Source organism: Helianthus annuus, chromosome 8 (assembly GCF_002127325.2).
Source record: "Helianthus annuus cultivar XRQ/B chromosome 8, HanXRQr2.0-SUNRISE, whole genome shotgun sequence".
NCBI lineage: Eukaryota > Viridiplantae > Streptophyta > Magnoliopsida > Asterales > Asteraceae > Helianthus > Helianthus annuus.
This window is the reverse complement of record NC_035440.2, coordinates 34,856,853-34,928,941: the sequence shown is the minus strand read 5'-3', so window position 1 is coordinate 34,928,941 and position 72,089 is coordinate 34,856,853. Positions and strand designations below refer to the sequence as shown.

At 39.8% G+C, this 72,089-nt stretch overlaps 1 protein-coding gene and 1 pseudogene across 1 annotated transcript; one reads left to right on the top strand and one right to left on the bottom strand.

Annotated features, from left to right (window-relative positions):
- Nucleotides 1-36,580: 36,580 nt before the first annotated feature.
- Nucleotides 36,581-38,621, top strand: LOC110872621 (annotated as a pseudogene).
- A 796-nt stretch (nucleotides 38,622-39,417) lies between these two features.
- On the bottom strand, nucleotides 39,418-44,550 carry LOC110872622 (pumilio homolog 1). The gene is made up of 9 exons (XM_022121464.2): nucleotides 43,708-44,550; nucleotides 42,535-43,580; nucleotides 42,309-42,450; nucleotides 42,105-42,212; nucleotides 41,792-42,004; nucleotides 41,608-41,718; nucleotides 40,359-40,553; nucleotides 40,102-40,276; nucleotides 39,418-39,863 (listed from the first exon to the last, which is right to left on the bottom strand). Exons 1-9 carry the CDS (start codon nucleotides 44,191-44,193, stop codon nucleotides 39,796-39,798), a joined length of 2,544 nt encoding a protein of 847 aa, XP_021977156.1. The 5' UTR covers nucleotides 44,194-44,550; the 3' UTR covers nucleotides 39,418-39,795.
- Between the last annotated feature and the right edge of the window lie 27,539 nt (nucleotides 44,551-72,089).

The following is a 72,089-nucleotide window of genomic DNA, read 5'->3' as shown; positions in this document are numbered from 1 at the left end:
TATTTCTGTGAGAATCATCTGGATTTCTGATGCAGAGATGTTGGATTCTGGTGCTTTTTCTTTCATCTTTTGAAGAGACTTTAGTGCTTCAGTGTTTCTTTCGGTTTGTTTCTTTATCACCTTCACTGATTCTGACAAAGTCTTTATATCAGCCCTTTGACCTTGTATTTCTGACAGCAACACATCAAGTTTGTCTTCTACTGGATTTCTTTTGCAGGCTTTGTAAACATTTTCCAGCACAGTTTCCAAATTTTCTTGATTCATGGGTGTTTCAGGGATATTTGGAACAACAGATGTTCCTTGTGACATTCCAGCTGCAAACACATTTGCTGTTGTTTTGGAAATGATAGGATCACTTTTGGCTTTACCAGATTTTGGTGCAGCTTTAAGTGTACCAGAATCATCTCCACCAGTGGTGAAAAACACATTTTCATCCTGGATTTCCTTATGTCCTTGAATCATATCAATATTTGATTCTCCATAAGTTTTTGAGGTAAACAGATTACCTTTTGCCAGATTTCCTTGATCAGTTCCCTGATCTCTATCTGTTGGGATCTCATCCTCCTCCTCATTTTCTGATTCAGAGTTGAGATTAATGGAACTAGTAACCTCTTCATCAACATCAGTTTTTCTATATTCTAACTTGTAAGAAACATTAATTGAACTTTCTGATTTTGTTTCTTTTGAGTGAGTATCAAGTAAAACAGTGTTTAAAAGAGATGTACCAGCAACCTGAGATTCATCATGATGTATAACTTCAGTGGCTTCAATTGCAGTACCATCAAAGTGAGTTTCTTCATAATGTTGTTCTTCAGCATCTTCATGAGTTCCCCTAGCAATGTGTGATTCTGCATAGTGTTCACGTACTTTCTCTTGATGAATATCAAATTCATGATGATTTCCTCCTTCATGAATCTGTTGACTCTCAGCATGTTCTGTCTTGTTTTCTGGTGAATTAGGTAACTCCAGAATTCCTTCTCCTCCTGCAGCCTCTGTTCCTGATGACCAGGACTTCTCAACTTCTTCTTATGGTGATGAAGAACAGTTAACAACTTCTTTGCTGGGTTCTTCTGTTGGAGAATCTGATTTGATCAGAAGTTCTTCATGTTGTATTCTGTATTGTGAGTCTGGTGCAATGAGGCATAGCATGCTTTCTGGTAACTCAGGGATATCTTTGTCAGATTCCCATCCATGATTGGAACTCCAGGCCTTCATGGTATTTGAACTCTAAATATCTTCCAAAATTGGAATTTCTATGTCCCTTTCAGCAAATGTTTCAGAAACAAAAATTGAGATTAACCTTGGATATGGCAGATGTGAGGTTATTCTTCCATTTCTGGCGAGGATTGATCTTTTGAGTAGGTTAAAGATTTCTGTTCCATAATCAATTTTGAACCCAGTTATGAGTCCATACATGATTGTCAGAATAGCTTGACTGACTTGATCAGTTCCTCCTATCTTTGATGTGAGACATCTATTTAACACTTCCATCATCACTTGCCAGATGGCTGGCATTTCATTTCTTCTTATTGCTCTAATTTTGTTGATTTCCTTTTTATTGTAACCAAGCTTAATGATAAAGCTTATCAATTCTTCTCTGCTTGGTGCTACAATGTAACTTTCAAGAACTGGAAGTTCAAGCCATTCTCTTACCCTTGTAGGGGTTAATGTTACAAAAACATTTCCCCATACATGAGCAGAGACCTGATTCTCTTCATATTCTTTAAAAGAGTGAACACAATCTATGGGCTGTTTTGGGACTCCCATGGTTTTATAAATCAATGGGCTAAAGGTGTACGGCTGAGATTTGATCACGCTTTGCGAGGAACGATCTTAACGGTTCACCGAATCCTATAAATACCCCTCATCCCCATTTGCAAAACCCACTTGAATTTCCTGAGATTTCTCTAAGTTGAGGTGTTTAACACCTCATACCTGAGAATACTTGGGAATTCAAACTTGCGTGGACCTTCTGTAAGTATTCTTTCGCGTTTTTCTTTCGTTTTAGCGTTAAAGTCAAACTATGTTTGACTTTCTGCTTTGACCAGTTTATGGTCAACGCGAAGTTCGTTTGAACTTCATAACATGAGCGTAATCACGATGGTCATAGTCCCTAGTGACTATACCTACTGATTACCACGTTATCTAGGCTCAGTGACGAGTCGTAGTTTCGGCCAAAATGCGTTTTCTCGCGTATTTTGTAACCAAACTACTCTAGGATGTCAAAACCGTTTGTTTTGATATCAAAACCTGTTTTCTAACTTAACTAAACATGTTTCGACATGTTTAGCTCGTCACTTGTTAGTTTAGTGCTTATGTAGAGTCGTAAGTCAAGCGGACTAAACACCCGCTTAGACTTTCGAACACGACCCGTTTGGTCGATCATTAGGATCCGACCAAACACGTTTAGTGACCATAGTAGCGTAGGGAATAACCTTCCGGGATTATACCTTATGGTCACTTAGGTTTGATTAGTCGCATGATAAGTAGTTTATGTGCCCTTGGTAAATTACCAAAATATCCTTTTCATACATAATTGGTAATTAAGCATATGTAACCTAAACTTTTGACACGTAACTGATTATGTAACATAATTAAACATGTATGGGCATATAATACTTGTCATAGGACTAGTTAGACGTCTCGAACGCGCTTTTGCGTGCACGACGCGTTAAAGTAGCGTAAGCTACCTTAATGGGTCGTGATGGGTCGAAAGCACTTAGGTTAGGTTCCGATTTAGGATGTAGGCTTTGTTAAACCATATCACATGAGTTCCAACACTCATTTGGTTTACAAGACCTCATCCTGTCCGATCGTCCGATTTAGGCGTCTATGGTTTAACTAGTGGTTCGATTACTAAGAGCTACTTGATTTCTCTGGTTTGCTCGAGTTTGTTGAAGTTCTATTTGATCGAGGATACTTTGCACTACATGTGATTACATAGTTCCCCTATTTTACTGTTTTTAAATGTTTTGGGGTGATTCATATGTACGAAATGTTTTCAAAGTTTAAACGATGATTTCAAAAACGATTAAAACGATTTTTACTAAACTAAGAACGATTTCGATAAAGTGAAAGAACTTGTTGGTTGTAGTTACATAACGAATGACATTCATTAGCATTGATCAAGCCGACCAGTATTAGGTTATGGTACCATAGGATCTGACAAATCCCGTTACTTTACTACACCCATGGTTATGTGTGGGGGTTGTGGGTAGCGACTGAATCTGATGTTTGTTAACTTACCCTTTGGTGGTTTGTTAATACGAGAACGAGTTGAACGATGGACGAGTCACAAAGGTTTGAATGTTGTTAACGAGACGACCATATATAAGTTTTCACAATTAAAACGAGGACGATTTAAACGATCTAAACGAGTAAACGATTGGAAACGATTTGGGAACGAGTAAACGATTTGGGAACGATTTGGAAACGATGTTAAACGATTTCGATAAACGATTGGTTTTTGGTTAAGTGTTTAGATAACGAGACGGGTGTAATATAGTGAAAACATGGTAGATACGCCGCTGGTACTTCTTATATATAAGTGTTTTCATCATATTACATATCGTGGCGTTATTTAGTTCACTTGGGTAAACGATTTTGAAACGATGTCACACAACGATGTCTTTCTAAGAGATATAAACTATACAATTTTTTAACGAGTTTTTACAAGATGTTTTACAAGTTGGTTTTCTAAAGCAAATGTTTTTGGGTTAAGAATCATGGCTACGAGGTTTTATAAACTATAACCCGCTTGATTTGAGTTGGTTAATTAAGTTGCAATATTATACTCTTTTCAAAACAAAGTTTTTAATAAAGTATTGCAACACTTAAACTAGCCATGAATTCGACACTCCTATAAAACCTATGTACTCGCCAGCATTTCTTTGCTGACTAAGTTTTTACATATGTTTCAGGTGTTGATGCTTGAATGACTACTAGGATGCATGCGTCACATAGGATCTGGACGAGGCCTTAGTGACATAATAATAGTGATAGACGATGTAAAACTTGTTTATTCTGTGTTAAGACAATGTAATGTTTAATATAATCAATAAAACGAAACACTTTTTGTATCCATGGTTGTGAAACAATAGCTTCTGTTACAACACTCCTCGACGTTTCCGCCACGGTTTGTTATCCTACGTGGTCGGGGTGTGACATCCTTGATCTTACACTGTGCAGGGATGAAGATGATACAGATGCCCTGGACTTTGAATTACAACTCAAAGGACAAATAAGGGAACTGTTGATGAGGCAATAAAGATTCACAATAATGAAGGGTTTTGGCGTCATCTGTTCTAGGGGGAGATTGTTGGGATTGAACCCTACAAAGGAACAGTTGATTAAAGCCAAAACTGGATCAGAGCAGTGGATCCAGAATAAGCAGATGTTTTGTATTCAATTCTCTCCCCTTGAAAGTGGCTAAACAACTGATGACCTCTATCTACTGCTCGTCTACAACAACTGTCCTTCAACAACTGCTAATGATTAAAGAACTGTTGAAGACTAACACTGATGCTCAATCTACTGATCTGGGTCAAGCACTGCTGAAGACATAAAGTATTGCTGGAGTCACAATAGTGGAATGGGAAGCAGTAGTTTGTTTATTCATTGTATTATAATGTAATCAGTAGTTAGCAAGCAGTAGTTGTATTAGATCAGTAGTTACAGGTTGTTAAGAGGTTAGATGTCACTTTCATGGTGACGTCAACCAAGATGCTTCAGTGGTTTGCTCGTGCCTATAAATAGAACAGTACCATGTACTGTTCTATTAGCTCTTCATCACTTGTCTTCCTATACGAACAAATACTATGAGCTCAGGCTAAGGGGGAGTTTGTAATATATGCATGCAAATTGTAATTGAAGTTTGAAATAAATTCAAGCATTCGGTTCAATGTTAAACTTGTGTGTTAAAGCATTTCTCCTGTTTGATTGTGTGCAAAGTTTATTTCCATTTTAATTCCGCTGCATTACTTGTTCATCTTCTTAATTCTTAAACAAAAACATAATCAAAAAGAAACTCAGATCCTAACAATTGGTATCAGAGCCCGGAGAGTCAAATTTGATCTAACAATCATTTTGACGTAAATAGTTCAACTCACAATCGTTGATACTGATAGTTGTCCGTTTTGTTGAAAAACAGACTAAGGTTTAATCACGAGCAAAGTTGATTAATCAGAACCTATAAAACAACCAAGATGACGTCCACAATCACAAGATGCTAACAATAACATCGGTTCACTTTTCAAACCACCCATGTTAAAACGAAATGAATACAACATCTGGGAGAGAAGGATGGGTCACATCCTTGCTCAACAGAATAGGATGTTGGAGATCGGTTGTCTTTGGACCAAATGTTCCAATGGTGCCGAGTGCTGAGGATACAAAGAAGTTCGAACCTAAGAAACCTGAAAACTATACTGAAACTGATTTTCAAAAATTCGAACTGGATGCCAAAGCATTTAGCATCATTGCATCTGCACTACCCAACGAAATTTATATTGGGCTGTTACACTTAACAGTGCCAAGGAATTATGGGATGCACTTAAGGAACAATTTGGGGGGACTGAAGAAGTAATTGAAAACAACAGGGAAATTCTGAATCAGCAGTATGAGACCTTTTGTCACATTAACAGTGAATCGTTAACAAAACAGTTTGAGCGATTCAGTTGTCTCATTAATGAGGTAAGACTTGTTAAAGTTGAATTTGCTAAATCTACACAAAATAGCATGTTTCTTTGATCACTGCCTGAAAAATGGGATACAATTGCCTTTGTGACCAGAAATTCTGTTGAGTTCAAAGATCTGACACTGATCCAACTTCATGGTAGACTCCTGACCTATGAAAGAGAGTTAAACCAGAAAAAGAAGTTGCAAGAGTCTGGCAAAGTTGCAGATGACTACTCATTTGGCAACACAGCTCTTCTGGGTCAAGAAGAGTCTAGCAGTAGTAAGGATCAGAGTTATGATCATTTTATTGACATAACTGCTGGTGGTAATTTCAACTCTGATCCTCACTCATCCAATTTTGCTTTTACAACATATGGAGAAAGCCAGATCTCTTACAATCTGTGTTTTGAACTCAATGATTTACAGCATTTTGATCCCACTGACTTAGAAGAAATGGACATTTTGCATCAACTTGCTTTGCTAAGTGTAAGAACTAGCAAGTTTTACAAATGGACAGGGAGAAAATTCCCAGGGCTACATGGGAATCTAAAAGTGGGGCTGGATAAATCAAAAAATTAAGTGCTATAAGTGTAATAGGCTAGGTCATTTTGCTAGGGAATGCAGGAGTCAAAACACTGGTCCAGTTATTACTCATCCTAGCTCAAACCCTAGACCACAAAACAACCAAAGTACTATGCACTATGCCTAATATACCCCTGCTACCCATTTAAACACTACTCATTATGCAAACCCTGGAACCCCTGTTCCTGTGCATTATGTTCAAACCACTGTTCCTCAAATTCAGTATGTCCAAGCTCCTGTCCCTCAGGTTCAAGTGCAACCAGTTGCACCATAACAAGCTGCACCAGTAGTGGTTCAACCAGATCAGCAAAGCTTTTTCACCCAAGGCTTTGTTGACTGGAGCAGCTTACCTGATGAGCTAGGTGATGAAAATTTTGCACTCTATGCTACTAATGATGCTTCTAATGATGATTACTGTTTTATAGCATTAGAGTCGATATCAGAAGAGCTGGATGCTGAAGAAGGACAGCTAAGTGCTGAAACAGTGGATGAAGTTGCTGAAGCAGTGGTTACTGCTGTTGCTGGTGAAATACTGCTGGGAGAAAATTCAGAACCCCTGATAGAACCAATGTCTGACCCCTGGTCTAAAGAAGAAGAGAAGAAACATGGTGAGAAGGAAGAGAAGGTGACTGATGAGAAAGAGCATACTTGTGACTGTGCCATGATGGCTGCAGCTAAGGTATCATCTCAGGTTCTTAAAAATCTGTGTTCAGACAAATGCATCATAGCATTTGCTAACATTAAAGAGGTGAATGAAACCCTTAGGGATAGGGTGTTAAATGATGAAGTTCAATTTGAAAAGTGTTTAAAAGAACTGAAAATCAAATTGGCTGAAAAAGATAAAGAAATCTGCAGTCTCAAAGAAGAGCAAAGCATAACCAAGAACCAACTCCAAACAATGATAGAAAAATGTCATGTTTGCAAAAAGGACTTGGAATCCACCCAAATCACTTGTGAGAAATGGGTGGAATCTTGCAAAGGTTATGAGATAATGCTTGAGAAACAGCTTGAAAGCAATGTGAAATTTGGCATTGGTTTTAGAAAAAATGATGAAGTTGAAAACAATGCTGCAAATCAAGCTGGTTCTGTTGAAATCATTCCAACAAACAAGAATGGCCAAGAAGTTAAGATAACTGACAAACTTGGTAACAAAATCACTTTGGAAAGATCTGTGGGGTCCTCAACCTTTGAGGAAATTGAGAAATACCAATTTAAACCCACATGGTCTGATGAGTGTGACATTCTTGAAAATTTTAATCCAATGGACTTCACAACCACTGATGGTTTAAAAGCTCCCAAGGCCAAGGTCATTCCTCATAAGGACATCCCAACAGTAGTGCAAAACTCTGTTGCTAAGGAATCTGAAAAGAGGAAGAAAAGAGAAAAGATTAAAAACTTGTTTTGTGATTTTTGTGAAAAGAAAAATCATTTGACCAAAGATTGTTTTCATCTAAAAGCATATGATTTAAACAAAACAAGTACTGTTGTGCCTTTTGTGAACTGCACCATCTGTGTGAAATCAAATCATTCCACTCAAGAGTGTGTGTACTTGAAATCCTTTGATGTCAAAAAGGAAGAGTACATGTCAAAAACACCTATGAGTTCATCAAAACCATCTGACCACTGTTTGTGCCAGTTCAAACAGCTGAACCAAACCTCTGTTAAAAGAGATTTTCAGGTGACTGATGCACCCCCTGCTAACCAATACCGAAGAGGTAAAGGTCAACCACCATACCAAAGGATCCCACATGTTTATGAGGTTTACAAAAAAACCCTCCAAACCAAGAGTGAACATGCATCCTTTTGGTTATCAGCAGATGATAGGGCAAGACCCCCAACAGTGGTTAGAGAAAAACATTCCCAAAAATTTTCAAACCCTTGAGCTAACCACTGTCCATCCACCAGAACTTAACACAGACATTGTTGAGACCCCATCCAAAGCCTTATTGGCTTTGGAGACCCTAGTGAACTAACCTTTTACTACATGTGCAGGGAGCTTCTGCATGCTTAGATAGTCTTTGGTATGTAGATAGTGGAGGCTCCAGGCACATGACAGGATGTAAAGCCCAACTCAAAAATTTCAAAATTCATGGAGGGGGTAATATATCCTTTGGAAATAACAGTAAGGGAAGGTTCTGGGGTCTGGTACAGTTCAATCTGGTAATGTTAAGTTTGAAAATGTCAATCTAATAGACAATCTAAAAATCAACCTCATGAGTGTCTCTCAAATGAGTGATAAGGGCTATGGCTCATTCTTCACAAAGGATTGTTGTAGGATTGTTGGACCAGAAATGGTTAAAAAGATTGAAGAAATAATAAAAACTGGAAAAACCCAACTTGTTGCTCAAAGGAGTGGCAATGTTTATGTAGTTGATCTCTCAAAAGAGAGCCCCAGGACTGATGCCTGTCTGTTCTTAGTTGCCTCTAACAAAGAGACAAAATTATGGCACATGAGATTGGGGCACACAAATCTCAAGACAATCACTGCTATATCAAAACAGGGGTTAGTAAGAGGTTTACCTCAAAAACTGTTCACCTGTCCTGAGCATTGTGTCTCCTGCTTAAAAGGAAAACAACACAAAAGCTCATTTAAGTCCATTGAAGAGTCCAAAACAACCAAGTGCTTGCAAATGCTGCACATGGATCTATTTGGCCCAGTTAAAGTCATGAGTCTCAAAAATAAAAGATATTGTTTGGTGATTGTAGATGACTTTTCTAGGTTTACATGGACTTATTTCTTACATTCCAAAGATGAGATTGCAGGCATTTTGCAAGACTTTGTTACACAGGTTGAAAAGCAATTTGACTTGCCAGTAAAAGTCTTCAGGAGTGACAATGGTACAGAGTTCAGAAATAGGGAGTTGGATGAGTTTTGTGTGTCAAAAGGTATTGTAAGGCAGTACAATATTCCAAGGACACCAGAACAAAATGGGGTTGTTGAAAGAAAGAATAGGACTTTGATTGAGGCTGTCAGAACCATGCTTGCTGATTCAGGTTTGCCATTAACTTTCTCGGAAGAGGCAGTAAACACTGCTTGCTATATCCAGAACATAGTTTTAATCAACCCCATGCATCAAAAGACTGCCTATGAACTGCTTTATAAAATCAAACCACTGATCTCATACTTTAAATTATTTGGCTGCCCATGCTTTATTTTGAATTTAAAAGACTCAATTTCAAAATTTGCAGCCAAAGTAGACAGTGGATACCATTTGGGATACTCACCACTGCTAAGGCCTACAAAGTGTTTAACACAAGGACCAAAACAGTGGAAGAGACTTTGAATGTGAAGTTCAATGAACTTTCTTCAATAAAAATCCCTGCAAATCCTGTAGAATTGATTGATCTTGATAAATTTACTTTTGAAAATATTGCTGTCAAGACTAACAGTGCAGGTCCATCTGAAAATCCACCATCAGACTTTGGATATGAAGTCATCATTCCTCAACAAAAGTCTGCATCAAATGGAAGGGCAGCAGATGTTCAAAATAGTTGTCAAAGCTCAACCACTGCTACCTCAACAATTGTTGACCAAAGTAGCCCTGTAACCCCTACTTCCACATTATCAAACACTATTGATAAAAGTCCTCAAATAGTGGATAAAAGTCAGCATGTGTCCACATCACTACCTCCTATTCCACCTCCATTTGAAGCCACTACTGGATCATCAAAGTCACCAGCAGTGGTTAGCTCAGATGATTCACATCTGCAGCCCTCACCACAAAATGTCATTGTTCCATACAAAGGAGATCAGATCTTCTTTCTCATCCATCTGACCAAATCATTGCCAACATCAGTGAAGGGGTACTCACAAGAAGTCAGTCCTAAAACATCTGTCTTTTTGCTGGTTTTCTATCTCTCCATCAGCCAGTCAAGTACCAAGAGGCACTAAAAGACAACATCTGGGTAGAGGCCATTGAAGAGGAGCTCCAACAGTTTAGAAGACAACAAGTATGGGAACTTGTACCACTGCCAGAGGGTGTGAGTCCTATTGGCACAAAGTGGGTCTTCAAAAATAAAACTGATGAAAGGGGTATTGTTGTCAAGAATAAAGCAAGGCTAGTGGTTCAAGGTTTCAGACAGGAAGAGGGCATTGACTATGATGATACTTTTGCCCCTGTAGTAAGATTGGAAGCTATCAGACTGTTCCTGGCCTTTGCTGTCAACCACAACATCAAGGTGTTTCAAATAGATATTAAATGTGCATTCCTCTATGGTAAAACTCAAGAAGAGGTATATGTTTGTCTACCTCCTGGTTTTGAGGATCCATTTAATCCAAATCATGTCTACAAGCTAAACAAAGCTTTGTATGGCTTGAAACTCGCACCTAGAGCCTGGTATGAAACTCTTTCCACTTTTCTTCTTTCCATTGGTTTCACAAGAGGTAAAATTGACAAAACACTGTTTTTAAAATGGAGAGGGAAAGATTTGATGATTGTCCAGATCAATGTGGATGACATCATTTTTGGAAGCACATGTTCTAAAATGTGTGAAGAGTTCAGACAACTCATGACAGCTGAGTTTGAGATGAGTGCAATGGGTGAACTCCAGTGCTTTCTTGGTCTCCAAGTAAGGCAACTGCAAAATGGTACTTTCATCCATCAAGGCAAATATGCCAAAGAACTTTTAAAGCAATTTGAGATGAATGATTGTAAACCATGCAGTACACCCATTGCAACCACAAAAATAGTCATGTCTGATGAAAAGGATGATTTGGTTTATCAAACTCTTTATAGAAGCAAGATTGGGTCTTTATTGTACCTAACTGCATCTAGGCCAGACATCATGTTTGCAACATGTGTTTGTGCAAGATCCCAATCAGCCCCTAAAAAGTCTGACCTTATTGGAAATAGAGTATCAAACAGATTTTTTGGAAATAGAGTATCAAACAGATTTTTTGGAAAGGGGGTATGCTGAGGAAATGAAAAAAGACACTTTGCAAAAAGGCAGTTTTCCTCCTGCCACAAGATTTTTGTTTCATACCCTCTTAATGTGTGTTTCTAATAAGACCACTGCTTTCAATGAAATTCCATTAAAGATCCAATACCTGGGTTATGCTATCTTGCATGGGGAAAACTTTAACTACTCCCAGGAGATCTTTGATGACTTGGTCAAAAATGTTAATAAAAAATCATTTTTGTTATAAACCAGACATTTTAGGCCCAACCCATTACTTATGGCTTTAGGGTTTATAGCTATGTCCATCTATATATTGTAATGTTGAATAATGGAGAAGTTAGTTTAGCTTGATTTTCTCTTTGGTTTTTATCACGTTATCAGCACGATTGCTCTCCACCAGGCATTAATCCGCAACCTGAAATCATCCACAAGCCGCTATCATTCACAATCTTCTGTTCAACATTATTCGGGTACACATCATCAATTTTTTCTGCACTGTGATGAATATATTTCCAATGTTATTTCTTATTACATGTAGTTTTGTATATCCAAAGGATGAATCCCAATTTTTTTTTTACTAAGTGGTAACCAGAAAAAGTTTTTTTTTAATATACTTCTACTATGTTTTCACGGACCAAAAGATACACACTTTTTCAAACGGTTTTGAGAATTGGGTTTCAGATTTACTCCTTTGGAATAACATAATTATGTTCACGATTGTCGTTGAACAAAAAATAGGTATAGGTTTTTATTTTGATCTGTGCTTACCAATATAATTTTAGATAGTCAAGCGGTCACTGCCGCTGTAAACAACTGAAAAAAAAACCAACATCCCATACTACATAAAATTTCTGACCTGAAAACTTTTACCGCCAACCGTTTCTGTGATACCTTACACGACGGTTCCTACCGTCACGCCTAACAATCTTACCCGAAAACCTTCCTCTGGCGGTTAACCGACGCTGTGTACCATCGATGTTCTTGATTTGCGATGTTAGCGACGGCTTGCTTGGTGGCGATAAAACCGTTAATTATAAGGCTTTCTTCTTGCATCGAGTCTCTGGATATCCCCATGTTTGCAGATCACTGGGAAGCTCCTCCGATCTCTGGCTGCTTAACCGTCGCTGGAGATGACGGTTCCGATCTCTGTGTTTGAGGTGTGGTTGTTGAGATACAATATATTATAACAATGAGATATAACTAAAAGATATTTAATGTATGCCAACTGTCTTCCATTAGATATTAATAATATTATTATTTAACATTTTATATTTAACTAGGAATACAAACATATGTTCCCATCATGTATTTTTTTTATTGCCACCCGTACAAATGATCTTAGCTTTTAATATGTGTACATAATTTATAACAAAACAATATTTTTTTTTGGAATAAATAGGAAGGACCGAATTACTGTACTACATTACTATATTATTTTAGTAGGTTTAAATAGTACGGGTTATGTGTTAGGGCTGGAGCCCATTCATTTGATGGTTGACCTAACACTCTTAGTTAATTTATATGAATTTTTTTTAAATAAACTTTTATACAATTATTGTAAGAAATTACCAAATATTAGGCTGAAAATTTCAAAGACAAACCTGTTAATACGACACGACACGAACCACATTACAGGATACAAAATTAATAAATGAGTTTGTTTTACTTCTTTATTTTATAAACATACTTAGAGTTTAGAACCTGCAGTTCTAGCAAAAGAGAACCTGAAGTTCTCATACAATATAAATTTCATTTGGAGGCTTGTTTTTAAAATGCCTTATTCTTTCCTTTGTAGATAAAAATGTCGAACTTATCAAAACTTGAATTCACCGCACTTGACATCTCGGTTAACAACTACCTCCCATGGACTCTTGATGCTAAAATTCATTTGACGGTAAACAATTTGGGGGAGACAATTATTGATGGTAATCAAACTTCACCTCAAGATAAAGCGAAAGCTATGATTCCTCCACCATCATCTTTATGAAGATCTAAAGCGGGAATATCTAACTATTGAGGACCCCCTTCAATTATGGACAAATATCAAAGAATGTTTTGACCACCAGAAGTTGGTCTTATTCCCCAAAGCCCGTTATGAATGGCTTCATTTACGACTACAGGATTTTAAGACCGTCAGTGAGTATAATTCTGCCCTGTTCCGCATTACCTCTGAACTTAAATTATGTGGTAAGAAAATTACCGATGAAGACATGCTTGAAAAGACTTCCTCAACATTCCATGCCTCAAATATGCTCCTGTCGCAGCAATACAGGGAACGTCAATTTACTAAGTATTCTGAATTGATATCATGTCTTCTGGTCGCGGAGCAAAACAACAAGCTCCTACTACAAAATCATCAATCGCGACCTGCCGGTGCAAGCCCATTCCCTGAAGCGAATGTGGCCAATTATCAAAGCGGACGAGGTAGAGGTAGAGGCCGCGGCCCCAGCAGAGGTCGTGGTCGTGGTCGAGGAAGGGGATATACATGGCGTCGGGAGTCTCAGAACAATAAAAATAGCGGTGGTGAATCGAGTCGACACAATACGGGGCGACCTTCGAAAGGGAAAAGTAGCGGGAACCAAAGCAACATTTGTTATAAATGTGGGATGTCAAATCATTGGTCCCGCACATGTCACACCCCTAAACACCTCGTTGAGGCATACCAACGCATGATGAAAGAAAAAAGAAAGAATGCTGAAACTAATCTGATTGAGGATGCACCTTCAGCCACAATATCAGACGTTCATTTGGATGCATGTGATTTCATTGAAAATGTTCGTGATGTTTAAACATATTTAACGTACCTTTTATGTTTTACTTTTCACACTGTGACCTTGGTATTTGTTTTGGTTTGAAACACTTGCAATGTTTTATTTTTACTTCTTTGAATTAACTTTTATTTATTTTTGTTATTTATTTCCTAAAGAAATATGAATGCTAGCTCCAGTAGAGCTATTATTGGTGATGAATGTCTGGTAGATAGCGGTAGTACTAACACTATTCTCAAGGATATGAAATTTTTCTTTGAGTTGTCTCCGATAGAGACACCGATTAGTACTATATCTGGTGTCAGTAACCTTATCGAAGGCTCCGGCAGAGCACACATAACATTATCTTCGGGTACCAAATTAACTATTGATAATGCATTATATTCTAGTAAATCCAGAAGAAATTTACTTAGCTTTAAAGATACTCGAAAAAATGGTTACCACCTAAAAACAATATCTAAAAATAATATAGAATATCTTCAAATTACTTCAAACAAAAATTGCCAAGAAACAATTGTTGAACAATTAGAAGCCTTATCCTCTGGATTATATTGTACTAATATCAATCCTATCGAATCATACATGGTGAGTAACCAAAAGCTGTTAGATAAAGACACATTCAATATATGGCATGACCGTCTAGGTCACCCTGGTAGCATAATGATAAGACGGATAATCAAAAGTGCAACTGGGCACCCTCTCAAAAACTTAAAAGTTTTGCTACCACAAGACTTATCATGTGCAGCATGCTCTCTCGGCAAACTTATAACTCGGCCCTCACAAACTAAATTGATACATGAAACCCCATCATTTTTAGAAAGAATCCAAGGGGATATTTGTGGGCCTATTCATCCTCCGTGTGGACCATTCCGTTATTTCTTGGTCTTAATAGACGCATCCTCAAGGTGGTCACATGTGAGCCTTTTAGCTACTCGAAATGTAGCATTTGCCCGACTTTTAGCTCAAATCATACAATTGAGAGCCAATTTCCCCGATAATCAAATTAAAAACATCCGGATGGATAATGCAGGAGAGTTCACATCTCAAGCTTTTAATGACTATTGTATGTCAATTGGAATCAATGTTGAACATTCAGTACCTCATGTTCACACACAAAATGGTTTAGCTGAATCTCTGATTAAACGATTACAAATAATCGCTAGACCACTCTTAATGAGATGTAAATTACCATCTTCTGCATGGGGTCATGCTATTTTGCATGCCACTGCACTGATTAGATTGAGACCAACTGCTGATCACAAATACTCCCCATTGCACTGGTCTCCGGATGAGAACCAAGTTTGTCTCACCTTAGAATTTTTGGTTGTGCGGTATATGTACCAATACCGCCACCACAACGTACTAGAATGGGACCCCAAAGAAGACTGGGTATCTATATTGGTTTTGACTCCCCGTCCATAATTAAATATGTAGAACCAATGACGGGAGACATGTTTACAGCACGGTATGCTGACTGTCATTTTGATGAAACAATGTTCCCAGTCTTAGGGGGGAGATAAGGACAAAGAAAGACTGGTAACACAAGAAATAACGTGGAATGCATCATCGCTATCAAATCTCGACCCCTGAAGTGGTCAATGTGAATATGAAGTCCAAAAGATTATACATTTACAAAGAATAGCGAATGAATTACCAGATGCATTCACAGACACGAATAGAGTGACAAAGTCACATGTACCAGCATCAAATGCACCTGCTCGAATTGAAGTAATCCTAGAAGCGATTACTATACAATGAAAGTGTGGGAGACCAATCGGTTCCAAAGACAAAAACCCACGAAAACGAAAAGAGCAAAGTAAAGCAGTTGGTGAAAACTCACAAAAGATTATAAGTGAAACCCCAGTAGAGGTAAATGTCCCAGAAGAGACAACTATGAATCCAGAGGAAAATGAAGTTTCAGAAGAAACACCGGTACCGAACGAAAATGAGATCTCTGTTAATTATGTACAAGATAGTACAATGTGGAACCGGAATAAAACATGTGTTGATGATATATTCGCATATGCTATAGCAACAGATGTAATCAATGAAAATGATTACGTACCTAAAACTTTAGAAGAGTGCATGCACATAAATGATTGGCCAAGATGGCAAGAAGCCATAAACGCCGAAGTGAATTCGCTCGAAAAGCGACATGTTTTCGGACCTATAGTCTGAACGCCCATAGACGTCAAACCAGTAGGTTATAAATGGGTATTTTCAATAAAGAGAAATGAAAAGAATGAGATTGTACGATATAAGGCTCGACTTGTAGCACAAGGGTTTTCCCAAATCCCAGGAGTTGATTATGAGGAAACGTATTCCCCTGTAGTGGATGCGATAACCCTTAGGTTCCTAATCGGCCTCACAATCTCTGAAGGACTTCATATGAGACTAATGGATGTCGTCACCGCATACTTATACGGGACACTTGAAAATGACATCTACATGAAAATCCCTAAAGGATTAAAATTGCCTAAAGCATTAAAATCAACACCTCGAGATATGTGTTCTATAAAGCTCCAGAGATCTTTATATGGTCTCAAACAATCTGGTCGTATGTGGTACAATCGACTTAGTAAATATCTTGAAAAGGAAGGATACAAGTCTGATGTAATCAGTCCATATGTCTTTATAAAATGATCACTCTCAAATTTCACTATAATAGCAGTCTATGTTGACGATATCAACATCATCGGATCTCCTGAAGAGATAGAGAAAGCTGCTCAGTTATTAAAGAAGGAATTTGAGATGAAAGATCTTGGTATGACAAAAGTATGCATTGGACTACAATTTGAGTATCTGTGCAATAGCACATTTGTCCATCAAGCAAACTACATCCAGAAGATGTTAGTACATTTCAATATGGATAAAGCACATCCGTTTAGCGTACCTATGGTTGTCCGACCGCTAGATCCACACAAGGATCCTTATCGCCCTCAAGAAGAAGGCGAAGAAGTAGTTGGTCCAGAAGTACCGTACTTAAGCGCGATCGGTGCCCTTATGTATCTCGCAAATAACACAAGACCTGACATTGCATTTGCAGTACATGTACTAGCGAGATACAGTTCGAACCCAACACGTAGACACTGGAATGGTGTAAAACATATATTCCGGTATATTTGCGGGACACAAGACTTAGGTCTTTTCTATCGAAAAGATCAAAGGTCCCAGCTTGTTGGGTATGCTGATGCCGGATATCTATCAGATCCTCACAAAGCAAAATCTCAGACATGTTATATATTCACATACGGTGGCACAGCAATTTCTTGGAAGTCAACTAAGCAAACACCTACAGCAACGTCATCAAATCATGCCGAATTGATAGCACTATATGATGCTGGTCGAGAATGCGTGTGGTTGAGATCAATGATTAATCACATACAAGAAGCATGCGGATTAGAACAGATCAAGAACGAGCCGACAATTATTTATGAAGACAACGCTACTTGCATAGCTCAGATCAGAGAAGGTTACACCAAAGGTGATCGAACAAAGAACATCTCACCAAAGTTCTTCTCAACATATGACTTGCAAAAGGAAGGGGAAATTGTTGTTCGCCAGATTAAGTCAAGTGAAAATCTAGCTGACCTGTTCACGAAATCTTTACCTAGAAGCAATGTCGAGCAGCTATCACACAAGATCGGTCTTCGTAGATTGAAAGATGTTTGTTGAATTCAGGGGAGAATTATACATGCTGTACTTTTTTTCCCTTAACTAAGTTTGGTCCCACTGGGTTTTCTTAGTAAGGTTTTAAATGAGGCAGCATAGCTGATCCAGTAGTATCAGTTTATTTATACAGGTCCTGAAGTACCTATTTAACATCATCCTGAAGTATGTTGTTAAACTGTGTATAATTCTAAATGTCTGAGGGGGAGTGTTATAAACCAAACATTTTAGGCCCAACCCATTACTTATGGGCTTTAGGGTTTATAGCTATGTTCATCTCTATATTGTAATGTTGAATAATGGAGAAGTTAGTTTATCTTGATTTTCTCTTTGGTTTTTATCAATTTTTACTATTTCCAAGGTTCTTAAGCTTTTACTTTCAAAAGAAATTTGCAAAGGATAATAATGCTCATGTGCTTATCCAAGGTGAACCTTTTCAAATAAATGGCCTTACACCTGAAACATTTACAAGGCTATCAAAACCATCTTCCAAAACACAAGCAGAGGCTCTTGAGCAGACTTTAGCAGCTACCACTGCTCCTCAGGCACCTGCTGCTGAGCCCACTGCTCCAGGTGATCACAGCAGCAAAACAACTGCTGTGAAACCCACACCTAAATTCACCAAAAGACCAAAACAAAAGAAAACACAAAAGCCCCCCAAACCTAAAACAAAGGCAACTCTGGAAGATGAGATCCCAGAGCAACTGCCAGTGACAACACAAAAGTCACAAGAAACCACTGCTGCTACTTCCTCACAGCAGATGGTAGAAAGATCTCAACCTGAGCCTCAAACTCCTCCTGCTTCTTCTCAAAAAGAACAGGGACACCACAATATGATGCACTGGAATCACTTGATTCCATCATCCACAGCCCACTGCCCGGGGCAAATTCGCTTTCTACACCCATACTCACTGCCACAATTCCACCACAAACAAAACTTTTGTTGGATGCACTTGATATTGCTCAGACAGAAATCAGTAGCTCTCAACCATCTATCACTGAGAGCATGCCACCACAAGTGACTGAGTCTGAGCTCCCTATCATTGCTAACCCACCAACAACACCTGAGGAGGTTACAGTGCAGGATGTACAAGTACTTCCTGCCAGTAGTTCAAGTGAAGCAGCAACTATAGGTGTTGGATCCACTGATCTACACCTGGCCAGTCGTTTCATCAATCAGACTTCCTTGAAGGCAATTTCCTCTCCAGCAACTCTGATATCCACTGGTGTGTTTGTTCCAACCACTGGTTCATTTAAAAGGATGTCAATTGCTGAGGAAAGAATTCCCCAGTACCAAGAATAAGGGGCATCAGTGGATAAATTTTGGGAAACTTTCCCTAAGGTAACCACTGATACAACCACTGCTAGTGGGAAATCAGATGAGCCCATTAATTTGGGTGATGGTTTAATGTACCGAGAATTGACGGATAGAGTTGACAAACTTGATACATCTGTTGCAGAAATCAAAGACATGCTGTAACAGTTGTTGAAAGCACAGAAGGTACCATCCACTGCTGCACCAACTCCAACAGCTACTCCATCATCTGCTCCTACACCAAATGAGCTGTGGAGTTTGTTTCAACCTCTGCTACACCAACAAAGAGAATTAGCTGATCAGCAACATGAAATACAAGTTCAAAAGATCAGAAATCTCATGGAAGCAAGGTTCAAAGATACACAAGTAGACATAAAGGCAATCAAGCCCCATTTGTTGAATACCACTGGCACTGCTCCTTCCTCTATCATCTATATGGACAACCCACCACCAGCTGATGCCAAAAAGGGGGAGAAAATGAAGAAGTTGAAGAAAAAGGGATATGAAGATGGGTTGTAAATTGCACCAGACAATTCAAGTATGCTTGCAGACATCCCTTTGCCAGATGGTTCTAAAAAGATTAATGTAACCACAAATGCCATTGCTGATGCAAAAGCAAGGGTAAAAAGGGATATGGAGGCAAAGGATAAAGCAAGGTTTGAACAGGAGAAGAGAGTTTTTATGGAACTGAATGAGCAGGGTACTTCTGAGCCAAAGGGTGAAGAAAATCCTGAGCCTAAAAGAAAGCAGCCCACTAGAAAAGTGAGGCAACCTAAACACATACCATCCAGATCCACAAAACATGCTCCCAAACCTCCCAAAAGCTCCACACATCAATCTTCCAAACCAACAGATGTTCAAACACCTGTTGTATCAACAACTGTTGATACTTCAGTGGTTTCAATAGCTGTTCCCCAAACAACTGCCACCACTTCAACACACACTCCATCCACTGCTTTACCATCACCACCAAAATCACTTCACCACCAAAAACTACTTCATCACCACCTGCTAAAAAGTAGAAGACATCAGGTGATACATCATCTGTTGTAATGACAACAGTGGTTGAAACACTAGTTGTTTCAACAACTGTTAGTCAGCCAACCACCACTCAATCTACCAAAACACTACCAACCTCTCCTAAACCCAAAAGGAGAAGGGTAATGCTCAATGATGAACCTTCACCTCCTACATCTTCACAACCACTGTCCCTTGTACCTATTCCAAACCATGTTCCTCTCTCTTCAGCCCAAGTTCAAAAACCAAACACTGCCATCAATCCTGCAGGTGCTCAATACCCTTTAGAGCTTATAGCAGTTAGAGAGGAGATCAAATCCTTCTACACTGAAGATGATCCTGCTAAAAGGAGTTTGCTATCTCTTGAAGGATATCCTAGGCCAAACAACATTGAAGAATATATGAAGTTGAAGGCTCAACAAGCAGAGGATATCTCTAAAAGGAATTCACATGGTAAATCTGACAAGGAAATCCAAAGATACTATCAATATCTGCTAACTCAAGTCAGAACTTTGGACCAGTTTGCAAAAAACCTTTTTCAGCAACTTTCAGAAAGAGATGATGTAAGTCTAAGAAAAGATTACATTGAGCATATTATGACATTCAAGAAATATAAGGGAGATAAGAGACAATATAGAGAATGGACCCTTAGTGAACTCAAAGAGGAGTTGGAAAGAATAGAAAAAATGAACAAAGAAAAGGTGAAACACACTCCTCCTGTTTGGTCAAAATACATGAAGAATGTACCAGATAAAGTGTTAAAGCTGAAGAGAATGAAAGAGGAACTTATTGCTGCTGATTTTGGGTCAAGGAATCAGGTAACAAGGTGGAAAGAAGAAAAGGTTACAGCCAGCTACAAAAAGTTGGAGGAATTAAGAAAGAAGAACCCAAAGGTTCCTCAAAAACCTATTTACCCTGAAGCAGAGGTTTCAACAAGACCACAAAAACTGCCTATCAGGAAACCCACTGTTCCACCTGCTGCCATCCTTTACCAAAGAAGGAGACAAAAGCAGATGGATGCAGAAACACCTGAAGATGTAGAAGCAGGTGATGAAGTTATAAAAATGGTTCTTATACAAATGATAGCTGAAAATCCTGAACTTGCTAAAGCTCAAAGCACTGTTTAGCCAGTTATCACCAGGCCACAATCTCCAAACTCCTCATCAATAAAAACTCTCCCAAGAAACTGGATTCAAAAATACTACAGTGGAAAACTAACAAACAGTCCCACGTATTGACTCTGATCAAATCTAGTGGTGAAGTGAAGAAAATATCAAGGGAACAAGCACTGGGCCTGAGTGTTGAAGATCTGCAAGATCTCCTTGATCTTACACTGTGCAGGGATGAGGATGATACAGATGCCCTGGACTTTGAATTACAACTCAAAGGACAAATAAGGGGGAACTGTTGATGAGGCAATAAAGATTTACAATAATGAAGGGTTTTGGCATCATCTGTTCCAGGGGGAGATTGTTGGGATTGAACCCTACAAAGGAACACTTGATTAAAGCCAAAACCGGATCAGAGCAGTGGTTCCAGAATAAGCTGATGTTTTATATTCAATTCTCTCCCCTTGAAAGTGACTAAACAACTGATGACCTCTATCTACTGTTTGTCTACAACAACTGTCCTTCAACAACTGTTGATTATTAACGAACTGTTGAAGATTAACATTGATGCTCAATCTACTGATCTGGGTCAAGCACTGCTGAAGACATAAAGTATTGTCGGAGTCACAACAGTGGAATGGGAAGCAGTAGTTTGTTTATTCATTGTATTATAATGTAATCAATAGTTAGCAAGCAGTAGTTGTATTAGATTAGTAGTTACAGGTTGTTAGGAGGTTAGATGTCACTTTCATGGTGACGTCAGCCAAGATGCTTCAGTGGTTTGCTCGTGCCTATAAATAGAACAGTACCCTGTACTGTTCTATTAGCTCTTCATCACTTGTGACATGTACGAACAAATACTGTGAGCTCAGGCTGAGGGGGAGTTTGTTATACATGCATGCAAATTGTAATTGAAGTTTGAAATAAATTCAAGCATTCGGTTCAATGTTAAACTTGTGTGTTGAAAGCATTTCTCCTGTTTGATTGTGTGCAAAGTTTATTTCCATTTTAATTCTGCTGCATTACTTGTTCATCTTCTTAATTCTTAAACAAAAACACAATCAAAAAGAAACTCAGATCCTAACAGTGTTTATAGGTGAGTGAGGAGAAAGGCGGTGCACAAGTGATGGATCGGAGGGCGATCGATCGGATGGTCATCCGGACGGATGACCATTCGATCGGATGGGTTTTGCGAGTTGGTTTCCGACTTTTCATTTCGTGCGTTAAGCATTGCGATGCGTTTAAGCGAGTGTCGATTAAGCGATGCGATAGATTTAAATAATGGCTACACAATTAACATAACTAACATACAACCACATAAATAACCTTGCGTTTAGCGTTTGTGATTAGACTGCGATGCGATGGAGTTGCGATTGCGTTTTCGATTAATCACCACAAACATATAAGTAAACATGCACAAGTAACACATAATAACACACACACGTAAAACAATATCCAGAACATGCGATTCAGGTTGCGATGCGATTGCGATGAGATTAGCGATAAGTAGATTAACGATTAATAGCGATTAAACTGCGATTATTAGTATTTACTCCACATAATACAACTAAAGTAACATAAATTAAAGTATCGATTTACAAGTCAAAGAGTACAATCAATAATTAAGCAAGGAGTGACAGATCGCATTTAGCAATCTTTTCTTCCTTTGACTTTGACTTTGACCTCAGAACGCGGGTTGTTACAGCGTCGGTACGCGCGTAACATGAAATTGGACAGCTCTAGTACGAGCGTATCACGGTATTGGACGCGTAATTGGTGCTCGTACGTGTGTAACGCGTAAACCAACAATGATACGCACGTAACTCGTAAACCAACAACGCTACGTGCGTAACACTGAATCGGATGCGTACTCGAGCACTGATACGCGCAAACCACATATTCAGATACGTAACCTTGCATCGGTATGAACGAAATGAGTAGTAGGACGTATAACCCAGTTTCGGTATGAGTGAAACGCATAATCGGACATGTACCTCAATGTTAGTACGCCCGTAACACGTAATCGGACATGTAATCCAACGCGGGTACAAGTGTAACGCGGAATTGGATGCCTAATCATTGTCGTACGTGTGTAACGTGTAAACAAACAACGGTACACGTGTAACACTAAATCAGATGTGTAACCTAAGCACCGGTATGGGCGAATGATGTGTGTAAAATGCAACATATAAATTACATCAAATAAGGCATAAAACTAACCCTTTTTAAGTACTAATGTTGGAAAAAGTGTGTTTTTGTCTTCCTTTTGTATTTTCAGGATTAAATGAGCTCTAATTAACAAAAGAAGCAAAAAGGCAGCTAAATCTAACATAAATACAAGAAAAGGAACAAAAGTGGATTGCCCGACCCCTCGACAGCATCCTCCCAAGCAAAACAGAGAAGGCAGAAGACTGAACACGCCCCGTGCTCAGCGAGCACGGGGCCGTGCCCAAGAAGCAGCAGAAAAGACAAACCTGTAGAAGCTTCTATCGCTCACCACGGGGGCGTGCCCAGTGAACACGGGGGCGTGCCCAAAGTACTGCAGGCGCATTAATTGTAATTGCGAATTACAATTAATGAGGAGAGATAGTGTCAGACAGGCACGGGGCCGTGCCCAGGCCTCTGTTCAGCCTATAAATAGGAGTGCTTGGCTTCATTGCAACTCATCCCTTGGCACCACCTCTCTCACACTTCATCCACCACCCACCACCATCACAACACCATCATCCACCACCATCATCCATTGTCCATCATAGAGTGTGTGAGTCGTCTCGGGATCCAAGATTGATCGTAAGAGTTCTTGACAATCAAGGCCATGTTTGCCTAAGTCTCTTACATCACTTGGTGAAGACAAGTGTTTAGTATAATACTTTTTATTTTTAATCTTTTGCACTTTTTATTTGGTTTTGTATTAATGACTTTAATAACTAGTTGCTTATGTTGAAGGTGACTTTTCCTTATCGTTTGTCCGTGGTGTCTTGGTATTATTTTACTGTCTATATAAAATAAAAGATTTTCACCATTCATATCTCCACGGTCTATATGGAGATGGAGGTATGTTGGCTACCTGGTCGGGGGTTTAGGGAACGGTTTGGTAAGGGTCTTGCCCTTGTTCAGCGTTTAGAGGTCCTGCAAGGGACCTGGGTCAAATTTAGTAGGATCTCCTTCAATACCCAAAGGTATTGGATGGCGGGGATCCAAACTCTTTGACCCCCTCATAAGTTAACTACTATTAATACTATAACCCGGCTATTTAGGACTGTATCCCTGCTGACTCAGACTACTTAGTCGAGGGTAACGTCACCTCCAAAAGAGGGGCCTACCATAATTTGCATTAATAACTTAATTCATTATCTTTCAATAATCCGACCCTTTAGGATTGTATCCTTGCTGACTCAAACTACTAGGTTGAGGGTAACATCGCCTTCAAAAGAGGGGCATACTACAATAACTAAGATAATCTCTTAAACAAGTGCAAAAGTGCGAAAATAATCAAAGGTTATACTAATATACGAGTCGGATCCAAGTGATTCATCTTGTCTATCTGTTTTTATTTTTATTTTATTTTTCAGCATTTAGTTAGTTTTATTTTCTTAGTTTAAAAATCTTTTTTCTAACATTTCGATTTGATTAGACGTTGAGGATAAACCGGTACTAAAAGCTCTTGTGTCCTTGGACGACCTCGGTATCTTACCAACACTATACTACGTCCACGATGGGTGCACTTGCCCATATGTGTGTTTAGTGTTAGTAAATATCGTGTTTTATAAATTTGTAAAAAGGGCTTAAAATATATCCAAAAATATATTACACTACACGCACATCAAGTTTTTGGCGCCGCTGCCGGGGACACAAGGATTTTAAGAAAGCTTAAAATCAACGGCCTAATCAGTTTTTCAAAACCTTTTCAAAACGCGCGCATATTTTTCTGCATTTTAGTTTAGTTTGCATTTACAGTAGCCTGAACACGGGGCCGTGCTCACTGAACACGCCCCCGTGCTGCATATTTTTTGTTAGATACCCAGATACAGAGTCTGAACACGGGGCCGTGTTCACTGAACACGCCCCCGTGTCCAACGAGACCAGTAACTTTAATTAAAACGCCCAGATACAGACCCTAAACATAGGGCCGTGTTCACCCAACACGGGGCCGTGTCCATCCTCTGTTTACATCTTTATTTTTGTTTTCTGGTCCCGAGACTCAGTTGTGGTCTGTTGAGTGATTCCTATGGATCAATACTCAGGAGGTTACAACTACACCTATGAGGAGGATGATTATATGAGAGGCTATTGCACTAATTGTGGTAACCCGCACTCGGTACAATATTGTAACTTGTTTCAACCATCCGCTTCATACAACCATTATGAGGAGCACAGGTACGAGCCATCGACTTCATACACATCCTATGAAGACCAAAGGTATGAACCTCCTCCCTCATACTCATATTTTGATGAACCAAGGTATGAGCCTTCATACTCATACTTTGAAGAGTCAAGATATGAGCCACCACCTTCATACGCTTATTATGAGGAACCATGGCGTGAACAACCCACCTCATATGAGTACTATGAAGAACAAAGTTTCGACCCTTATCCATCATATACTTATCATGAAGAACAATGGTATGAACAATCTTCTTCATATGGGTACTATGAGGAACCAAGGATCGAACAACCGGAATCAAGCCATGAGGATCCTGCTCCTTACTCTATCACCGACATAGCCGATAGGATAATAGAAAAACTCAAATTTATCGAAAGATGCATTAAAAGAATCTCGCGCAAGGGAAGAGGAGTCCCGCGCAAGAGAAGAATTAAAAAAGGAAGAAACGATAATTAATGAATTAAAAATGGAAGAACAAATAAGTGAAAAACCAACACATGAGCTAAACAACGAGAGTGGTGAGGCCGATAATGTTAAAGTTCAAGAAGAATCTAATTTTGAAGAAATTAATCTCTTGTCACCGTCTTTCGTGAACCATTGTTTAGTAACCACTCATGCTAAGTTTTTAAAAGAGTTAAACACTAACACTAAAATTGAGGAAATGGTAAGTGTTAAGTTAACTAACGATCAAACTTCACTAATAAAAGAAGATCCTTTTGAAATTAACATTACACCGGTTCCATGTTTCTTTCAAAATTCATTTATTAGTAATGTCACCATTGATAAAGATCTTTGTGTTAACTTAATGCCTAACTACATTTTTGAAAAGTTAAGTATTAGTGATTTTTCTCCACTTCAAATACCCATTTTTCTATCTAATCGGAAAGTAATAAAATCAATCGGTGTAGTTGAGGAAGTCTTAGTTCAAACAAATCAAATGGTTACTCCAAATGACTTTGTCATCCTCGATGACGCTCCTCTAGTCTTGGGAAAACCTTTTGTAAAAACTCATGAAGCTTTGAAAAGCCGGAAATTTAATAATCTACCTCTTCAATTAGGGGCATTCAAAAGGAGCATAGATCTTAAGCATTCAATGAAATATCCTTTTGGCAATAATGACCCCCTAATTGAAGATGAAGATGAGTCACCCAATACAAGTGAAGAAGTTGACCACTTTGTTGAAGAAGAGGTCGCCATAGAACAAACCTTTAAAGTTCTTGACCTAGATGAGCCACAAAATAAGGTGTCTTCTAAAGACCCGCCCCTTGAGCTCAAAGAACTCCCGAAAGGTTTGGAATATGCTTTTCTAGACAAAGATGGTAATTTACCTGTAATTATTTCGTCTAAATTAAGTAGTGGAGAAAAAGAAAAATTAGTTAATCTTCTTAAAAAACACAAAAATGCGATCGCTTGGAAGCTTGTAGATATCAAAGGAATAAGTCCTTCCATGTGCACGCACAAAATTTTAATGAATGATGACTACAAAACGGTAATACAACCACAACGTAGAGTAAATCCCAAAGTAAGTGATTAAAAATGAAGTCATCAAACTACTTGACGTCGGACTAATCTATCCTATCTCCGATAGTCCATGGGTAAGTCCCGTCCAAGTAGTCCCAAAGAAAGGAGGTATGACGGTTATAACTAATGAAAAGAATGAATTAATACCAACAAGAACCGTCACAGGATGGAGAGTTTGTATAGACTATAGGCGATTAAATGAAGCAACAAGGAAAGATCACTTTCCTTTGCCCTTCATTGATCAAATGTTAGAACGACTATCCGGTCATAAATTTTACTGTTTCTTGGATGGTTTTTCAGGTTACTTTCAAATTCCAATAGCACCTGAAGACCAAGAAAAGACGACTTTCACATGCCCCTACGGAACTTTTGCTTATCGACGCATGCCGTTCCGTCTATGTAATGCACCTGCAACATTCCAACGTTGTATGGTGGCCATTTTCCATGACATGATAGAAAAGACAATAGAAGTCTTCATGGACGACTTTTCTATCTTTGGAGATTCATACGACCAATGCCTCGATAACCTCGAACGAATGCTATCCCGATGTGAGGAAACTAACCTCGCCCTTAACTGGGAAAAATGCCATTTCATGGTAACAGAGGGAATAGTACTCGGTCACAAAATCTCAAGCGAAGGAATGGAAGTTGATCGAGCAAAAGTAGACACTATTTCTCGATTACCTCCACCCTCCTCCGTTAGAGCGATCAGAAGTTTCCTATGGCATGCCGGATTTTATAGAAGGTTTATCAAGGACTTTTCAAAAATTTCAAGACCTCTAACAAAATTACTTGAAAAAGATGCACCCTTCATCTTTGACAAGAATTGCATTCAAGCATTCCTAACCCTCAAGGAAATGCTAGTCAATGCACCTATCATGATAGCCCCTGATTGGAAATTTCCTTTCGAAATCATGTGTGATGCAAGTGACTTTGTTGTTGGAGCAGTCTTGGGACAAAGAAAAGAAAAGCATTTCCACCCAATTTATTATGCTAGTAAAACACTTAACGATGCACAAGAAAATTACACAACTACTGAAAAAGAGTTACTAGCTGTGATATTTGCTTTTGATAAATTCCGTTCTTACCTTGTTCTTTCTAAAACTGTAGTCTATACAGATCATGCAGCTATCCGATACCTTTTCAAGAAGCAAGACGCAAAACCACGTTTGATCAAATGGATTCTACTCCTCCAAGAATTTGATATTGAAATCAAAGACAAAAGAGGAGCAGAAAACACTGCTGCAAATCATCTTTCATGCCTAGAAGACCCAGCTTTGGAGGCAACCAGGGGCGAACCAATCAACGAAAAATTTCCCACGGAATCCTTGGAAATGGTGGAAAGCAGACAAGAACCATGGTATGCCGACTATGCTAATTACTTAGCTAGCGGTATAGTCACCAAAGGATGGCCACATCATCAAAGAAAAAAATTCTTTGCCGATGTAAAGCATTACTTTTGGGAAGACCCTTATCTTTTCAAAATGTGTGCTGACCAACTCATCCGAAGGTGTGTCCATGGTGGCGAAGCATGAAGAATTCTCCGCCATTGTCATGAAGGTCCATATGGAGGACATCATGGTGCCGCTAGTACCGCGTGAAAGGTATTTGATTCAGGATTTTATTGGCCAACCATTTACAAAGATGCGCAAGATCTTGTAAAGACATGTGATGCTTGCCAAAGATCAGGTAATATTTCTTCCAAAAACGAAATGCCTCAAAATGGCATTCTCGTTTGTGAAATTTTTGATGTGTGGGGACTCGATTTCATGGGACCTTTCCCACCATCAAGAGGAAACAAATATATACTTGTGGCGGTTGATTACTTGTCTAAATGGGCCGAGGCCGAAGCTCTTCCAACAAATGATGGAAGAGTAGTGGTAAAATTTATGAAAAAATTATTCTCTCGTTTTGGAACACCAAAAGCTCTGATAAGTGATAGGGGTACCCATTTTTGCAATCATCAACTCGAAAAAATCTTAACAAGATATGGGGTCTATCACCGGGTCTCTACAGCATATCACCCTCAAACAAATGGACAAGCCGAAGTGACTAACAGAGGTTTAAAACGAATAATTGAAAAAACCGTAGGTTTAAATAAAAAGGAATGGGCTGATAAACTAGATGATGCTTTATGGGCTTTTCGAACTGCTTATAAAACCACTATAGGCACAACCCCATATAAGCCCGTCTATGGAAAAAGTTGTCATTTGCCAGTAGAAATAGCTCACAAAGCCTACTGGGTAATAAAAAGTGTAAACCTAGACTTAGAAACTGCAGGTAAAAATCGATTTTGTCAAATAAATGAATTAGACGAACTAAGGAATTTTGCATACTCTAACTCTGAAATTTATAAGGAAAGAATAAAAACTTTACACGACAAATATATTAAACCTAATGAATTTCAAGTAGGAGACCAAGTCCTGTTGTTTAATTCTCGACTTCGATTATTTCCGGGTAAACTAAAATCTAGGTGGTCAGGACCTTTTTCCATCACCCATATTTTTCCTCACGGTGCAGTAGAAATTAAAGCTCGAAATGGGATTTCATTTAAAGTCAATGGCCAACGGCTGAAACTCTATCGAGGATCCATTGAGGATGAGGAGGAAGAGATCTTGCTTCAAACGGTCAACGAATAAAAAGCATCCACACCATACCTGGTATGTTACGAACCAGTAGGTATACATCGAAACCGGTAAATTTTCTAACCATGTTTTCGGAGAAAAAAACGGGCACTCACACGAGCACAAAAAAAAAAAAACTTTGCTCGGCACGGGGCTGTGTCGACGCAACTGTCGGGATAAAACCCTCTTTTCATAACAGTTACACCAATCCACACGCCCCGTTTCCCCGAAAACGCTCTGGTCCAAGGCGATTTTCTGCAGATTTTCGACGTTACTTCTAGATCTAACAACATCAAGGTATGATTCTATCATCATTAGTAGTTAGATTAGTTACTTGCATGTAGTTAAACATCAAAAATTTGGGAAAATCTAGGGTTCTTGAAGTTCATCCGGATCGAACCTCAAATTTTTGAAGTAATCTGTTAGTATTAGTTTAAGATTAGTGTAATGGGAAGTAGATACACTTGTATTGTTGATAGATTTGCCCGATTTCTCACAAAAACCTCAAACCCTTGTTTCTGAACCGAAAAAGATAAAATTGAAGGGGTAAACGGGTTGTTTTGGGAAAAACGGCAATTGGGGTTTCATTTTCGGGGAAAACCGCACCTACTTGGCCAAAAATTTTCAGATTTTCGGGACCGGGTCGAAAAATGAAGTTTTTGAGTAACAGACGCCTGGACACGGGGCCGTGTCCAGCTAACTGTTTGCAGTTTTTTACCGAAAATTTTATCGTTTCACGCTAACTTTTTATGTATTCCTACAGATGGCAAAGTTCACAAGATTCAATGCCACAGAACTCGATGCAAGGGCTAGATATGAGATACTCCAAACAAGGCCCGAGGAATACCCGAGGCAAGCGTGCACGGACCTATTGACCTTGGTAAACCAGCTCGACCGTTTCAACAACCTTGTTACCGGACCACTAAGGGATGCCTTGACCACTCGGCTTCGGTCGGTGCATCAATGTACTATGGAGTTCTACAGTACTTTCACCTTCACTTCAAGAAGTGACCCGTTTGACAATGAAGCAGTTGATTTTCGATGTGGTGGAACAAGATACTCAATCTCTATGGCACAATTCGGGGCAATAGTGGGACTGTACGCGGAAGAAGAATCGGGAAATGAGGAAAACACCGGGGGATTACGAGATCTAGATGAAAATGAGCGCCAAGCCGCTTGGGCCCAAATCGGTGAAGGAATCTACAACCCCAGCAGCACAAAGAGTACTAAGCTGAGGGATCCGCTCTATCGCTACATTCATAGGCTCCTCACTTACTCTCTCAGCCAAAGACATGACAGTAGCGGGGTTGTTGGGTTAAAAGATTTGGTAGTCCTTCACTGCATCCACAACCGAAGGGCCCTCGAAGTTCGATATCTCCTGCTTCGAAACATGCACCTGAACCGTCTTGCTCGTGCACCAACCCCTATCTTCTTTGGGGGATGGGTGCACCGCCTCTTCAAGCATTTCACGCGCATTCCTAGGTCCTTTGAAAGGAGCCCATGGTCGGGACGAGTTGATTATCACATTTGCCGCGCCATGAACCTACTTTATGAGGCGGAAGACGGATCAGTGAGCTTTCAAAGGATGCAAGGCCATGCATGGAACCCACAGGAGGCACTAGTCCTTCACGCTCCACCTCCCTACTACCGGTATCAACCCCATGGTGATCCGGGGCAATCCTCCTCCCAAGGAGGCGGTTTTCCTAACTTTCAAAGTTTACATGATCTTTTGCAGGAAAACCTCATGTGCACCAGGAACACCTACAACCTTGCCAACAATACATACCACCGGGTCGGAGCTATCGAACGAAACATCAACGATATCCAAGACGACATCGGGAACATCCGGGAGTATATGGCGGGTCATGGGGATGGAGGTGATGACAGCGATGAGGATATGGACTAGGAGGTTGCAGGAGCAGGAGCGGGTTGATGGCAAGCCCACAGGTTAAGGTTCCCCTTTATCTATCAAAACAATTTCCGGCCTGCGTGCCGAAGTGTTAGACAATTTACTTTCCTTGACTACTTTTTATTTTCTGCTTTATTTTTCTTTTTATGGTTTGGATGATTAACTATGGTAAATTAGGATGTTTGGTATTGCTTGGTATGGTATTTAGTGGTAAAACAGGTACAATTGAGGCTTAGAGTGCTAATCATTAGCACCAGTAAAGCCAGGACAGGAAAACCGGAAGAAGAAACTTGTTTTTTCAGCCTTGCAGACTTCCCACACGGGGTCGTGTCCAGCCGACACGCCCCCGTGCTCATCGCCCAGACCTACTGTTTGGCAAATTTCTGCAGATTTTTGGTCAGACACCGGGTCGTGTCCAGCGAGCACGCCCCCGTGCTCAACTTCTGTAAGTTCTCGTTACTGGCACTTGAACACGGGGCCGTGTCTACTCAACACGGGGCCGTGTCCAGACTGCCAGTAACATAATATTTTGCTTTTAACACCATTTTATACATTCAATCAACCTAAAAATCTATTTTTGGGACACATTAAGGACAATGTGTAATTTAAGTGTGGGGGGGATGCTAAAACCTTGAATTTTGCAAGTCCTAATAACAAGCCTTACACAAAACTCTATTGGAACCGCCAATCACCCCAAATTTTTTTTTTCAAAAATTTTCATTTTTTTTATCTTGTCTAAGTTTAAGTTTGGAATTCTAAGACTAACAAGGTTATATTTTTATAAGTTTACAACCGATAGCGTCGTGATAAAAAGAACCAACATAAGAAAATTATGAAACGGCATGACAAGCTTAGTTAAAATCCGATTATATATACTTGATCACATAAAAACCCATTCCCACAAAAGTGAGTTTTGAGCCTTTATAGAGCATACAACTATACATCTTTAAACTAAATGCTCATTTTTCGTTTCTTGTGTGAATAGCCGCTTGGTTCTTACGACTCTAGAACTTGCCACGACAATTCATTCCCGGTCCTTACCAACTTAAACCCAAGTAAGTAAATGATGGAGGCATTAGGACTAACCCTTTTTCTTTCAACACAATTATTTTTATTTTTCTTTTCACCTACCCAAAAATTCCCCTAGTTAACCCCTTTGAGCCTAAACCTTTTCATTTCTTAACCCAAAACCCTTTTTACCCACCAAAAAACCCTTTTAATTTTTACCCTTTATTTTAAGTAACAAGCTCGGTTTTCATGTGACTAATATATATATATATATATATATATATATATATATATATATATATTGCAATAAAGTTAGAAATAAGCAAACAAAGCTCCTCAAACAAAAGCTTGTTTGGCTAAATACTTCATTTAAAGTAAAAAGTCACAAAAACAAAATGTTTTACGAAAACCGACGCTTTTTACGACTTTCGCCCTTTTCTACTAACCACTTACCCAACTACCCACCTTTAACCCAAGCCTAACCCTTCACCCAAAAAGTCCTCTTGATATTTACAAAGGTATAGAGTTAAAGAGGAGGAGGATTGATTGCTTGGCAAGCTTATGGTAGGAATAAGTTTCATGCCGCTCTCGAGTGATTCACTAAAAATACACCTTCGGCCGAGTGTGAGTGATTTCTCCCGTGAGGTATGTGAACTTGTATATAAATGGAATTTTAGAAAGGCATGTTATGCCTTAATAAATAATTTACCTTATGAAAAGTTCTTAATAAATCATGACGAATAGGATTGTAAATAAGTAAAAATAAAACCTAAACAATCTTGGAAAATCCCGACACTCTATGACAAACCCAAAACCTTCTCTTCTACCCATTCCATTTGGGAGTGTAAGCCACATTAAAGAGTTTTGCTTGAGGACAAGCAAAAATTCAAGTGTGGGGGTATTCGATGTGTGTAAAGTGCAACATATAAATTACATCAAATAAGGCATAAAACTAACCCTTTTTAAGTACTAATGTTGGAAAAAGTGTGTTTTTGTCTTCCTTTTGTATTTTCAGGATTAAATGAGCTCTAATTAACAAAAGAAGTAAAAAGGCAGCTAAATCTAACATAAATACAAGAAAAGGAACAAAAGTGGATTGTCCGACCCCTCGACAGCATCCTCCCAAGCAAAACAGAGAAGGCAGAAGACTGAACACGCCCCGTGCTCAGCGAGCACGGGGCCGTGCCCAAGAAGCAGCAGAAAAGACAAACATGTAGAAGCTTCTATTGCTCACCACGGGGGCGTGCCCAGTGAACACGGGCGCGTGCCCAAAGTACTGCAGGCGCATTAATTGTAATTGCGAATTACAATTAATGAGGAGAGATAGTGTCAGACAGGCACGGGGCCGTGCCCAGGCCTCTGTTCAGCCTATAAATAGAAGTGCTTGGCTTCATTGCAACTCATCCCTTGGCACCACCTCTCTCACACTTCATCCACCACCAACCACCATCACAACACCATCATCCATCATCCACCACCATCATCCATTGTCCATCATAGAGTGTGTGAGTCGTCTCGGGATCCAAGATTGATCGTAAGAGTTCTTGACAATCAAGGCCATGTTTGCCTAAGTCTCTTACATCACTTGGTGAAGACAAGTGTTTAGTATAATACTTTTTATTTTTAATCTTTTGCACTTTTTATTTGGTTTTGTATTAATGACTTTAATAACTAGTTGCTTATGTTGAAGGTGACTTTTCCTTATCGTTTGTCCGTGGTGTCTTGGCATTATTTTACTGTCTATATAAAATAAAAGATTTTCACCATTCATATCTCCACGGTCTATATGGAGGTATGTTGGCTACCTGGTCGGGGGTTAAGGGAACGGTTTGGTAAGGGTCTTGCCCTTGTTCAGCGTTTAGAGGTCTTGCAAGGGACCTGGGTCAAATTTAGTAGGATCTCCTTCAATACCCAAAGGTATTGGATGGCGGGGATCCAAACTCTTTGACCCCCTCATAAGTTAACTACTATTAATACTATAACCCGGCTATTTAGGACTGTATCCCTGCTGACTCAGACTACTTAGTCGAGGGTAACGTCACCTCCAAAAGAGGGGCCTACCATAATTTGTATTAATAACTTAATTCATTATCTTTCAATAATCCGACCCTTTAGGATTGTATCCTTGCTGACTCAAACTACTGGGTTGAGGGTAACGTCGCCTTCAAAAGAGGGGCCTACTACAATAACTAAGATAATCTCTTAAACAAGTGCAAAAGTGCGAAAATAATCAAACGTTATACTAATATACGAGTCGGATCCAAGTGATTCATCTTGTCTATCTGTTTTTATTTTTATTTTATTTTTCAGCATTTAGTTAGTTTTATTTTCTTAGTTTAAAAATCTTTTTTCTAACATTTTGATTTGATTAGACGTTGAGGATAAACCGGTACTAAAAGCTCTTGTGTCCTTGGACGACCTCGGTATCTTACCAACACTATACTACGTCCACGATGGGTGCACTTGCCCATATGTGTGTTTAGTGTTAGTAAATATCGTGTTTTATAAATTTAAAACTTGGCTAAAAAGTGTAAAAAGGGCTTAAAATATATACCAAAAATTTATTACACTACACGCACATCAGCGAAACACATAATCAGACACATAACCCTGCGTCGGTACGAGCGAAATGCATAATCGGACTTGTAACCCAACTTTAGTATCCACCGTTACGTGGACTAAGACTCGTAACCCAACGTCGATACGCGTGTAACACAAAATCGAATGCGTGACCCAATGCCAGTACGCACGTAACACGTTATTGGACGTGTACTGATGCTGGTTACGTGTCGAGCGTTTGATTAAGTGCATGTTGGGTCGAGTAACGTGGTGCTAGACGCACGTTTTCGGGCCTAGTACGTGTAACATTGTAACCAACTCCGCATGCATAAAAGATTTCAAACTAGGACATCAACATCAATTGATGTCCAATTGACGAACACGAATGAGTAAAATGGGATTTATTTAAAAGTAAAAATGAAAACTGAAACCAGTTTTCCTTGATAGCAGAAGTTTTTCGATTTGATGGTTCTGAACACAAGTTTTCTTTTTGAGCTTGATGGATGTCCATTATCTCAAAGCTTCATGCAGCCGAGACCGTTTTTTTTATTTTAATGAAGCAATGAAGATTGAATGTGCCAAACAGAAACTAAATGAATTATGCAACATATCCATATCCTCTTGGTAGTTGTTACCATATCTATTGATGTCCAATTGATGAACACGAATGTGTGAAATGGGATTTATTTAAAAGTAAAAAGAAAACTGAAACCAGTTTTCCTTGATAGCAAAAGTCGTTCGATTTAATGGTTCTGAACACTACATAGACTGCCAGATCCAATGGTCGCTATTGACGATTTGACGCAGACAAATGACCAATTAATAAACATTAAGCACCTGCAAGATATACTCGGAAGTTATTGATGCAGACTCTTGATAATCATTGTGAACTTGAGAACAAGAAGCTTAAACAACCACCAAACTAGGACATCAACATCAATTGATGTCCAATTGACGAACACGAATGTGTGAAATGGGATTTATTTCAAAGTAAAAAAGAAAATTGAAACCAGTTTATCTGAGTTTTCTTTCTCTTTGATGAAATGAGATTTATTTCAAAGTAAAAAAGAAAACTGAAACCCGTTTGCTTTGATAGTTAAAAATCTTCCATGCTTGATTTATGTTTATTAAATGATCGTTTGTCTGAGTTTTCTTTCTCTTTAATGAAATGGGATTTGTTTCAAAATAAAAAGAAAACTGAAACACGTTTTCCTTGAAAACATAAGTCAGTTCGATTTGATGGTTCTAAACACTATATAGACTGGCAGATCAAAACCCAAATATGTGAATGTTAACTCATAAAAAATCCTATCTATACGGATCGCATACCATTTACACAATCCGTATCCCATAATTAAACGTCCCTCTTAATCATCTAGAATCTCTCTCACGTAACAATACAAAACTCCACCCACCCACTTTCCTCCACTCCGAACACTCCTTCCTCTTAACACACGTGTAACACATGACCTCAAACAAACACAACACACATTAAAACTAAAAAACCCCCAACACATATCATCAACCTCAAACTCTCAAAACTCTCACTCTTCTCTTCACTCTCATGACCGACAAATGTCTCCTCATCCACCACCATGTCTCCTCCTCTTTCTCCTCCACCTCCACCTCCTCCCAATCCACCCCACTCTCTCCCAATCCTTCATCTACACCACCTTCAACCCCACCAACCTAACCACCAACGGCAACGCCACCATCACCACCACCGGCATCCTTCAACTCACCAACGTAAGCTCCCACACCATCGGTCACGCTCTCTACCCACACCCCATCCGTTTCAAAACACCCCACACCAATACCACTCTCTCATTCTCCACCGCTTTTGTCTTCTCCATCGTCCCACGATACCGCAAACTCGGTGGTCATGGCCTTGCTTTCACCATCTCTCCGACCAAACACTTCATCGGAGCCCAACCTAGTCAATACCTCGGACTTGTCAACGTTACTACAAACGGTAACTCATCAAACCATCTTTTCGCTATAGAGTTTGACACCGTTCAAGATTTTGAGTTTTCTGATATTAACGACAACCATGTTGGTGTTAATATTAACCATATGAAGTCGGTTAATTCGACGAAAGCCGGGTTTTTCGTTGATGGGAATGTTACTAAACAGGATCTTTGTTTACATAGTGGGAAAAAGATTCAAGCTTGGGTTGATTATGATGGTGAAAACCATCAAGTTGATGTTTATCTTTCTTTATTTTCAAACAAACCAAGAAAGCCGATCATGTCGGTTTTCGTCGATTTAACACCGGTTTTTCAAGAGTTTATGTACGTGGGGTTTTCTTCATCAACCGGTGTTCTTGCTAGCTCGCATTATGTGTTTGGTTGGAGCTTTAACATGAGTGGAAATGCAAGTTCTTTGAATGTGGATCAGTTTCCTGAACCTGTTCTGCCATTGAAAAAGAATAATAACACTAAAGGTTTCGTGTTCCGGTTTGGTACTACTTTGTTTTTGGTTTTTTGTATTTTTGTGATAATGGGTGGTGTTTATATTATCAAGAAGTTTAAGATAATTAAGAAGACAGAAGCGGTTGAAAGTTGGGAGCTTGATTTGGGCCCACATTCATATTGTTATAGAGAGTTGAAAGAGGGTACAAAGGGGTTTAATGAGAAGTTGTTAATTGGGTTTGGTGGGTCGGGTAAGGTTTACAAAGGGGTGTTGCCGGATTCGGGGGTGGAAATCGCGGTGAAGCGGATTTCGCGGCAGTCGAAACAAGGGCAGAAGGAGTTTTTGTCGGAGGTGTCGACGATTGGGCGGCTTCGGCATCGGAATTTGGTGCAGTTGTTGGGTTGGTCTAGGAATAAAGGTGAGTTGTTGTTGGTTTATGAGTTTATGGCTAATGGAAGTTTGGATAAGTGTATATATAGTGGGAATAAACCCAAAATGATTTTGAGTTGGGATCAAAGGTTTAAGGTTATAAAAGATGTGGCAAATGGGTTGCTTTATTTGCATGAAGGGTGGGAACAAACTGTGGTGCATAGAGATATTAAAGCAGGAAATGTGTTGTTGGATTCGGATTTGAATGGTAAGTTAGGCGATTTCGGGTTGGCTAAGTTGTATGAGCATGGGTCGAACCCGGTAACCACTAAAGTGGTAAGCCCACCACGGGTTCGGATGTGTATGCATTCGGGGCTCTTTTGTTGGAAGTGGTGTGTGGACGGAGACCGGCTGAGCTCAAGGCGTCACCGGAGGAGCTCATTTTGGTTGATTGGGTTTGGGATAAGTGGCGAGAAGGGTGTTTACTTGATGTGGTGGATTCGCGGTTGAAGGGTGAGTTTAATGAGGGTGAAGTTACGATGGTTTTGAAGGTTGGGTTAATGTGTTCTAATGATGAGCCGTCGAGCAGGCCGAGTATGAGGCAGGTGATTCGGTACTTGGAGAGGGAGGCGCCCGTGCCGGAGATCGTAGGTCCGTCGTGTTATGGTGTTGTGATGGAGATTGATCAGCATGCACCTGCATTAGTGAAATTGAAGTCTTTGTGAGTTTCCGGCCTGCGGTTGGTTGATGTGTACATATACAAGGATATCATGTTGAAAGTTGATGTTGTTTATATAAAGAAAAGGATATATAATAGTTGCGTTTGATGTTATAATAATGTAGTTGCAATTTCTTTTTAACATAAGATTAGACTTGCACTTTCTGTGGTATGGTATAAGGGGATTGATCAAAGCCAAGACATAAATAGATTGTTAATAAGATTTCACCGGAATGGAATAATTAGTTAAATCAATTTGCAAATTTTGCTTATAACTTTGCATCTCCTGTTCCAGGCTTAAAACCGGAATAAACCATGTAAATCAGTGAAACAGGTCATAAGACTGACGGCTGTGGGGGACAGCACCGACCTGTTGAGGCCCGTCCCGGCATCCAACACACACATTCTTTTAAAAAAATCACATACCCAGTAAATCCCACAAATAGCAAAGCTACTTATAGGGTCTGGGGAGGGTGGGATGTAGACAGACTTTGCCTCTTATCCCTAAGGATAGAGAGGCTGCTTCCAGAAGAGACCCTTAGCTCTAAGACGAACAACATACCAACACATCAAGTCAAAGAATATAAACAAATGGAATATAGAAAAAAAGCAGTCACCTATACCACACACACATTCTTTTACATATAACAAACAAGGTGGAGGCACATCACCCATACCCAGGCCCGGCCCATCACTTGGATGAGATGACGCCCCCGGATGACGTGACATGAATATATGACAGGCGGCCACCACCACTTCCTCACCAAACACCATTGTTTTAAGGGTGGTTGCCCGCTACCAGCTTCCAAGAAGCATTCAGATATACAATTTAATATGAACATCACACAAATAAAACAATCAAGTAAGACAATAAAACAAGTCGCAACACAAAACAAAGTTTGCCAACATAATATCATTAAGAATCCATACAAAAGGAAATGAAAACTCAGGCAAACACATAATACACCATAAGGCTCTGCTACACCCGGCTATATATTTGTACAGTCACGACAACCACCACATACACAAACTTCTGTTATAATCTCTGCAACGGGGGCGGCCTCGGGTGTGTTTCACCCCCTGAGCCTTGGCTAAAGACTCGAGTCCTAGGTATACATATATCATATATCCTTCCTTAAAAACTAACAATGTACATGTCTTTTATAGCTGCTGCATGTTTAAAACGAACCAAAAAACACAACCATCGATAAGCCGGACTCTCAGTTAGCTGTACAACTCTCCAAATCACGTTACATTTAAGTAGTAGTGCCGCTGGCAGCAGAGGCGGCAGCGGCATATCCAGCCATAGCCCCGATCCTCCTTTCTGAAAAGTCATCAGACCACCGTTTTAGAAAAACCGAAATATTTAACTTAAGAACAGAATACAACATATATCATCATCACATTTTGAAAGTAATAACCCACATGTTATCACGGATCTTTTTGACCCAAGTTTTAAATTTTCTGATTATCAAGATAGGTCATGGAAGTTTAATGATTTTATAATGTTATTTGACCCTTAAAAGTCAAACACAAAAGATGAAAGTTAAAGGAGAATGTACCTCCAGCAGCAACAAGTTTCTCAACACGGGCAACTATGTGTTTTCCATAAGTATATTTCTTGAGGGCGTTTAAATGAACCTTGATACGATTCAGAATCATCTCGAGTTGCTGGTCATCGCATGTTTCTAGAACTTTCTGCACAACATAGTTGGCAAACTGATCCTTCATCATCACCTGACATCACAAAACGAGCCACAATGAGGAAGTACATAACTATAAATAAATAATGAGTTTTTAATTCAATCAGAAGACTAACCTGAAGCGGTTCATTTTCATCAGTGGTGCCTAGCATTTCGGTGACAAGGGTCTGGCGTTGTTCAGGTGTACCAAAAGTCAAACATTTCTCAACAACATTTGAGGCAAATTTCTGTTGACTCATCTGAACTATCTGCCCGGTTAGTTGATCTATAATACACTTGCGTTCGTGCGGCTTTCCATGTTCCAGTACATGCTGTCAGAATATCAACAGTAATTAGAACCAGACCAGAAGATTGGGTATCGGTGGTCATTTCTAATACGATTATTTTGTCCAGTTCCCCATTCAGTATAAAATGCAACCCAAAATGATCCATTCAGTGTGAACAGGTCGAAAATCAACCTCTAAAGCTCACCTTAAAATAGAGTCAAGTACTTTTGAAAAAAAAAAAACACAGCCCAACTGGACTCCCTTCGTAACCGACTTTCCCAAAAGTCAAGTACTTTTTTAAAGTAACTAGTATTTTAACCCGCCGCACATTGCAGCGGCGTCAAAAGTTGGAGTAACTCGAACTGATACCGTCAAATATTTGACCAGGCTTGTTTTCGAACAAAATTTACGTCAAAACGTAGACCAACTGAAAACGCAAATGAAAATAGGCACGAATACTTATTGTATTTGACCTGACTCATTACTAAGAAAATTTACGTCGAAACATAAAGCAACTTGGATTTATAACGAAACGTACTTAAAAATAAGCACGTAGGAAAATAGTGTTTTTTACGTTAAAGAATGGTACCACGCGTTGCGGTGGAGTCGAAACGTGAAGTAACTCGAATTTATACCGCCTAGTGAAAACGTAATATAAATGACCCAACTTGTTTCCGAACAAAACGTAGACCAACCAAATGCGTACATAGAAATAAGCACGAAAACGTATTATATTTGACCCACGTACACAAAAATAAGCATGTAAAACTCGAGGGATCAAAATGACATTTTACAATTTTTTTAGAAAGTTGAGGGGGTGTAAGTGGCAATGCTAAAAGTTGAAGGGTTGAATACACAAAAAAAACACGGGTTGGATGGCATTGTTATTAATTTGGCAAAGAAAAACAATAAAATAGAGGTTGTGTCTTCGGTACTATTCCTAAAACACCTCTTTTGTTATATTAAGAATAAGAATAAGAATTCTTAATCTATTATAAAAATTTCCTACAATAGGGTGTTACTGTTCATTAAAGAAATGATATGATGTTCTGAAATAATGCAAATTTTCTAAACTGTTCAGGCACTTCCGACAGCATACCTGAACGACATAATTTCCATATTGATCTTGGGCCAGCATATTGATAGATTTCAAGATTTCATCCATCACTAAGCTTTGTGTTTTAGGGTCATGACAGTGTTCCAAAACTCTCTGTTACACAAAATATTGAATAAATAAATGCTAAAAATCAGCCATCCAAATATTAAAAAATTATTATTTTTACCTGTATGACACGACAACCATACGGATGAGTTGACAATGTGACAACTTGATCATAAAAAGTAGAGATTATAAAATGAATAGCATTTTCTGGTACACATTCAATACACTTCTGAATAACATGATTGCCATTTTGATCACGTACACAACGCATCACATGACCATCAAGCTCCGTAACCATCTTTGTTTGTTGGTCAAGGTCAACAACCTCAATCGCCTAAAAAACAAAGCCAAAAAGTATTTGATCAAATAAATAGAAACTCGAATACATCAACTGAAGGTTTGCCAATTTCACAAAACCAAAATGTTCAATTTACCTTTTGAATAACCCGACAACCATACATCTGAAGACTCAGTGTTAGAACATGCCCGGTGAGTTGTTCGGCCAATTCTCGTATTTGAGTAGCACTTCCATGTTCAAAAAACTACATGCATTGAAAGGTGATAAAATATTAATAATGATTGATTTATTCGATTATTCCACAAAATAAGGAACTTTTATACAAATATGCATACGCTACCTTCTGAACGACATAATTGCCGAATACATCAGTCATTAGCGAGTAAGCTTGAGGCATAATTTCATTAAACACCATATCTTTCTCTTCTGTTGTAGCGGTTTCAAGCTTTTGTTGAATAAAACGACTTCCAAATTGATCCGCACTGCTCAAACAACATTTTGAGTGTAATAATCATATAGTCAAACACGTTAATAAATAAAATTAGATTATGAAAGAAATTAAGTACCTGAATTCAACAACATGCCCCGCAATTTCCGAGAGCTCAAAACACTTGGTTTTATTGCTCTTGAACTCATCTAGCAAAGAAGATGCAAAACTTTCACCGACTATATTACGCATCCCGGATGGAAACCGCAAGCTCCGGTCACCATGTCGGGCAGGACTACCAGGCCCAAAAGCAGAGTTAGGCAGAAGTGGGCTGCCCAATGGGCTTCCGGGATACGACATCCCAAGCCCATAACCAGGGCTTCCGTAGTAACCATGATTAAGACCATACTGAGACTTTTGAGGAGATAACAGACCCGCCAGGTAAGCTTTCTGGATTGCTAGTAACTCCCGATCAATTGTTGCATCGTTTAACGCCGACATATATTCACTAGATCTTAAGTTTTGAAGATACAACGGGTCCATGAGTCTACTAGGTTCTAAACCAAACCCACCTCTCATTCCTCTAGAATCCATGGCGGAAACACCCATTGCTGCCGCCACAGCGCCATTGTCATATAAAGACGGTAAAATTTGGTTTGCCATCATGGTTGGTGAAGCGGGATTCATCATATAACCGCCGCTGCCACCACCTAGACCGTAAAAAGACGAACTTGGACTATCAAGATTCTGATATCGAGAAGGAGAGTTTCCAGAACCATTGTTGGCCATGGGCCCGTTCATGTATGAATTCACAGGTGACCCCTGACCAATTCTAGGCCCGCCACTTTTGCCCATATATTGATTCGACCCTTTGGCCAAGTGAGCAGCGTTTTGAGCCCGAGCCCGTAACTGCGTCTCTTCATCCACCATACCATTATTCAAAAGAGTCAAATTGGAGAAATCAGATGCAAGATCTGAAGGCACCAGTGGGCTAGCCGATCGAGCCATAAGCTGTGGATCAGGGGTGTTGCTTCTTGACAAAGATGATCCGAGAGCCGATGCAGATCCCATCCCCTGAAGATGCCCAAAATGGGAATCGGAAAAGTCAACATTTTCATCAAATGCGTTACGGCTAGCTGGACGAGACGGTTGCCTAGAACCAGAAGCAGCCTGACTCATATCATCCTATATCCAATAACCAATACCATATACAAAAAATTAACACACAAATCATCATATAAACAAATACAATGTAACATCATCTAAAGATATCAACTTTCATAACAATATAAACAAACTTATTAATTATAACCTGAATGATCTCAGCAATGCTCTTTTGTCTACTCCCTAAACCCAAACCCGGCAACCCGATAAGCCCGTTACCGCCCCATTCCGCCATACCCTGCGCATTTCTGGCATTCCCATTATCTTTCTTCACCTTCCTCATATCCCCAATAGCAGAGCCCCCACCCCCACCGTGCAACCGCTGCTGCGAAAACCGCCAATCATCCTTGTTTAAAAGCGGTGGGGGTAACCTAGGGTTGAGATTAACATTAGCATGATAATAGTCAGCATAAGCTGGATCAGACCTCAACTCTTGTTCGGAAATGCCACCGTCAAACAAGCCTGCAACAGCATTCAAGGATCCTTCAACGGTGGGTGGTGCAGACCCACTTCGGTACATGTTAATCTCCGTCTCACGATCACTGCTACTCATCCGCTTCAGCAACCCTAACTCCTCGTTGCTTGATCGCATTCCGATTTCCGACATCATCTTTGAATAGCTATCAGTCATCATCCTACCCTTTCTACCAAATCAAAATTAAAAAAAAAATAAATAAAGATAGAACTTCAACTAAAGTAATATGATCTTTACAGGGTTTGAGGTTAATTTCAGTTGATGATAATATAAACAAGTTATTTCATAAAATTGTAGGATAAAATCAATTAAACTTTCTGTGGGTAAATTTACTGGAAAGATTTAGAGATGGATGGGGATGTCTATAATGAAAAAAGTTGTGTAATTGTGGCCATTTTCTTCTTCTGCAGTAGTGAAGGATTTGATCGATTGAGGGTTTGGAAGAGGAGAGTAAACAAGAGAGTTGGGGAGTGATGATAAGCACGAGCGTGGAGTGATATACACCGTTGGATTAAGGGTGCTGACGGCATAGATCAGATTATACGGTGGGAACCTAGGGTTTTGTTTTCTGTTTTCTTTTTTTTATTTGTATAAAACATAAAGTAACTTATCCGTACGTATTATGTTAAGCCATTGTACTTTTCATTTTATTCTTTTATGAAAAACTAACCAAAAAAATACTCAACTATTTTTTTTTTGTATTTAAATCTATAAAATTTGTATAAGAAAAAGATGTTCTACAAAAACTTAAAGTAATGGTTTGTTAATTATTAAATTGATCAAGTTAAGATGTTATAACTCTTTTTGTAAAAGATATTAATGTCATTTACTAGTAGTTGAACATTTTAATAGAATTTAATAGTTAAAAAGTCCTTGTTTTAAGAAAATTCACAAGTGCATGTTACACAAGTTCTCTTTAGAATATAAAAATTGTTTATTGTTTTTTTCTGTAAGTCGAGGAAATTTAAAAGATTTAAAATCAATTGACAAATTTTTGTCATGAAGCAAACGCTTGAGAAAAGCAAGGCGCTCATCTATTCACATTGGTGTAGCCCTACAGGCGTAAAGCACTTAAAAAGTATACGTCTGGGACAAGCAAGGCGCATGTCTATTCATGCGGGTGCAACCCTAGAGGTGTAAGGCACAAAAAAGTACATGTCCTAGACAAGCAAGGTGCACGTCTGTTCAGGCTAGTGCATCACAGTTTAGGACGGTTTTCACTGATTTAGATGGCTTGAAACTAGCTTTGTAGGTTTGTGCTAGTTGATATTAGGTTATGGCTAGTTCAGGCACTTTCTACTCCTTGATGTGTTAAAGGCGCCTATGTTGCGTCTTGCCTCGCCTTAATGCCTAAGTGCACGCCTTTGAAGAAACATAGACACAATATATGTTGAAATGGTACATGATTAAACAAGAGGTACAGGTACCATGAAAACCTTTAATTTTTTTAAAAAAAAATTTCTTCGGTGGTTCTTCCGTATTATTAAGTTTAAGGTAAACCAGAAATTAACATAGTATGATAGTAAGAATATATACTAATTTGGTTCAACCTTTTGTACATCAGGTTGCAGCAAATAGTGTAGGATTTGTTTTTTTACGCGTGTCAAATAGAATACTTGACCCTATTGTGCCGCAAATGTAACCCATCTTGGGTTCACACCGTGTGATTTTAGGAAATCTTGAACCTAGTTTTGTAGTTATATATTGTAGAAACGGATGGTATCAACAATACACAGGATCGAATACACAGAAATAGCGACAAAACGGTGACAGAAATCTTATAATTAACCCAAACCAAAAACTCCCAACCAAACCCTTGGTCTTACACTTAGTAAGATCTTGTTAACAACAAGGTTCAGATCGACTGATATATGCAATCAGTTGATCACAATACAAGCAACAAAAAATAAAAGTGCACAGGGAAAGAATACAACCAGATCTAAGACTATCTCACAGGCGAGATGATGAACAGCGCACAAGATACAATCTAATCGCCACAGATCAGAGAAAATCAATCCAGATAACAGATGCGAGTGAATGAGCAACAACAGAACCATCTGGAACAAGGGTCTCCTTTTTATACCAGCATCTTCATAAGTAACACTTTGCTCCCTGAACTTTGCAATAAGTACACCGTCTTTACAACATATTTCACTTAAGTCCCTTCAGAGTTACACAGAGCCCCTTCAAGTTATATTTCTGATATACCAGCACTAAACAACCAGATTAGAAACACAAATAATATAATCACAATATGAATGATATTTAGATGTCACCCTTTTAACATCCTCCCTTCATTCATATGAGAAAACCAATTTACAAGATTCATTTTTTCACAAAAAAAAAAAAAATTGTGTTGTGTAATACCCAAACCTTTTGTAAACCCATCTGCTAGTTGACTTTCAGAGTCAACCTTAGCAGTTTCAACAATACCAGCTGCTACCTTTTCTCGCAAAAAATGTAGATCTACCTCAAAGTGTTTAGTTCGTTCATGAAAGACAGGGTTGGCTGCTATAGATATAGCTGCCTTACTGTCACAAATATAACTTCACAGGTAAATCACATTCAACTTGAACTTCTCTAAGCAAATTTAACAGCCACATAATCTCACAAGTTGCCGAGCACATAGCTCTATACTCAGCCTCCCCCGTTGACCTATACATTGTACTTTGTTTCTTGCTTTTCCAAGAAACAAGTGAATTGCCCAAGTAAATACAGAACCCAGTTACAGACTTTCTTGTGGACAAACACTTTGCCCAATCCGAATCAACAAAACCAACTAAGTCAAGATTTTCACCTTTCCTAAACAGCAGACCACTGCCAGGACTAGATTTTAGATATCTTAACAACCTCAATGCAATTTGCAAATGAACTTCTGTTGGACTATGCATAAACTGACTCAAAAATTGGACAGCATAACTGATATCAGGTCTGGTCAACGACAAATAAATCAATTTTCCAATCAATCTTTGAAAACCAGTAACATTTTTTAGTGGTTGTTGATCTTTAGTTAGTTTAGCTCACACTAAATAACTTTGTTCAATTGGAGTGTTAACTGGCATACACCCCAAATAACCAAACTCACTCAACAATTCCAAACAATATTTCCTTTGATTCATGCAAATACCAGATTTATCATACAACACTTCAATTCCTAAAAAATAATTCAGTTTTCCTAGATCTTTAATTTGAAAATTAGTATTCAGAATCATTTTAACCTTATCAATCTCTTTTATACTATTTCCAGTAACCACAATGTCGTCCACATAGACTAACAAAACCATAAACACACCACTTTTAGACAAAACATACATAGAGTGGTCACATTTACTTTGGACAAAACCATAATCAATTAAGACACTAGATAATCTTTCATTCCACTTTCTAAGGGCCTGTTTAAAACCAAATAATGATTTGACTAACTTACAAACTTTAGTTTCATCTTGTGAATAATAACCTTGTCGCAAACACATATAAACATCTTCACTAATAGTACCATATAAAAAGGCGTTATTAATATCAAGTTGAAATAAGGGCCAGTCATTTTGTACAGCAAGTGTAATAATACACCTAACTGTAACCATTTTCACAACCGGCGAAAACGTTTCACCAAAATCCAAACCTTCCCTTTGATTAAACCCTTTAGCTACTAACCTAACTTTAAATCTCTCTATCTCACCACTGGAGTTATATTTAACTTTGTACACCCACTTACAACCTATAGGCTTTCTACCAGGTGGTAAATCAACAAGAGTCCAAGTATTATTCCTAAACAAGGCCTCCATTTCCTTGTTCATTGCTTCTACCCACCTGGGATCTTTAACAGCTTCATTATAACTAACAGGTTCAACGGTTTTATTTAATGTACTCACAAAACAAAGATTATCACCAGACAAACAAGCATAGTTAACAGTTCTACCAATACCATACTTAACCTTCCCATCTAACACAAATTCCTCAAACCTTTTTGGAACAACTGAAGTTCTAATAGATCTCCTAAAATTTAAAACAGTACCCTCAGATAGGTTATTGGTCTCATCATTTGGTATTCCACTGTCCTCTGCCCCGCCATTGAACCCCTATTCACTACTACCTACGGGCCTAGTTGTAGACTGTTGACAATGGTCATAGTACTGGTGATGGCAGATGTTGAGGGTTCTAATGGCTACTGATCATCACTAGAAGTACCATGTGAGCCATTATTACCCTCTTCATCATTGGGTGTTTGTGAAACTTCAGATGTTTCTGTCTCATAACAATAAAAAATGTTACATGATTCAAACTTTTATTTAAAGAATCTTGGTCAACAAACTGTTTGGTTTTAATAGGGTAAACATTTTCATAAAATTTCACATCTCAAGAAAAGAAAACTTTTTTATTATCCAAACTCCACGACTTATACCCCTTCTTAACATTGGAATACCCAATTAAAACACACTTATCAACATGATAAGTAAATTTATCTGATTCATCTAATATGGTACTAAAACACAAACATCCAAAGTTTTTAAGACATGACAAAGAGGGTTTAAAACCAAATACAACTTCATAAGGACTCTTACCTACTAACACAGAGGAAGGTAACATGTTAATCAGGTAAACAGCAGTTAGAATGCAATCAGACCAACATCTCAGTGGAAGACCACCCTGAAACATCATGGCTCTGGCTATGTTCAAAAGGTGCCTATGTTTACGTTCTACCACACCATTCTGCTATGGTGTATAAGAACAAGTAGTTTGATGTAAAATTCCTTTACTTTAAAAAAAAACTGTTCATTTGATTATTCACAAATTCAGTCCCATTATCATTTCTAAAGATTTTGACCTTTCTCTTAAATTGAGTTAAAATTAATTCATAAAAACTGGTTAAATTTTCAAAAACTTCCATTTTATTCTTTAGAAGATAACACCACACAGACCTTGAATAATCATCAACAACTGTTAGAAAATATCTAAACCCTTCATAACTAGACACTTTATACGGACCCCACAGATCTAAATGAACTATATCACCTATCTCTTTTGTTTTATGTTCACTTAAAGGGAAAGGAACTCTTACTTGTTTTGCCTTATGGCAAATCTCACAAGGACCATGATCAACAGTTTTAATATCTAGATTACCTTTTAAAACAGCCAGAACCTGATCAGACGGATGGCCTAATCTACTATGCCACATACTAGACTTTAAGAAACTATTATAACACATATTTACGAAATTACCAGTTTTCCTAACAAAGTACAACCCATTGTCCTGGCTACCAGTCACCAGGACATTCTTTGACCTTAAATCCTGTAACAAACAATCAGTTTCATTAAACATAACTGCTATCTTATTATCTTTAGCCAACCTAAAAACAGATAACAGATTTACACTATACTCAGGAACATAGAAAACATCTTCCAGAATAACACCATCTATTAACTTTAGTTTCCCAATTTTAAACACTTTAACATTAGTACCATTTGGATGACCAACCTTTAAATCAAAATCAGATACGTCAACCCAATCAAACATATCCCTATCACACTTAACCGTATGTTGATTCACACCAGAATCAACAATCCAATTATATTCGTAACCAAAAACATTTGAACTAGAACAACTAATGTCACACCCCTAATTTCCACGTGTCACCGGTGGGCCCGGTGGGGGAGTATCGTGACGTAATTGATATCATCATAGTCAAACAACACAAATTATAATGCAGAGCGGAAGCAAAAAGATAGATTTATTCCAACCAAATGATTATTGTAATATTTAAGTATCACAAAGTAGTTGAAACAGATCCACAGGCGGATCAAAATAAAAAGGAGAGTTGTTCAACAGATTTATTGCATCCAAGCTTGCGAGACTCTAACGATGCTAAGGAGGGACCAGCCCATTACGTGTAGAACCTGCACTTAATCTTTTAGGGGAAAATACGTCAGTTTGCACTGGTAAATACAATTTAACTGACTCATTTTGAAAATGTTTTTAAAAAATGATTTGAATGCACATGGCACAAAACTTTTTATAACTTGGGATAATTGATCAAATTTAAACTTGTAAAAGAATTACATGTTTGTTATGCGTTTAGTCTCCCGGTTCGTGTCGGGTTTAAGATTAATAGACACACCACATAGTATATATCCGCGGCGGGAAACCAACGGCTATACCTTAATAAATATGGACACATTGTCGGGTGTACGCCTACACCCGCGTGTCGAGGTCGTGGCCATTTCATGAATGATACCAAGGATATCCGGGACATGGTCATTAAACTCCCAAAGGCGTAAAACAAACAAAACAAATTTTCAAACGGGTCATCTTGATAATACTTAACCACTAATCGATTAAGGTCAAATGCCCGACCAAGCGGTATTTTATATACCGTACCCCAAGCCCGTATAAGGGAAAATAAGTTAAAAGTATTTACCTGAGCAAGTACAAACCACAACAAGCAAGTGTAAGTATCTTTTACTGGATCTCCTATTCTGGAACGAAGGTTTATAATGACCTATTAGAATCCTAACGGGTCTTTAATTTAGCCTAAGCTTAGACCGGTTAGTTTCAAAGAATGAATACGGTTTAACCGCATGGAAGGCGAAAACCGGTTTAGAATGTGGTTTTGACCCGACAAGCTTGCATGCTTGTTTAATATGGGTAACATAATCACATTCTGGATTTTGAGACAAAAAGAATATGGTTTGACCCGTTTCGGCTAATATGTGTAAACTAGTTACAAAAGCCGATCCGAACGCGAAAGTGCGTAACGGGTAACCATATAAATCATATACAAATTCCCTGAGTTAATATGCACCAAATATGTTGTGATATCAGTAAGATATGTCCTATATGCCCAAAATGATTTTTAACTTAAACTATGCCCCGAAAGGGCATTTTAGTCATTTTAAAGGGTATACAAGAGTTAAATTAGTAACCTGAGTTACATATCTGAATAAATCAGTAAATATACTTATTTTAATGGGTCATAACAGTATGGTATCATATATATGTGAATTTTACAAATTATAACCATACTATGCCCAGAAGGGGCAATTTGGTAATTTCACAAGCCTAAAAGGTCAAAATTGGAAACCTGAGTTTAAAACTTTTCCTTACTGTTAAAATGTAAAAATTTACTAATCAAATCAGTAGGTATTAAGCCTTATACATATAAACTAGTTTTGATACACACTATGTCGTAAAAATGCCTAAAAAGGCGATTTGGAGCCATTTCCGGGTTTTGAAAGAGAAGCTGATATTTTTATAATTCCAGAAGGCTCAAAATAATATATTTAATATAATAGATCAGTAGAAAAAGGTTTGAGGTCAAAAGGATTTATAAAACTCATTTTATAGCCTAAAAGGGCAAAACCGGCAATAACCGAAGTAAACTTAAAACTCTATGTTATGCTCAGCCTAAAAATAAATAAAAATCTCTAAAAATCACAAAATATTATTATATATCAGTGGGTATAAAGTTTGATATTAAAATTTGGGTTTAGATAGGCTATATGCTAATTATGCTAATTAATTACTAAGAAAGCTTCTAATTACGCTAATGAGCATAACTCTTAATCTAGACCTCAAACTGATGTCAAATTTTGGGTACAAGTTTATAATTCAGTAACTAAGATGTCTACTCTTTTATATTTTCAAAAATCCCATTTTAAGGTCATTTGGGCATAATGGTCAACATACGAGCATTTAACGGAAATTTGCATAATAATTAGACAACTAGTGAACCAAGCCGTATAATCACAGAGGGTTATACTATCATGTAACTTGGTCCAAAAGAAGCTCTAAGGAAATCCTAAACTTGGCCTAAACGGGTCAGAACTGAAAGTCAAAGCGAAAGTCAAACTATACGACTTTCGGTTCCAAACCGGGTCTAAACTGAAAATTGTCGAGTTGAACATGTTTAGACATGTTCTTACATTAATTACCAAGTTATATTAATGATCAAACAGGTTGCATATATCCTACATTGCTAATTATGTATTAATTTGGAATTAAGCATTCTGTTGACTTTTTAAAGTAAGCTTTGACTCGACAATTAATCATAGTTAGAGTGGGAATCTGGAAATACCCTTTTAAGGGTTTGTTACCCACATAATTACCTACTTATAGGTACTTTTAATTCGAGATTTGACTGAGTAATTATTGTCTAATCTCGAAGTCAAATCTTAATTACGACGGTTTGACTTTTAGCTAAATAACTAAGCTAAAATGAATTAAAGAGGATTAGGAACACTTACAAGAGTCCTAAGTGGGATTAGGAACCTAAGGGAAATTTGGTTGCTGTCCAGAGAAGCTCCAAGGATGCTTGAACAAATTGTAAATGAGCAAGTCCAAAGTTCACCACTTCAAGCTCTTATATAGTACACCCAAGGTTACAAGATTGTGCCAAGTAACTCTACAATTGAAGTGAGATGATCCCAGGTGCCCCTATGTGGCTACATACTTCCTATCAAGTCCCTGAATTCGAATACCACCTTAATAAGGCGGTGGAACCGGCTGAACAGGCAGCTGTCCAAAACTTGCTGCCAGCGACAGGCTTACGGACCGTGAGCCTAAGCTCTTGCGGTCCCTATGCAACTCTTACGGACCGTATGCTTGAACGGTTGCGGTCCGTAACCGACCCTTGCTCAAATCGCCCAGATATGCTTCTTACGGACCGTAAGCTTAAAGCCATACGGTCCGTAACCGATGGCCAGAAGCCAAAATTTTTGTAGGACCGTTCTAAGACCCGAAAAGTCAGTCGAAGTAATTCATCTTTACATACGAAGGCGGAATCAACGTAAGTAAAGTAACAACAGCTAATCCTTTCAATTCCTTGTGTTTATATTGCTTTCTGGTAAAATTTCAGCAGAGTTTCGGCACCGTAGCACACACACATACGTCGTTACAAATGAAGAACCGCCCAAGCCTATATATAGAGATCTTGGGTCGCTTATGTGACATGTCATAAAAGCGATCCAGCACCTTTGTCATATAAGCGATCCAGGCTAGTGTCCTAAAAGCGGTCCAAGACTAAAACCATGACACAAAAGCGGTCCTAAGTCTATATTACACAATATTTACATTTTGACCCCTATAGACCAATCTTGACTTCAGACTTTTTGTAGACGCAGTCAACAGACATTCCGTGCATCAACAGACTCCCCCTTGGATGTTGACGTAGTCTTTTTAGCATCTTCAGATCCATAGTCTTCAGTCTTTGTCTTTTCACCAACTTTGTCTATCATCTCAAACATTCTTCACAGGTTCCTGGACTGACTTCTAGCTTTATCTACAAGCTTCCCATTAGCTGTTGATCCAGACTGTCACACCCCCAAAATACCACATAGGGAGTGTCCCTGTTAGGCGTGTGACGTACCAGCACTGAGCCACTAATCACATTGAACCCATACAAGTTTCTAAATACAGTTCTCAATTATTAATAAAATACCATCAATATGTTTAAATGAAAACCAATATGTTCAGCGGAAGCAAATAGTAAACCAAGTTAAACTGTTTCAAAACCCAAGTATAGTTTCATGAAATCAATCGCATAAATCCTCCCAGTCGACCCATGACCACTCCCGCTACTCCAGACAGCAAGTTCCCCAAATCCAAGATACCTAACGACCTGCGAGCATGCAACAAGTGTATCAGACAACGCTGGTGAGTTCATAGTTTTACGAAAGCGTTAGTTACCAAGTGTTTAGTTAATCCATTGAATTTAATTCCGAAAGTAATGTTGAAAACAATGTTGATAATACCCCGATACAAGACGACTCCTGATTTACATTGCCCTTTCTCCAATGCTCCTATCAAAGCATTGGTCATGACTAGGTCATTAGTTCAACACCCGTCCTCCCAGGAACGGGGTGAGGTTGCCAAACCTAAGTAGCGCTACTAACTAATACCATGTTACCACCTAGGTAACCAAACAACACGGAGGGACTTTAAAGGTGATAGGAAGAGCATATTATCCAACATTCCCGTTTTTACCCAAAAGACTTATCCCTTCCCGGGATACCCACTGACTGCCCCAACCACCGGGACGCATGCTCAAGAGATGAACTCACCTTTGGTTTGCTCGGTAAGATTAGTTACTCGTTTAACAGTGGATCAAACACGCCCTAACATGGTTACGAGTAACAATCAGTTCCAGGGGTACATACACGACATATTTCACATACAATTAATTCACGTATTCCGTATTCACATACCATGCAGTCTAATGTATAAGTAACACACATACCATTAAACAGACCGCGACCATTAATCATGCAACACAACCCACAGTAACATTTATCATAAAGTCACCAAGTAAGTGTTTAGGCTTCATACAAATTCACACTACTAAATTCATGTTTCACATTTTATCGATTGTTATTTCCTCGTCCACCAGTAGTTATGGTTCAACCAAGTTAATTGCCCACTAAGAAAGTGCGGCCCCTTATTGTCCAGCCCATAAAGAATGTATGTGCGGCCCCTTAACTAACCATCTTATATGCGGCCCATGGCCCAATAGTTTATTAAATTCTGATTTGTTTGTGTAGAGTATATCTCATTTCAGCATATATACAATCCAACAATAATATTGGCTAGTACCCATAAATGAGCCGGTTGTATTTATTGAACACTAAACTCCCTCAACCACTTATTTTGTTATCAATCCATGATTCTGTAAGTTTCAATATGACTCACATGCAACTTTTACATCATGGCCAACAAACATGATTTTAATCAAAATCTAATTGGACCTCTCATGCAATCTAAATCATTTTATCCATGTGTGATCTGACAAACAATTAATGTGAAGTGATACACTTGAATTTTGATCACATTATCTCTAGACACAAAATCACATGAAACAACTATACCCTCATCAATTTTTATGCAAACTTGAATCTTGTACCAAGTGTTATTGTATGATTGGACCAAAGATCCACTAGCCAACACCAATCTTGATTTAATTCATAATCAGTATACATGACACAATACATGAAAACATGGAGATCACACTTAGATTACATGCACATATCGATGTCAATCACCACATAAATTCATACTACCCTTGCCGGTTTAACATGATTTCCTAACAACCCTAGATCACATGAAATCTCATAACACAAGGAGTAAACATCGAATCAAAAGGTGCCAACGTACTAACCGTGAGACGCGGAGATAGAAAAGAACAGTTGAGGAGGAGCGTTGGAATGAGAAAGAGAGGTGTGCGGCTTCGAAAAGAGAGCTTGATGGATTCATGGGGTTGCCGTCTAATATGTATGTGGTTGAAAGGGAATTAGGGCTTGTAATGCAAGGAGGTTATAGACAGCCTCACATGCATCTCACGTATAAAAGGGGCTGGTGGACTGGGCTCCGTAACAGTTGGGCCGAGGGTAACAATGTGTGCAGCTTGTGTTGGACTAACTAGGCCAATATCATAAGCACATCCACACCGGAGTGTGCGGGTCGGGTGTGTAGTGTGCGAGGTGAGGTGTTGAACATTATCGACTAGCAATTCCTAATACATACACAAGTAAATTCACATCATTCGCGCGCAACGAGTATCCTCTCTTAAGTTTAGCAAGTTCAGTGTTTCACAGCAACAAGATAAAAATGCCTTGGAAATGCGGGTTGTCACATCATCCCCAACTTGAAAGAAATTTCGTCCCGAAATTTGATAAACAGTCTCATGGAAGTGAAGTGACGGGTCAAGATGACTGTGGGTTTTCCTCGGGTGCCACATCATCCCCAACTTGAAAGGAATTTCGCCCCGAAATTCACCTAGTTGCATTAAGATTCAGTTCAACAATTTCCAACAGGTTAAGGTACCCGAGCTTCATCGAGTCCTCGCGTTCCCACATGGACTCCTGTCCGCGTCTCGAGTTCCAATGAACTCTCATATTTGAAATTCGACTGTGCGTACAAGCTTTAACCTCCTGATCCATGATTTTACTAGGTTCCTCAACAATTTCAACTTATCATCGATCTATGGTTCTTGCAAGGAGACCGCAAGTGTTTCGTCGAGCAAACACTTCTTCGGATTTGAGAGGTGAACAAAAACATGAATATTGCCTAGTTTATCAGATAACTCGAGTTTGTAGGCTACTTTACCGATTCTTTCCAGAATCCTGAATTGTTCCAACGTATCGTGGACCACGCTTCCCAATGCGCACCACACCCTCCTAGGGTGAAACTTTCAACACAACACGATCGCCTACCGTGAATTATAAGGGTTTCCTATGCTTAACGGCTTTCTTAACGGTCATGCACTGCCGCCATACGATTTCCGATCTAATAATCTTCCCAAGAGTTCCGAGTACAAGTCCTGGACCTGTGAGTAGGTTGTCACCCTCCTTAGTCCAACAAGGAAATCAACATTATCGTCCACGCAATGCCTCAAACAGAGCTGTCTAAATGCCGAACCGGTGACTGTTGTAGTGGAACTCAACCAAAAGTAGGTGTCCTTTTTACTCTTACTAAAGGCAATCACTCACATGCTCACAACATGCCTCCAAGTGTCTGGATGGTTCGTTTACTTTGACCGCTTGACCAATGCTCATGCCTAGACGTGAGCCAAGTGTGTTATGTGTTGTCCGTCATCAATCAACCATAGATCAAAATCAGAGGTAACAGGAGTTGGCACCTCGTGCCTAAAAGCCGCCTCTCTCAGAGGAACATCCACAGCTGTGAAGACTCGTCAGTTTCCTTGGTTGCGAGAAAGTGTGCCGGTAACGTGAGACATTCGGCGATCACCCAGGTGACATTGTTTCCGTTTCGGTGTTTCTTGTTGCTAATACACCACCTTGACTTTTCCACAAGTCAAACATCATTCACATACACAACTAGGTGGGCCTTCTTGCCCGATTACCAGTACAAGATTTATAGATCCTACTATCACTCATCAAAACCCAAACTACTAGAATATCAAGGCGGGTGTGCTTTGCTCAACACAAGTTCCATTGGATTGCTATCTAGCGAGACCCACACTCGTTCCATAAAGTGGCGAATATCATCCATCTTGCCAAAGGTTGCTTCTCCATGCCATGAATGGATTCAAGTTGAAGATCCTCTATCTTTAGTTCGCTAGTTTGAACAGGGCAAGTCTGATCAAGTAGGTTAGAGTCGATGGTGAGCTGCAAAACTCGCGCACATTCAAGTTTCAAAGTCGTAATCATCCAAAAGTTCCATCCAGTGATGCCATTAACTGATTTAGCTCTTTCGTAACCGAGGTACACGGGAGGCCCTTGTGATCGGTCTAAGTAGTGCATTCGGTACCGTCCAAGTAATGCCTCCAGCTCAAATCAGATATCGTGGATTCCACCCTAGGTTGTGAGTCGTGCTATTCTTCCTGTTACTCTACCACGTAAGCCATTTCCCTCTCGTGTTACACCAATGTGTAGCTGAGACTCTGATTCGAACCATCATGGTATACCACTAAATCACTCGTACCCTTAGGTAAAGACGATGCTCAGTGCATTGTAGAGTTGGAATTCGAAAGCTGAAAAGATGTCCTCCTGTTTTGTCTTTCACGAACACAGCACCCTACTGTGCTAAAGAGATTTAAGTCGCATGATTTTCGAAAATCCTGAGGTGAATCTGCGACAGAGTCTAGTGTGACCAAGAAATTGCTGCATCTTCGAAGGGATCTTTGGTGCCGAACAATATCTAATGAAATGTGTCTTTAGTGAGATCCACGTGTATTCCCACTTTGTTGATCATATGACCAAAAAGGTATCTCTCGAATCCAGAGAATACCTTTAACAAGACTTCGCGCGGAGTGGCTCCTCCCTCAGGAGCTCTAAAATAAGATACAAATACCGCCCATGATGTTCCTTCCTCTTGGAAATGACCCAGAATGTCATCCATAAATACGGTCGATTCATGTGGTCCATAAAGCTGCTGGTGTGTTGATTAACTCAATGGCCTTGGTGTATAAAGTCGCGACGGCCGTATTGCATTCGATATGCCATTTCAGGAACATTCTCCTCTTGGTCTTCCGTCAATACATGGTCGAGGCAAACAGTTCTTGATGTCACCTTGCTGAGTTCTGGATAATCAGTACACATACGAAAAGGCTTTATCTTCCCGAATATAGCTGGGGCTCCCTACAGCGAACAAAACTAAGTCTAATAAAACTCCTGTCCAACAGTTCCTGTAGATAGTCCTTGCAACCCTCCTGGTGCAAGACGGTATGTAGCACGAGCAATCATGGCTGCTCCTTTCGTGAGATCAAACTAAGATTCTGCCTAGCGGTGGTGGAAGTAAATCTGAAAGCTCCTTGGGTAGCGCACTGAGAGGAATCACGAACAATTGATGGATCCTTGATCCTCTTTTCCTTAGCCTCAACATCAGTAACGGTTGTTAGCGTAGCAGGGTGATCCCTCCGTAGACACTGCTAGGCCTTCATAGCTGATATGGCGCTAACCTTTGCGACACTCTGTTGTTTTCGAACGATTCTCCACACAAAATTTCCTCCTCACAAGGTATGTGTGCGCGATTTTTGAATAACCAATCCACGCTAACTACTGCATTGTAACCATCAGGGGTAGTAGAAGGAAGGTCGATGTCGAACACCTGTCCCCCAAGGTCGAGTTTGCATTCCAGCGAACATATAAGGCTTCAATTGACTAGCATCAGCCGACTCCACAACAGGTTCGGTTTCAAGAAGCATCAGGGTTAAACAAAACAGAGAGGAAGCGAATAGCTACCCGTCCAAGCTATCGTGTTGCTATTACGCCGAGTATAGCCTATGACAATACTAAATGTCCTCCCACGAGCTTCATTTCTAGTGTTGTTTTCGTCACGAGAATTTCCAGTTCTGCCGCCGTTCCCTTGGTTGTCGATCCTTGTCAAGGTCTCCTTCGTTTCCATACTGTAAGCTACGATCACGAGTACCTTGATGTTGCCACGACTGTTGCCTCTAATATTGTTGCCTGTAACGGTGTCCCGCATCCTTTCACCATCAAGGTCCATCTTTTCACACTCCGTGCCATGTTCTGAGGCACTACTCATAGTGCGGGCGGTTACACAGTTCGCTCTACTGTCAATCGTCATCGATTTTGTCCCGATTGGTTCGTAAAAGTCGACTCCCATGAGTCGCTGGCTGGGGTTAAGGATTCGATTGGAGTCAAATCGATGTTGTTCACTACCGGTAACTAGGCTCGTTCAAATGCTGAAGTCAGTAAGGTACTACGTTTACCCTCTTGTCCATCGTTCTTGCAAGTTGACTCAGTAATACATGATATGTCGCGAGAGTGTTGCAGAAGTGACCGTGCCTCGGGATCTAAGGCGTCAACACGCTAAGTTCCAGCAAACAAAGAAAAGTGAGGAGAGTATAGTCCAATCATTTGACGCTGAGCCATCCAACTCAGGGACGTTCGTACTAACACCTAACATTCTACACAGTTCGCTAGGCGTTCAGATGTGTGATCAGGTGATACTCGATAGCATCGAGATTCGAAAAAAAAAATTTCAGAGAGGAGTGAAAAGATCATGTTTGAGTAGGAGACAATCGCTGCTATAACTCCTATAGACTGCTGAGTTCTAACATAACATCCATTAACGGAGCGGAACCCCTCTCACACTCGTTAAGCCTCGCTGGGACTCACATGCACCCCACATTATTATTCTGTGTGCACCCATAATAATAAGGCAATTTGCATGCTTATCTCAGTGCCTCTTAACTCGCGCAAAAAGTTTCCCCTCATCCAAACAGCAAACGAAAGATATTACAGGGTTGAGAATCACAATAGCCAATGGATAGTGTCACACTAACAGATCACATAACAGGGGTTGGTAACATAAGGGCTCATACTGTTGCGCCAAGTGTGCATTCACGTTGGTAACATAAAGGCTCATACTTCTGTGTCAAGTGTGCATTCATGTGTAATGCTATACATAAGTGTACACTAGATATACTATGCAATAGTAGATGAGAAACGAACCTTGCAGTCTGGAACTGAGTGTCATGGTCGATTTCAGTACTGTTCGGTTATAGTCTGGTTTTATAAAAACGTTTTAAAACCAAGTTCACTATAACCAGTGGCTCTGATACCAAACTGTCACACCCCCAAAATACCACATAGGGAGTGTCCCTGTTAGGCGTGTGACGTACCAGCACTGAGCCACTAATCACATTGAACCCATACAAGTTTCTAAATACAGTTCTCAATTATTAATAAAATACCATCAATATGTTTAAATGAAAACCAATATGTTCAGCGGAAGCAAATAGTAAACCAAGTTAAACTGTTTCAAAACCCAAGTATAGTTTCATGAAATCAATCGCATAAATCCTCCCAGTCGACCCATGACCACTCCCGCTACTCCAGACAGCAAGTTCCCCAAATCCAAGATACCTAACGACCTGCGAGCATGCAACAAGTGTATCAGACAACGCTGGTGAGTTCATAGTTTTACGAAAGCGTTAGTTACCAAGTGTTTAGTTAATCCATTGAATTTAATTCCGAAAGTAATGTTGAAAACAATGTTGATAATACCCCGATACAAGACGGCTCCTGATTTACATTGCCCTTTCTCCAATGCTCCTATCAAAGCATTGGTCATGACTAGGTCATTAGTTCAACACCCGTCCTCCCAGGAACGGGGTGAGGTTGCCAAACCTAAGTAGCGCTACTAACTAATACCATGTTACCACCTAGGTAACCAAACAACACGGAGGGACTTTGAAGGTGATAGGAAGAGCATATTATCCAACATTCCCGTTTTTACCCAAAAGACTTATCCCTTCCCGGGATACCCACTGACTGCCCCAACCACCGGGACGCATGCTCAAGAGATGAACTCACCTTTGGTTTGCTCGGTAAGATTAGTTACTCGTTTAACAGTGGATCAAACACGCCCTAACATGGTTACGAGTAACAATCAGTTCCAGGGGTACATACACGACATATTTCACATACAATTAATTCACGTATTCCGTATTCACATACCATGCAGTCTAATGTATAAGTAACACACATACCATTAAACAGACCGCGACCATTAATCATGCAACACAACCCACAGTAACATTTATCATAAAGTCACCAAGTAAGTGTTTAGGATTCATACAAATTCACACTACTAAATTCATGTTTCACATTTTATCGATTGTTATTTCCTCGTCCACCAGTAGTTATGGTTCAACCAAGTTAATTGCCCACTAAGAAAGTGCGGCCCCTTATTGTCCAGCCCATAAAGAATGTATGTGCGGCCCCTTAACTAACCATCTTATATGCGGGCCATGGCCCAATAGTTTATTAAACTCTGATTTGTTTGTGTAGAGTATATCTCATTTCAGCATATATACAATCCAACAATAATATTGGCTAGTACCCATAAATGAGCCGGTTGTATTTATTGAACACTAAACTCCCTCAACCACTTATTTTGTTATCAATCCATGATTCTGTAAGTTTCAATATGACTCACATGCAACTTTTACATCATGGCCAACAAACATGATTTTAATCAAAATCTAATTGGACCTCTCATGCAATCTAAATCATTTTATCCATGTGTGATCTGACAAACAATTAATGTGAAGTGATACACTTGAATTTTGATCACATTATCTCTAGACACAAAATCACATGAAACAACTATACCCTCATCAATTTTTATGCAAACTTGAATCTTGTACCAAGTGTTATTGTATGATTGGACCAAAGATCCACTAGCCAACACCAATCTTGATTTAATTCATAATCAGTATACATGACACAATACATGAAAACATGGAGATCACACTTAGATTACATGCACATATCGATGTCAATCACCACATAAATTCATACTACCCTTGTCGGTTTAACATGATTTCCTAACAACCCTAGATCACATGAAATCTCATAACACAAGGAGTAAACATCGAATCAAAAGGTGCCAACGTACTAACCGTGAGACGCGGAGATAGAAAAGAACAGTTGAGGAGGAGCGTTGGAACGAGAAAGAGAGGTGTGCGGCTTCGAAAAGAGAGCTTGATGGATTCATGGGGTTGCCGTCTAATATGTATGTGGTTGAAAGGGAATTAGGGCTTGTAATGCAAGGAGGTTATAGACAGCCTCACATGCATCTCACGTATAAAAGGGGCTGGTGGACTGGGCTCCGTAACAGTTGGGCCGAGGGTAACAATGTGTGCAGCTTGTGTTGGACTAACTAGGCCAATATCATAAGCACATCCACACCGGAGTGTGCGGGTCGGTGTGTAGTGTGCGAGGTGAGGTGTTGAACATTATCGACTAGCAATTCCTAATACATACACAAGTAAATTCACATCATTCGCGCGCAACGAGTATCCTCTCTTAAGTTTAGCAAGTTCAGTGTTTCACAACAACAAGATAAAAATGCCTTGGAAATGCGGGTTGTCACACAGACTCCCCCTCTCACTGACTCCCCCTCTCATTATGCTGGAATCTTGAGATGTCTGGTTCAAGCTTTTGCAATAAGCCTCCGTTAGGAAATATCGTCCAAACCTGTTACTCAACCAATAACATTACAATCTATCTTTTCAAACAATAAACACTAATACAATCAGTTTTAGAAATCCACTCAAGTTTTCAAGTTTAAATTAATAACCTTGAATACTTGATTAATCTACCAAGTTCAATTTAATGACCCTGGTTGATCTTTTAACGAAACAAACTGATTTAGTGAAACAATTTTCCAATTTTCTAAAAAAAATAACAAGTATCAACTTAATGAACTTGTTTATAACATTGAAAACAAACATTTTCCAACAATGTAAGCTCTCCTCGATCTTCAGCTCAGAATCTCCTGCATCTGCTTCATCTTTCCAGAATCCGACAATCAACTTTCCTCTCTGGTTTGTCTAAAATAAAGCAGAAATAAAATCTTTTTGGATTTTAAGATGATCTAAACTAAGAAATGAAATAACAGAAAACTTAAATTGCAGAAAATAACCTATTTACAAATTTGTTTTTGGCGAGCGTGTCAGGGAATCATATCAGCTTTTCAGACAGATTACAAGTACCGTTAAGCTACATTACATACTCAGATTTAAACAATTCACCTCGATTGTCGATATACTGATCCATCTTAAATTCTCATACAAACTTCAATCTATTCAGGATACTGTTTAAGTGTTTTAAGAACATGGATCAATTCATGTGCCCCACCTCTTGAATATACTCCCGTATCCAGAATCCCAATATTCAGTCTTACAGGCAAGAATACTACAATGATGTCTGTACATAAATTAGGGTATGCGAGAACTGAGGGATCTCAGGTCAGAACTTCCGTTCAGGAGAGAGATATCAGCTTCGACTTTGCAATGTGTTCCCTTTAGAGAATCTTTTAGCTACAACAACTGATTATCAATTTTATCGTCTAATCAGCTGAGGGCTATAATGCTATGTTTCAAGCATTTTGGTGAAAGTATTAGCCAGGGACTAGGTCAGAACCACCGTTCAGCAGAAGTCCCGGAATAATACCCCAGACATCATAGAGTATAACCGCCTAGTATATCAGAATACGAGACCTTTCAAACGAGATTTCAGGGGTTACCTATATATCCAAGTAGTATTCCCCACGAATTTCACCAGTTTGAATTTTTTAGGTTTATATCCCGAATAAATCTACTAAATGTACGAAAACCTATCGACATATCATTATTGAGACTGTTTAACTCATTTTGTCTTTCCAAATCTTTAGCATACTGTAATTGTCTAGCTGATGTACTATCATTTTCCCTATATACACAAACTCTTTTTCAATTTTATCATGTTTTTGGATTTTAGCATTTTTTACTGTTTTTGTATTTTTCTGAAAAATAAAATATGTACACAACTAACTATCTCCCCCTAAATACCAAAACACGTAAAAAATCGACAAACCATCGCAGATTGTTTCTCATCTTCATCCGCAACAGTATTCTCATCAACGCTCACAACCCCATCCGACACCGAAAGCAATTTCATACCATTAAGTTTTAACAAATATAGAAACCTATTTTTATCAAAAGCTTTGGTATGTAAATCAGCTTTTTGTTCGTCAGTGTGGATTTTCTCAATTCGTATCAACTTTTTCTCGAAGCAATCGCGAATAAAGTGATGACGAATCTCAATATGTTTAGTTTTAGCGTGATGTACTGGATTTTTAGTTATATCAATCGCAGCCTCATTATCAACAAACAGAGGTGTGTTAAGAAACTGCAAACCGTAGTCGCGCATCTGTTGCTGTATCCACAGGATCTGAGAGCAGCAACTGCTAGCAGAAACATACTCTGCTTCACATGTAGATAGCGCCACAGATGTTTGTTTCTTACACTGCCAAGTAACCAATCTCGGACCAAAAAACTGGCATCCTGCAGTTGTTGATTTCGCGTTAATTTTGCAGCATCCGAAATCCGAATCGGAAAACCCTTCGAGTGTAAAATCGCCTTTGCGAGGATACCACAACCCCAATGTGGGTGTGCCTTTCAAATAACGTAAAATCCTCTTCACAATAATCATGTGCGATTCTCTCGGGTTAGACTGAAATCTTGCTGCGAGGCACGTTGGGTACATGATGTCAGGACGTGAAGCAGTTAGGTACATCAAAGAACCTATCATGGATATATAAAGTGTCTCATCAACCCTGTCTCCGGTGAGATCTGGGTGAATCCCATGATTAGTCGCAAGTGGGGTAGTAGCTGGAGTAGAACTTGACATTCCAAATTTCTCCAGAATATCATGCACGTACTTCGTTTGATGAATGAAAATCCCTTCAGGAAGTTGTTCAACTTGTAATCCCAGAAAGAATTTCATCTCCCCCATTGAAGACATTTCAAATTTCTGCTTCATCACCTGTTCGAAATCTTTGCATAATTTTTCATTCGTCGACCCAAAAATAATATCGTCTACATAAATTTGTACTATCAGAAGATGACCATCAACGACTTTAGTGAAGAGAGTGGCATCCACTTTTCCACGTATGAACTGGTTAGCGAGTAGGTGTTGAGACAAAGTCTCGTACCAGGCTCTCGGCGCCTGATGTAGACCGTACAACGCTTTGTCCAGCAGATAAACTTTGTTCTTGTGGATTGGGTCAGTAAAGCCCGGCGGCTGACCAACATAAACCTCCTCTTTGACCTTCCCATAAAGAAACGCTGATTTAACATCTAACTGAAATACTTTGAAATTCTTCCAAGACGCAAATGCTAGGAAAATTCTGATAGCCTCTAGTCGTGCAACAGGAGCATAGACTTCGGTAAAATCAATCCCCTCCTGTTGACTAAAGCCCTGAACAACGAGTCGAGCTTTGTTCCTTACAACCACTCCTCTGTCGTCCCTCTTGCATTTGAAAACCCATTTTGTATTGATTTTTCTTTGACCATCCGGTAAATCAACTAACTTCCACACACCTAACTTCTCAAACTGACTTAATTCTTCTTGTATCGCTATGACCCAAGAGTCTTCAGTAAGCGCCTCTTTGTAAGTTCGCGGTTCGACCTGCGAGATAAAACAGCTTAATGAAAATTCAGTTTGTAGAGGTGCTACTGTAGAATAAAAACATATTAAGCCCTGGTCAATTTGACGTCTCGTTCGAACGCCTGATTGCAATTCTCCTATTATCAACTCCTCTGGATGATACGAAAGAGTTCGCGGCATCACTTCGCTTGGAACTTCTACATTTACCTCCAGATTAGTAACATTCTGCTCTGCATCTTGTTCACCAACTTGGTTTGTTTGACTTGACAACTGGATTTGCTCCCCCTCAAGATCTGAATCACCATGGTCAAAAACTGGCATGTTTTCAGCTTCTTGATCATCATTCACCTCCGACTGATTACCAGGAGCAACTTCATCATCATGTTCACCAGCATTACTAGGACCTGCTTCATCATCATTTGAAGTCTCCTGAGGTCTTCTAGAATACTCTGCTGGAAACCTGAGCAACGATTCATACTCTCGTAAAATATCCAGCTCATCAAAGAAATCTTCCTCTTCCTCGGATTCTTCTCTCATGTCAAACGATTCCCAAAGTTTGTCATAATTATAACGCCATGAATCACCAGGATTCTGAGGCGGCATAGTATAACCTTGACATTCAACATTTGCTGCTTCAATAATGTGACAACTCGAACTTTAGGCTCGCTTGATGTAACGTTACGTGTTTATGTGGCATTTTGAGCTAATGAATATTACGTGATTTATGAGATGTCGTTATGTGTATTGTGTGATATACGTGGTATGTTAATTGAACCGAACCCAAACTACACAAACCGGCCACACAAAGCCCTTTGGGCCACTCCTTGTGCACGCGGACCATTAGACAACCAAGTGGGCTCGGCCCACTCCCCACTCGCAACCACTATACCAAACTAAGGGTCTTGTTTTCCGCTCATTTGTTACAACACAAGAAAACACACACATAACCCTAGCTCCTCTATCTCGTCTCTCTCTCTCTCGGCTTGTTTAGGAACCGACGGCACAAGGCCATCCGATCACTCTCTTGTTCGGATCACATCTCGTTACTTGTAATCGGTTAGTATATTATCTATGATTCTGTGTTTTATGCTTAGGTGATGCCATGATAAATCGGATTGTATGATTTAGTATTCGGTTGGTATGAGTTATTTGATTGTGTTCTTGTTAATCGGTTCCTGTGAATGATGATCATGTTTTCATACGAAATAGGTTGCATGAGTGATTTGTTAATTGGTCCGAATTGATGTTTGTAATCGGCTGAGATGATTCTGTTTATACATGCGAATTAGGGTGCATGCTAGGATGGTGTTATGATTAAGATTCGGTTTAGTGTTGGTTGATAATCCGATTATTGATTTGGTACGGTTATGAATTTGCTAAATGATGATGATTTGAAGACATTATGAATATGATTGAATGTTGTGTAATCCTTGTTTGATCTGATTTCCGAAACTGCCTAAGTGTTTGCTGAAATCACGGAGTTTAATTGACTAGAATTATGGAAACCAGTTACACAGCCGGTTGCGACTCAGATTGCGAGTCGAAACCTCCCCGTCTCGACTCGAGACCACAAACAGCACCGGCCGAAACCACGGTTGCGAGTCCCGTTGCGACTCGTAACCAGACCATGATGAACCGAGATCTCCATTGCGACTCGCAACCAGCTGTTGCGACTCGTAATCTCCGGTTGCGACTCGAGATCTCCGTTGCGACTCGAGACCATCGTTTACACGCACACTGTTGGGCCTTCACTGTCACGGGCCCAATCTATTGAGCCCAACGATTTAAATTGTGGACTGTTTTGCTAATGGACTTGTATGTGATTGCTATTTGGGCCGATTGAGAATCTGGACTGTTTTGTTATTGGGCTGCTTATGTCATTGGGCCGGGTATGGTTGGACTTAGACAATTGGATCCTCACATGCTATGTCTTATCTGCTTACGTGCGTACATGCTTGCCATGACTATACGTGATTACTATATACGTGCTATATACAAACCTGACTCGTATAATAACCCTGATAGGACGTGAGTGACCATTTACTTGCTACTTATATTCCTTGTGTATCTGCCGAGCAAACCAAGGTGAGTTCACACAGCCAAGGCATGGGATTCCCGGGTTGGGAATTGGGTTGGATATGTTATTGTAGAAGGAGTTACTCGTACTTACGCATATACCAGACTATAGACCATCGTCCTCAGGTTAGTCAGGACACGTTACGTAAAGCCTACGTAACCCAGTATATTTGCCATATGTCTCCCGGGTCGGGAGGACACGTTACGTAAAACCTACGTAACCCAATACCATCTACTGGCTTCCAGGTCGGAAGGCCACGCTGCGTAAAGCCTACGTAGCCCCCACGCGTACCACTGTCCTCGGGGAAGGGCACGTCACGTAAAGCCTACGTGACCCTGTACGTTTTCCTGTTCTCGGTAAAGAAGAACACATGGTCGGAAGTTAGTCTAGTAAGTACCGTTAATGAGAAGCCCTCATTAACCAGGATGAACATGGGAAGCCCCCACCTTTATTACACACTAGTATGGGAAGCCCCCACTAGCTATACTTATGCATTACACTATGAACTTACTTTCTGTGAACTCGCTCAACTAGTTTGTTGATTATTTGCTGCATGCCTTGCAGGACCTTAGGTATACTTGGAGCTTGCACAGGGAAGAGCAGGTCGTTGTGGGCAGATTGAACTCATAGCTCGTATAACTATTTGGATTTACTTTACTATGCTTCCGCTACTTAAAACAGTGTTTGGTTTTTGAAACATCAATCATGTCATGGTGACTTATATTAACTACTTCTATTATTAATTGCTATGGTTTGATATGATTGATGGCTTGATCCTGGTCAGTCACGCTCTCAAGCGGTGGTATTCCGCGGGTGGATTTTTGGGGGTGTGACAGATTGGTATCAGAGCCATTGGTTATAGAGAACTTGGTTTTAATATGGGGAAACGTTTTTATTAAAACCGGACTATAACCAGCACAGTGCTCTCAATGATCCACAACGACGCTTCGCTCCACGTGCAAGACTCGACATCCTAGGTAATAAGGTTTATGTTTATTGCCTGTTTGCTAGAACTGCTTAGAACTTTGCTCGCATTACGCTTAGATACACATACTTTGATTACGTGAGAACACCTATATGCCTACACTTTTCTGTCATCGCCCTACTCGCGAACCATTCTTACGTATGCTACTTATTACTATGAAGATCATGTCTGGAAGAATCAACATGACACAAGCCCAGCTAGAGGCTCTCGTTCAAGCTCAAGTTGCTGCGGCAGTTGCAGCAGCTCAAGCAGGTAGTATATCCTGCAGTATAGGCACACACTAGGATCTTTCGATCCTACATTAACTCTCGTATTTAACTTCGTCCTATTCGTACACAATAGGTCAACACGCGCAGCAGCCTGTCTGCACTTTCAAGAACTTCATGGACTGTCGTCCAAACTCTTTCAGCGGCACAGAGGGGGCAGTGGGACTCCTCCATTGGTTTGAAAAGTTAGAATCGGTATTCGAAATGTGCGAGTGCCCTGAGGCTCGCAAGGTCAAGTTTGCCACCGGTACTTTGGAAGGGATAGCACTGACTTGGTGGAACGCCCAAGTTCAGATCTTAGGGTTGGCAGCTGCTAACGCCACCCCATGGAACGATTTTAAGGAACTCATCAAGCGTGAGTATTGTACTCGTGAAGACATTCACAAGCTGGAAGACGAGCTGTATAACTTGAAAATGGTTGGATCAGAAATTGAAGCGTATACTAAACGGTCGAACGAGCTGGCCGTGTTATGTCCAACTATGGTGGACCCTCCATACAAGCGCATTGAGTTGTATCTCAAGGGATTGGCGCCAGAAATTCAGAGCCACGTGACGTCGGCTAACCTCGAAAACATCCAGGAAATCCAGCGCCTTGCTCACCGTATCACTGATCAGGCAGTGGATCAGAATAAACTGCCCAAGCGTGTTAATGCTACTGCTAACGTCACCACCTCAGTTACTCCTGCTACATCTGGTGACAGTAAAAGAAAATGGGATGGGGATTCCAGCAAAGGTTCAGCATCTGTTCAGCCACAAGCTCAGCAGCAGAAGATCGATCACTATCAGAGTCCCAGTCAGCAATCCTCTAGTGGTCACAGACAGAGGAGGTATCAGGGTAGTCAACCCAGGTGCCACAACTGCAACAGGCATCACCACGGCCCATGTAACAAGGGTCGTTGTCAAAGGTGTCTTAAGATGGGTCACGAGGCCAAAGACTGTAGGAGTCCACGGCCTGCGAATCAGAATCAGCAGCCTCAGCAACCAGCTCCACAGAACCAGCAGCAGCAGCAGCAGCCACAGCGTGGAAACCGGGGGTGTTTCCAGTGTGGGGCTGAAGGTCACTTCAAACGCGATTGCCCTCAATTGAACCAGAACCGCAACAACAATAATAACCAGGGCAACGGGAACAACAACGGTGGAAACAACAACAACAACGGCAATGAAGCTCGTGGTCGCGCTTTTGTGCTAGGTCGAGGCGACGCAGTGAACGATCCCAACGTTGTCATGGGTAAGTTTCTCCTCGACAATATTTACGTTACTGTTTTATTTGATTCGGGTGCGGATACAAGCTATATGTCTGTGAAAATGTGTCAACTGCTAAAACGTGCACCAACACTTTTACCCACCAAACATGTAGTAGAGTTAGCTAACGGTAAAAGTCTAGAAGCCACGCACGTAGTTCAGGGTTGTAATCTTATCCTAGCTGGTCAAGCCTTCTCCATTGATCTCATTCCCATAGTTTTGGGTAGCTTCGACGTCGTGATTGGGATGGATTGGCTTTCCCAACACCAGGCAGAAATCTTATGCAGCGAAAAGGTTATTCGCATTCCTCGTTCGGGTCAGGAACCTCTAGAAGTTCAAGGCGACAAGAGTGGTGCTGTGGTTGGCATCATCTCTTTCTTGAAGGCTCAGAAGTGCTTACGTAAAGGTCACACAGCTATTTTGGCTCTCGTTACAGACGCATCAGCAAAGGAAAAGAAATTGGAGGATATTCCAATTGTACGTGATTACCCTCAGGTGTTTCCTGAAGACTTGCCTGGCTTACCGCCTCATCGTCAGGTCGAATTTCAAATCGAGCTCGCTCCGGGAGCAGCACCCATAGCTCACGCACCATATCGTCTAGCTCCATCGGAATTGGAGGAATTGTCAAAGCAACTGCAAGAACTCTTGGAAAAGGGTTTCATACGACCAAGCTCTTCGCCTTGGGGAGCTCCAGTGCTTTTCGTGAAGAAGAAAGACGGTACGTTCAGGATGTGCATCGACTACCGTGAACTCAACAAGGTGACGGTGAAGAACCGTTATCCTCTTCCACGCATAGACAACTTATTCGACCAGTTGCAAGGGTCGTGTTACTATTCGAAGATAGATTTGAGGTCGGGGTACCATCAGTTGAGAGTCCGGGATGAGGACGTCTCCAAGACAGCTTTCAGAACTCGTTACGGTCACTACGAGTTTCTTGTCATGCCATTCGGGTTAACGAACGCGCCTGCTGTATTTATGGATCTTATGAACAGGGTGTGCAAACCCTATCTCGACAAGTTCGTCATAGTATTCATCGACGACATCCTGATCTACTCCAAGAGTCAGGAGGAACACGAGCAACATCTTCGCCTGATTTTGGAACTCCTTCGGAAAGAACAGTTGTACGCCAAGCTTTCTAAATGCGACTTCTGGCTTCGTGAAGTCCACTTCTTAGGCCATGTGGTTAACAGGGATGGGATCCATGTTGATCCATCCAAGGTAGATTCGATCAGGAACTGGCCTGCACCGCGTACACCAACAGAGATACGTCAATTCTTGGGTCTGGCAGGTTACTACAGACGGTTTATTAGAGACTTTTCGAAGATTGCTCAGCCGCTTACGTTACTGACACAGAAGGGTGTTACCTATCGCTGGGGAGAGCCCCAGGAGACTGCTTTTCAGCACCTGAAGGATAGACTCTGCAGTGCACCTATCCTCTCATTGCCAGAGGGCACGGATGACTTTGTGGTTTATTGTGATGCATCCATTCGGGGATTGGGATGTGTGTTAATGCAGCGCGACAAGGTCATTGCTTACGCCTCTCGTCAACTCAAGGTTCACGAACGGAACTACACGACGCACGATTTAGAGCTGGGAGCTGTTGTTTTTGCGCTTAAGATATGGCGACACTACCTGTACGGTACCAGGTGCACGATTTACACCGATCACAGGAGTCTCGAGCATATTCTTAAGCAGAAGGATTTGAACATGCGTCAACGACGATGGGTCGAGTTACTTAATGACTACGAATGCGCTATCAAGTACCATCCAGGCAAAGCCAATGTTGTGGCTGATGCCCTTAGTCGAAAGGACACTTTGCCGAAGCGCGTGCGAGCGCTACAGCTTACGATTCAGTCTAGCCTTCCAGCACAGATACGAAATGCTCAGGTAGAAGCATTGAAGCCCGAAAACGTCAAAGCTGAAGCCTTACGCGGCTCACGACAACAGATGGAACAGAAGGCTGACGGTGCTTACTATGTAACGGGCCGGATTTGGGTCCCTCTCTATGGCGGTTTACGCGAACTTGTAATGGATGAAGCTCACAAGTCTCGCTACTCGGTACATCCAGGGT

Bases quoted from the DNA above. Each gene is read 5' to 3' on its own strand.
- LOC110872622 (XM_022121464.2), bottom strand. From the start codon at position 44,193: ATGATGACTGATAGCTATTCAAAGATGATGTCGGAAATCGGAATGCGA. The intron at 43,581-43,707 runs GTTATAATTAAT...TATTGGATATAG, and splicing joins GCATTGCTGAGATCATTCAG to GATGATATGAGTCAGGCTGC. The intron at 42,005-42,104 runs GTAAATTGAACA...TTTGTTTTTTAG, and splicing joins GTTGTCGGGTTATTCAAAAG to GCGATTGAGGTTGTTGACCT.